The following is a 72,089-nucleotide window of genomic DNA, read 5'->3' as shown; positions in this document are numbered from 1 at the left end:
TGCTCTTTCTGTCTGATGGCGCGTAGTCATCTCAGCCATCTTATTTTAAATCTAGCTTTACGAGCTTTCAGAATACGCTTTAGTATCAGTGCTCGTCTCTTTTCTGCCGTTTTGTTAATGACCTCTTTATTAAACCAATACATAAGTACCAAAAGCAGCGCTGCTTGCATCTCCTCATTATTGTTGCAGAGAGTCGCGCATTACTGTCCGTCGCTGACTGGGAGAAACAGCCGCGCGCAGTGCCACGTCTCTGGACTAATTTGCCTAATCTTCCCGGGACTTTAGACCGCAGTGGAAACGCAGACAGTAGCAGATCTGGGGGGAAAAAAAGTTCCTGTAAAAAAAGTTCCTGGTACAAATTGTTCCGGGTAATTTTGGTGGAAACGCGGCTTTATAAAATCATTACAAATTTGTGAAGACTTCTTTCAAGCCGACAAGCAACATAGTGTGTCGCAGAAGGAGTGCTTGTGCAGCTTGAGGGTGGGGAGGAAACCACCGCTCACTGTACTACCACTGTGGATTGGATGCCCATGCACTCTGGCCATCATTATTATGAGGAACTGAAGGACATTTTTGAGGAGTGCCTAATAGACTGGTTTGGCGAGGTGATTCCCTCTGTATCTCCAGTGTCCCTTGTATTAACTGAATGCCCGCCCAGCCTCCCTCTACCACCTCCTCAAACAGCCAGTTCCTCAGCCCCACTTCTTCTGCTGTCCTTAAACCCATCAGCAGCCCTCACTGGAATTAAGAAGCTGCCAAGTGTCTTCAGGCTATCAGCGTCACCTAACCAGGCCCTTCACTCCACCTCAGCCTGTCGACACTCTGCTCCTCCCCCCTTGGCTCCACCGGAATCCATCGGCCATACGGCTTCTCCGGGCTACCTCATCCCTCCGGCTCCACCTTGGTCGGTCGTCGACCTGCCTACACCTTCAGCTCAGTCTGGCTCCATCTTCCCTCCCGGCTTTGCCTCTGTACTCGGTCCCACTGGCTCAGCGTCTGTCCTCTGGATTTCCGTTTCCACCTCGGATGCTCGTCGCCGCACCATCATCTCTGTCTTCAAGGCCTTTCAGCGGGCTGCGGGCACATTGGCTCATCGACTTCACCCAAGTCTCCTTCATTGGTCGCTGCATCTCAGTCGGTCATCCCCAGGGTGTCTGTTTCCATCAAGTTGGCAACACCATGGCTTCTCCCACATTCCACTCCTCCTTGGACTATTTTGTTGTTTATGAATATGTTTTATTTATTTTAAAACAGTTCATAAGTAGATATAGTCCAAGGAAATAGTCCTCCCTCCTCAGTTGTACTCAGTTGTCTATTACAGAGCACGGCCTTCTCGGGAGTTCCTTTGTGTTTCTCCTGTGACCTAGGCCCAGTCCACACGAAGCCAGAGCTTTCCCTATCCAATCTTTTTTTCCCCTCGTTTCAAGAAATATCTGTGCTGTAATTCTACCACAGAAATACACAAAAAACGGAGAAGAAGAGTTGTGGCTAGAAGGGGTATAGCAATGGTAGGATGTGAGGCAAAATCTCACGATAAAATAACAATAAATAAATTGGTACTTACCAGATGTGTTTTATTAACGCCTACACCTACCCCAACCCTAAACCTACCCTTACAATAATGCAAATACAGTAATTAAATGACGCAATATTGATGTGCGCATGCCCAATGCCCGTAGCTGTATCCCTTTCTAGTCTTTCCTGTGTGGGACGTGGTGTGATGACATCACTGTTTCACAAAATATACGGATTGAATGTACACACAAAAACGCAAGGGTGTATTTTCAGATTTATCCACTCTGGGACCCGGTTTCAAAAAATACCGGTTTCATGCTCCCAAAATGCCGGATCCGTGTGGATAAAACGCTGATACGATACAAAATGTTTATGTATATAGTTAAACGTGTCTCCGTGTGGATGGGGCCCTAGTTTTGCTGTGTTTTTTCCCACCTTTTGTCTCGTTAACCATCCCATTAGTCCCAAGCTATTTCTCTATACCAAGTATGCAAACTTCGGACTTGCGTCCTTGGCAAGTCTAGTAATTCTGCAAATGGAACAGCAGCGTTCTTGATAACAATATGTATATCAATATGCATATTTTAGGCTACAATAAAACAAAATATGTTATAAAACAGCACCCTGCCTCCTTTCATTTTCATTTAAAATAAAATATGACATAAAACACAACCCAATCTCTATTTGTTAAATGTTTTGCTAATGTTTTAATGATCAATAATAGCCATTATAAAAGTATGAGTAAAAGGTATAAGAAGATATACAATAAGAAATAAAGCAAATAATTCAGTCAAAAAAAAAAAAAAAAAAATATATATATATATCATCATGTTTAATCCCTACAGAGACATCAGAGCCAGCGGCAAATGTCAGAAGGACTAGCAGAGGAAAGGCTGCTCTCTGTGGGGTTAACGAGCGCTGAGCGTCCGCTGATCGACTGGATCTCACAACTCTGAAAACGTCAGATACAATTTTCAAATAGGCGCTCTCTTTATAAATAAACCATCGATTTGAGCTTTAAACAAATACATTCTCGCCTGAAAAACTCTTAAAACTGCATTTCCTAACACAATAACAGTAGTATTTTAAAATGATGCTGGTTTTCTCATCCGCTATTGCCGCTTGCTGGTTGGTGCGAGATGCATTCTGGGATACCTGGCTGTCTAAAGTCTGCACAAGTCACCTCTCGATGCATCCTCGATAAAAGGGGCGAATCAAGGACACATCCGGGATTTTAACTGTACTTGGATAGATGTGAACTTTGAATTGGAACAGTACTTTGGCAGCTACTGAGGATGTTTCACAAGTCCATAAGAATACAAGTACAGACAAGAACGCATATTGAGAAACTTCCCCAGTGTTAAAAATACCCATAGTTTCCTTCTTGTGGCTGTCGGTCTACATATGAGGAGTTTTGCATCTGAACTACTGAACTACTAGCCACTAGAAGGAAACTATGCCTCTAAAAGCCACTTCGGTCAAAAATGAGATTACGATACTGAGTGAATGTATCAGAAAAGCCGAAAGGGGTTTTAAATAAAAAGGTGTCAGATTAAACAAAAGGCTTAAGTTAGTGTTTTGAACGTAAAGGAAATATTGGCAAAGAAACGGAAAGTTTGTTGGTTAGAGGGTTGAAAGTGGGACTTCTAAGTTCTAAATGAATTTTGTTTCTTGTGTCACACCCATAGACTGTAAAAAAATATGGACGTAGTGTCCGTGACGTCACCCATAGGATTCTGAAGCGCAAAGTATGGACGAGATGGCCGTTGCCATCGCGTGTCACTCCCGGATAACAGAAAATGGGCAAAAAGGCGGGACGTGGGCGGAGCTGAAGTGACGCAATGACTAACAGACAGCAGATAAATGGCTATCCACCTGTCACTCGAAGTGGCCACGCCCTTAATTATGCAGAACTTTAATGCTTTATATAATGTAAACGAATGAGTTATAAAAAAATTCACCCCCCTCACAGTTGTCATGAAGAGCAAAATTAGCCGTATAGACCAAAACCACAATTTGTACCAGGCTGTAAACATGTTTTAATCTGCTGTAAATTTGGCCATTTTAAAGGGTAACTAAACCCCTGCTCAGAGCTTAACTCCACCCACTGGCAATTTTCAAAAAATGCTGGAAAAGTGGGCAGAGCCCGGCGGACACAGAGGGGACGGACCGAGGGCGGGGCTGAGCGGAGGGCGTGCACCTGAGACCCGCAGTGACGGATTGATTGACAGCTGTCTGACTCGCGAGTCGCAAAGATGGAGAATGACTGGAGTGACGCCAGCTTTGCAACAGAGCGGCCATTTCTCCTACCTTCACCTGAAGTGGAGGAGGGTGGATTGTCTGTAACAGACACAAACACAGAGCCTTATCAATGCGAGCCGCTGCTCAAACTGCGTTAACTCCCGATGCCGACGATGCTAGTGAAGCAGCCGCGCAAGAGAACTGACCTAATCTACCTGCGTCCGTGGCAACCACTTGCGTGTCAAGGTTTGAAAGCGCGTCTCATGTATGAAAATTATCTGTACACATGACGGGCGGCAATAATATCGCAAGAAAAGCCTGACGTGTACTGACAACTGCATTATTTAACCGTATTTTCTTCAATACAATGTTAAAGCAAGTGTCAAGTGATTTTTATTCATAATGTTTACTTCATGTAACATGACAGTTCATACTAGAGTGAAGCCGTTCTCATCGTGTGATTGGGGGAAACATTTCTGAGGGCGTGGTGAGCTCGTGCCAGGGGCGCGGATAGTGAGCCGTTGGAAGTGCCATCCTACGTCACGATGTACCACAACGTCCAATAGGAAAATTCAACTGCAGTAGCCACCGTTCAACCTTAAGAGGGCAGCACTTTGGCGGTTTTACACCATATTTTATAGAATTAAAACACTTTATACTCAAATGTCAAAACATTTACTCGAATCAATGAACAGCATTAATAAAGCCCCAGTATTACAGATCATTAACTAAAAAAAGTTGGTTTAGGGTTTAGTTACCCTTTAACATGGGGCTCAATGAGATTCTGCTCCCTTCTGGAGCCTGTCCCTAGCGGCCAGTCGATGAATTGCAGTACATGTGTAATGGCAAAAATTAATTCGTCGACATCACTAATAAGAGACAAACCATAATCCAATTGTCTTTATAAAGATTTATTTTCCTTGCAAGGAAGAGCCACGGTCAAACGCAGCCGCTCGAGGCTACCTTGAGTGTGAACTGGAGACACAAAGAAGCCACAAGCTTCTTATACCCCCAATGTCTAAATAACCCCCGCAGTAATTTCCCATACATCTGGCGAAACCCACTGAAGGTTTCGCCTTGAGCAATTAAAAGCAAGAAACACAATGGTCCTTCATCTGTAACAACAGACAGAGTATCACCTACTCTTAATCAGCATATCTATTCAAACGCATAGATGCTAGTCAGGAATTCCAATTCCAAGAGCCATAATAGATAAAAGGGACAATGTATGGCTTCCACAGGTGAGGCCTCTTTGATCTGACTCATTTAAAACACAATAGAGAAAACAGGTCTGGAAGATTAAATCTTCTGTGATTAAATTTTTCCCCAACAATTTCCCCCTTTTATCATTCTTTGATAACTTGCAAAAAAGAAAAATTTTAAATGTGTATATAATAAAAATAGAAGTAGTAATAATAGTCACTCATCACATTCATTAAAGCTGGGTAACAGCAACCTGTCGAGTCTTTCTGTGGCATGAAATGGTTTCTGTCACCACAAACCCAAATTACAGCATGCGAAGTGTCACTTGGTTTGCTAAACGTACAGGTAAAACCTGTTGTGATACTGCCTATCACCGCTGTGCAGTTCCCTGTGGTCGAATTCTTGATTTCTTGATTCTTGAATTCTTCTTTAACTTGAAAACTGGTTGGCTCAGCACCACGTTGTGCCAGTGTCTCTGCTCCTGAGATGATAACGGCAAATGATGTTTATATATCTGCTCGCACAGACGTTTGCCTCCTGCTTCTCTCTCCTCTACTTTGACGGCAGTGTCGTCAGAAGCCTGACAAAAGGCCCTAGCCACCTTTCCGCTTTCCAGCTCTTCGTACTCAGGTCCTGTTTTACCACGTGATCTCCTGGCTTGATGTTGTGCAAGGGAGTCTCAGCCGGTTTCCCCTGTAGCAGCTTTCGCCTGCACACAGATATCAGACAACAGAGAAGACATTTCTTTGCAATAATTCACAATTCTATTGATGCAAGCTATTGTTTACCCCCTTCCATTCCCATGAATGGTGGTCTTCCAAAAAAAATGTCTCAAACGGGCTCAGATTTACTCAAGGCCTTTTCTCGTTTTCATGTATTTCAATATGCATCAAAATGCGAAATTTTCAGCAAATATTGTAACCCCCTTATAAACTTCATTCATTTGAGTACCATTACCATTACCATTCCCCCTTTGGCTGCAGGCTCGCCCATGCAGCCATTTATCATAATCATTGAAAATATTGTTGGGGTAAACAAGGCTTGCCATCACTTCTTGTCTAGACGCCATTTTGCACATTCACACATCATTCATAAATTTCCAGCCACGTCTCCACAGGTGCTTCTCCGCTGCTGTGGCAAATGCCTGCATACTCTGTAAGGAAATCAAAGCATTTGTGTTAGTTTCAGATAATAAAATACATTCTGGTTCCTTTGACTGCTGTGCTGCCGCGGCCTTCGCAGCCGCATCTGCTCTCACGGTTTCCTGTTGAAATAAACTCTTTGTTGTTAGTTACGCTGCGCATTTAAGTCTTAACTTGAAAGTTTCCCATAAACATACTGAAAATATCCAATAAAATGAAAGACAAATCCGTATTTCATCTCTGTAAGCCGGGCTAAGTCAGTAATCACTGTCACTGCTCTCCCATCATGTTAGGGGTGTGTGATACCTCCAAAATTCAAACATGCCAACTTTCTGCTATCAACCGTTTGACGACACACACATCCCTAGGCCAGACCCACAGTCACTCCTCAGAGACTAAACACTTTAGAAAACATATATGAAAACAAACAATCAGTGGTTCTTTTGATTAATCAAAATCATAACAGACCTTTTTGGCATTCACTCAAACTCAAACTAAACAATACAAATAAGTAAGATAGATAATAATCCATCTTAGCGCCTTAAATCTCTACATAAAACATCCTTCAGTTTACATTTTGTGCTTTGCCCACAGTTTCTCACTGTGCATCACATTCTTATCAACCTTCCTTCAGTCAGTCATTTCAACACAATTCTTCACAAACTTCCCTACTTACTATTTCCAACAGAACCATTTTCACTCATCATAGCCCACCTCATATTTAACCATTAACAAATATAAATCTAAATTTGTTAATGTTAAATATACTTCATCAAAATGACAAAATTATCAATTCGTATTACGTTCAATCAGCTCGTTCACTCATCTTTATCTCGTGACATCATACTTAATCATACTCAATACCCAATTCTTTATCAAAATCTTTTCAGCTCCTGTTATCAATAAACAAAATTAATTAATTAATCAATTAGGATTTCTTTTAAAGTACCCTTTTCTCCATGCCCTGTCCATTAAAACTCCTCTTATATCATGTAATTTGGCAGTGATTCTTATCATCAAACTTGCCACATCAATTTCTTTAACGCTGGTTAAAACCAGTCTCTATTTTAAAAAGCATTCATATTTCAATATCCATTTTAGCCTAATTTGACTTTGATTGTTCACAATCCCTGTCAGAAATCCTAATTTTTTATTTTTATTTTCTATTTATTTTTTGTTTCCTGTATGAATAAAAATATGTCTAGAAGTTATCTAGATATTCTTTTAGAAGTTATCTTTTTGGTTCGCCCTCCGGCCTTTCGTAAATATGAGTGAGTCTCTAGATCATTTGGATAGTGACTTCAGTTAAATTGTCATTTTGTCTCTTAATTAATCCAAAGATAAATTAAAATAGTCTTCATCCATGACAAATTTGGTCATAATTACTAGTGACAGACAGAGCTGGATGTCCAATCCACTTAAAGCTCGTCCCATGTCCTGATCATCTTTTCATCAGATTCACTCGGAATAATCAACTTCCTCTAAAGTTTTTGTTTTGTTTAACTCAACCCATCTGTAATGATAAAGACACTAATTCCAGAGGTTACTGACACACTACACTCAATCATGACACATAAATATGAACTGCTCATTCTCAAGATGTGCTTTTACATGGTCTCTTAACCAGTTTCAAATATGTTCGTTCATTAGTTGTTTATTTTTAGAAAAGTCAGCTGGGTTGTTTTGTTCTGATATCATTGTTTTTGTGTAGTCTCAGCTTTAACTGAGCAATAACAGATATAGTACAATCCCTGTTTCCAGCCTCTCTCTCTCTCTCTCTCTCACCCAGATAATCTTTTTAACAGTCTTCTAAGACTTTAACTATAATGTTAAATTCATTAACCCTTAAATCATTAATCCTTCACAAAGTTTAGAAATTTCATAGTGTAACTTATTGTTTCAAGTTATCTTTAGTTTAGATTTCTTTGTTATTCAGACCTTCTCTTTAAACTTCAAAAGCCATCCTCATCTTAAAGCCATCACCATGTCTCCAAATTATCCTCTGCCATCCTAATGACCTGCAGGATTAAGACTATGATAGAGACATATTAGTTCAATATCATACAGTTTTACTAATCCAAATAAATTTTGTTCTGCTCCACAAAGTTATCAATCACAATCACAGCATGGTCTCAGCTGGCTCTTGAATGCCGATCTCATTCATAGCTCTTTTCCTTCAGGGTGTTTCCTGGCTCTCAATTTATGCGGTATTTGGTGAGCGGTATAGAGGGGCCAATATTAGGGCAGGGGCTGCTGTGTCCAGTCTTGACCTTGGCCCTTACGAAACACAGCTTCCCCCCCCAACAGAGATGCTGCTGGCCTCACAGACATCTGCCTCACCTCTCATACACACCTCACATAAAACCCCCTCCTCCTTTTTTTTTTTTTTTTTTTTTGGTAGGGGGTCCAAGGCGACTTATCGTGATTCCCCTGGCTTGGGTTGCCACCTGTCAGGCCGTAGGAAGTCTTACCCGTCATCGGGAACAACCACATCGTGCTCAACCTCGTCATCGCTTTGAGATCTTTGACCCTAAACAGGATCCGATATTTTCTAGAGCCTTTCGGAAAGTGCATTCAAGAGTCATCAGAGCCATCTGGTCTGCTTTCAAATTAGCAAAAACATGGAGACAGGTTAATTATAACACAACTTAATCACTAAAATCCATCATACTTCTTCAAAGACGCAACCTAACAGTGCGTGGATTACACTCAGTGAATTTAGCCAAAACAACTCTCCATTCCATTTAATGTTCTGCTACATCTGTGACTAAGGCCATCAGTTCTGTACATGGTGAAGGCTAAGAGTAGACAGAAGTTACTGGTCATATCATACATTAATCAAAATTTCAGTTCAATTTCCGTCTTATTGCCCTCTTGATGGCACCTTTTTTATATCTTAACAAATAACTGTCTATTGTGTTCACATAATGCCCTGTGCTTTTACTCATCAATATCTTCTATCATCTGTGGCACAGGCTCAGATATCAGCTTTGAGCTGGTCTGGGATCAGAGAGAGACTCTGAGGCCTTCAGGGCTGGTACACTGCATTTTCATAAACCTTTCACTCCTCACACTAGCTCAGTGTAAGATCTGGCTTTGTTTTCAAATAAATATAAGACATTTTCCTTTTAACTCTATCCTTAGACAGAAATCACATTTTCAAGTGATCATAACTTTATATTTGTCTTTTGCCCCCAAAATAAATTCAGAAGCTATAATTTTCACTCAGATTGAGTCTCTGTTACTCAAATTAGGCCACGTGGTGGCCGGATTGAGATTACAAATTGTTTATTTCAGCTCAGCACAGGCTTATCTTTTGAAACCAAAACATCAATTTCTAGGGTTTTCAACATTTTAACACCTATAGTTATTTCAACAACCCAATATTCAGTCAAATCATCATTATCAGAGTTTTGCAAAGGTGAGAAGAGCAAGAACATATTTATTATATCTTTTTCATTTAACTCGGTTAATCAGGATTTATATATTTTATATATCTTTTACAACATGTTTTATCATCTTTAACTTTAATTTTAACCTCATATTAAAATTATCTCAAATCCTTCCTTCAAAAATAATCACTAAAGAATTTATCAAGTTTATTATTTTCTCATTTTCTTAGTGTAAATCTGTTTTATTCTTTTCTTTTTTTTTTTTTTTTTTTTTTTTTACTGATTTCATTTACAGAATTTAGTCTGGTGGCCTGATTTGCCACACTTTTTACACCTTATGGGTGTTCAGACACAGTTACGCGCAAAATCAATGGCCCAGCTGAGCACAATTAAAACGCTCTCATCTTTAGCTTATGGAGCAACGTTCAGCAACCTGTGTGCTCCAAAAGTGGCAGTCTGTTTGAGAACAGAGCTCGCTCGAGGTCCAATAAAACAGACAATGGCTTGCAATTTATGGTGCTTTATCAAAGTTTATCTGCTTTTTCACCAACATTATTTTTAGTTACTCAAATTGTATATCTCCCTTCGGTTATGGCACCTCCCCCATTTTATAAATTAATGAATACGCACAAACATCTACAAATTTGAATTCTCTTGTTCTCTCTTTGTTTGTAGCTAGTTAACTTCCAATTACAATAAAAACATTTCTGCCCATTATCTTCATCAGTCCAGCAAATTTCTTTGAAGTCAGGGTTTCAGAGCGGAGCTGCTTACAGCATTTGCTCTTGTTCATCTTACAATCTTTATACCGACTAATCAAATTACTGATCATATCACTCAAATTGTTAGCTAAAATTTTGTCAAAGTTCATACTCACCAGCGATCTTTAAACAGCTGTGGCATTTTAATTTCTCCGTTTCATTTCTCCACAGTCAATGCCTCTCACACCCAGCATTTCGGTGTCTGCTCACAGTTCTCACACGCGTTCTCACAACAGCCCATCGATTTATCCTTTTCCTTCAACTGACTCTTTCACAGTCCCAGTCCGGTCACTCAGCGGTGACACTCAAATCATGACATTTAATGAACTTCGTATACGTTGCATGCATTTCTGGCCATATAATTTTCTCATTTGATAAAATACCGGTGTCTCATATTCAGCTAGCTTGCTTTGGATTTCCCCATATTGGCAGTCTGATTCTGTGGCTTTTTCGCGCGCGCGCTATTAATCTGTTGGACGTCTCCGTACAGATCTGATCTCTTCACCCAAGATCAGCCGGGCGGACACTCGCAATAGTGCCCTTTTCGGGACTGCACACAACTCAGTCCCCGGACCGCACACAACTCAGTCCCCGGACCGCACACAACTCAGTCCCCGGACCGCACACAACTCAGTCCTCCAATTCGCCCACGTGATTTCAGTTTCTATCCCATAAACATATCAACCACGTTGCATTCGTCACAGAGTCAGACTCCCCCTATGGTTTATCCCTATCAATTCAATTTTCAATTTAACCAAATTCTAAAAAATAAAATAAAAATTCCCCCTGAATTTTTTCAAGAGTTTGTCTCTTACCAGAAGCGCCCCGTTGCCATCGGATTCGTTTTCTCTGATTCCAGTGTCTGGACCCTCCGGACACCCCCAGAGCAGTCAGCCCTTCTCCCTCAATTCTTCGGGGTAAGGCTGTGACTCTAAGTCCAGGATGATCGGGTCACTGTCTGCTCTCGGGGTCCAGAAGGCACATCCAAGGAATCCCAAACTTCTGACACCAACTGTAATGGCAAAAATTAATTCGTCGACATCACTAATAAGAGACAAACCATAATCCAATTGTCTTTATAAAGATTTATTTTCCTTGCAAGGAAGAGCCACGGTCAAACGCAGCCGCTCGAGGCTACCTTGAGTGTGAACTGGAGACACAAAGAAGCCACAAGCTTCTTATACCCCCAATGTCTAAATAACCCCCGCAGTAATTTCCCATACATCTGGCGAAACCCACTGAAGGTTTCGCCTTGAGCAATTAAAAGCAAGAAACACAATGGTCCTTCATCTGTAACAACAGACAGAGTATCACCTACTCTTAATCAGCATATCTATTCAAACGCATAGATGCTAGTCAGGAATTCCAATTCCAAGAGCCATAATAGATAAAAGGGACAATGTATGGCTTCCACAGGTGAGGCCTCTTTGATCTGACTCATTTAAAACACAATAGAGAAAACAGGTCTGGAAGATTAAATCTTCTGTGATTAAATTTTTCCCCAACACATGTCACTTCCGTATTGGTTTCAAGAGTAACTGCGGGAGGTTGCCGTTTGGTCAAAAAAGCACATAATTTCATTTATTTTTTTACATCAAATCCTTAGACCTTTCTAATGATTTTAGTCATATGCTGTCTGCATATTAACAGATAACCCAGCAGTTTTCTGTAAAATATAAATGTTATTATTATTAATATTATATTGTTTATTTATTCTTAAATACTCTATTAAATTTTTTAAATAATGAAAATGTTATTGTAATAGTAATATTTCATATTTAGTTAAATATTTGTATTTTTCGAATATAATTATTATTAGTCTCATTAATATATAAACATAAATATATAAAATGTTATATGCATACATTTTTCATTTGTAAAAACAAACAAACAAAAAAACACATTTTAACCAGAATAATCGCAGTTTGGAGTAGCCTGTTCAATCTCTATTAGGCTATTAATATGCTGTTTTGTCTATATCTATTCTATTTGAGGGCAAGTTTGTTTTTCTGCCAACAGAATAAAAGCCTATTAACAAAGAGTGCATCATTTTTATAGTCATATGGTAATGGGATTAAAAATTGCAATTTTCCAATGGGGTTCCAATGGGGACATTTGTCCAAAAGACGCTGAGAGGAAGTATTTTGTGTACCTAGTGCAAAATAGATTTTTTAAAGGAAATGGGGGTGAAATAAATGAGCACTTACTGCACATTTCAATATGCAGAATGCTGTTTTCCCGTTACATTATTACATGAGCAAAACATACATGTTGTACCATGTCACCACTGTATGTTACTATAATGGTGTGATGGACGTTGATTCATAGTGGCCAAAATGTCCCCCCCAAAGTCAAAGTCGTTCCTACGCCTCTGTGTACGCAAAGATGCTATATTATGACCCACTGTGAAAAAACAACAACAACAACAACAACAACAACTAAAGCCCTATTCGCACGGGATAAGTAGGCTATTATCTGGGGACCTCGTGTGATTTAGAAATTACTCCCCCACATCTGAATTTTGCGTGGCGCATTCGCACGGGATAAGCTGTGATTTTACTCGAATTTACAGACTTCTCTCCCGGATATGATGTAAACACTTAAAAATGTTTTCGTTATAGATATAGCTGTATGAAATTATAAACAGTCGTATCGATATCATTTTGATTGTTTTATAGTAATAAAAATAATTTCGTTCAGTTACCCAGATAGCAAGCACAGTTGGGCCGATTCCGGCTGAAATGCGCCACTGTTGGCTCACTGTCGGCATTGGTGAAAAGATAATGGGCCAGATCCGTGCCGACTGTGCATGAACCAATCTGGCTGACTGACGGCTTTTTTTGAATGGGCCAGCGTCGGCTGAACGCAGTTGTACGGTGTCAGATTCATACTCGGTGTAGCGCCGTGTATTTAGCTTCGGCCCGGGTTCGTTTTGTCACAGGCGGGCCAATACAGGAATTAAGCAACTCAGCCGTGAGAAAAAAAGTTTTGGCGGTTAAATCCTGAGGAGGCAGACGCAGACGCAGACCATTTCATCTTCGAGAGGAACCATCTCGGCTGAAAAATGAGTAAGTAATTTAATTCATTTATTGTTTTAGTGATGTTTGATGTTTTAATTGTCGAGATAAAAATCGTGTTTTAATATCTAAATGGTTTGCCATGATTATTACAAAACAGCAGAATATATTCGGTACCGGAGTGTGGATAAAGGCCCAGGGTCTCATTTTAGGATAAAACTAGGTATTTTTTAAACTGCTCTACAGTGGACTGTAATGTTGGCTAATGAAATTATATTGAGTCATATCTCATTTGCTTGCTAAAATTTCGTCAGTCAATTCGTTCAACGAGTGATTAGGCTCTCGAATCAGCCATATCTTATACAGCCGCGCGGCTCTGTATGATTTGATTCACTATAAAAAGAGTAATTTGTTTGTAAGTCAAACTACACTGACCACCAGCTGCATTATACCCGCGGAGACCAACTCATGTGTGTGCAATTTGAAATTAAATAAGATTTATTTTGTTGTAACACTATGGGAAGCCGGAAGACCACTATAGATACGTGAGGTAAACAGCATTCTTCTTGAACATAACGTAATCTGCTTCATTAGAGCAGGTGCACTTTGTTTAGAGCGAAATAAAAATATTAAAGCATATATATCCCGTATAATGTGATAAATTACTACTCGTAGTCGTAGTACTTAACATATTTTACTGCAGTTGGGATTACTATGATTATGAGCGAACATAAACTGAAGGTTGATCTGAATGCTCAGTTTGGAATTCAACACTAAAACTTTTTACAGATACTATACAATAAGGTGTTATGTTACATTAGTTATTAGTTAACATAGATTAAGAAAGCATGCAGTACTTCAGCATTTATTAATCTTATTAATCCTACTTCAACATTTACTAATTATTCAAATGAAAAGTTGTATTTTGTTAACATTAGTTAATGCATGAACAAAACACACTCACATTTCTATAATTCAAATCCCATAAAGGATTGTTAGACTCCATAAATTAGGTCAAGAACTGAAAACATTTCTCATAACACAGAATGTACTTAAGAGGATGGTAATATTAGTCTGTCTGTCTCATTTTTATCCCAAGGTTACTGTAGTCAGCCGGATCTGGTCCATATCCAGATCAGATGGTGGACTTGCACCCTAAGATGACCACAGTGCGGCCCTGAATGTCAGACAAGACCTAGAAACAAACCGCCTGAGAAGACCTCGCTGACACAACAGTCATCGGCACAGATCCTCAGCAAAGACCATGAGAAACAGTTCTACAGACCCAATGTCCAGCTTAAACTCCCATCACACCAAATGCTGGCATGATCTTTTCCAATCTTCAAATAGTAGGAGCTGAATTAAATACTCTCAATCCACAATCTGACTTGAGAAGCAGCCTGGAATCAGAACCACACCATGTCCGTTTGTTTGGCCCGTGGAGAACTGGCCTCCCGAAGCCTGTTTTTTTTCTCCATTCTGTCACCTGATGGAGTTTGGGTTCTTGCCACTGTCGCCTCTGGCTTGCTTAGTTGGGGACACCTGATCTGCCTGCATTGACACTATTGGATGAGAACTGAACTGAGCTGGAAGAACACTGCTTTCTCCAGAGCTACTTTATAGTTTAAATGAACTCTTTTTATAATTGATGAACATTACAGAGTTAATGAACTCCCTGTAAAGCTGCTTTGAAACTGTCTTTACTGTATAAAGCGTTATATATTTAACAGTGACTTGACTTTTGCAAAAGGAAATTAGTTAGTGTTAAAGAGAGTGATGTTTTTCTTTTAATGATATACAGTAAATATAATAGTTATTTTGAGGTTGAAAAAATTACAGTGTATTTGTTTATTGTTAATACATGTTAATATTAAAGTGTATTTGTTAATTTATAATAAAAAATCTTTAATCTTTTTAAATGGTTGAATTTGTGTTTCACTGCCAGTTTCTGGGCCACATCTGGCCCGGGGACCCAGCCGACCCTCAGCCAGACCTATCTTACAGTGGCTGGGCCAGACCTGGGCCACATAAAACAATACATGTCGTTTTACAGGGTATGGGCCAGATCTGGGCCAACACAATAAATAAGACTCATTTTACAGGGTGTGGGCCATATCTGGGCCAGAGGAAATTGTTTGTGTCCGTTTTCAGTGTGTGGGCCAGTTTTGGGCCGGGGACCCAGCCAGAACTGGGCCAGAACTGAAGCAAGGGTGTGGCCCAGAGGTGGGCCAAACAAATTTTGCTATGTGGGTAGAGAACAGACGCAATTAAAAACGTAACTGAGCAAAATATAATAACAATATAGGCTACGACGGAAGATTCAGTTTCAAAGCTAAATGTAAAAGTGCCCATTTAAGCGAGTTGTCATTGTACTGTTCTGTTTTTGTGTTTTTCATTAAGAATAATATCCCAGCCAACATGTCCATGTGGGCCCCACGTGGTTTTTATCTGGGCTATATGGGCGTCATCTGGGCATGGGCTCAGAGTGGGCACTTTGATGGGCTGAATGTGGGCCCCATCTTGGATAAAGTTGTGGGGCCCAGTTAGGTTGCCCATTATTGTTTATTTGAGGGTCCCATGTGGGCCACATTTGGGCTATATTTAGAATTGTAAAGTTTTATTGTTTGCAGTTGGTTTTGTTTTTTATACAATTATGGGTAACAGCCTAACCCTATTTTATATATATATATATATATATATATATATATATATATATATATATATATATATATATATATATATATATATATATATATATATATATATATATATATATATACACATATACATACATACACACACACACACACACACACACACACACACTTCATTAAAATAATTTTTTTAAATAATCTAAAATCACTTGCCTCGTGCAGGCATGGCTTTATCATAATCATGTATGCTTTTTAAGAGAGTGTTCTTGTTAATGTTTTGATAGTATTTTAAACTAATTGTGTCAGGGTTCTGCCCTGGCAGCCTTGTCTGTGTTGTCCATGTTTAATGTTTCTATGTTTGTGTTGTGTCTAGGCACATGGCTCTGTCTGTCTGTCTTTGTTTGTGACTGCCTTGTGTTCCTCTTGTCCCACCTCTTTATTTCTGGTTACCACGCCCCCTTGTTTAGTCCTTGTCTAGTCCTCATTTCACTAATTGTGCTCACCTGATCCTCATGTGCTTTTCCCTTTTATATTGAGTTCCTTTCCCTCCTTGGTTCGTTGTATGTACGTATTCAGTGTTTGCTCGTTCATCTTGCCAAGTCAGTTAGAGATTTAGTGTCTCCTATATTTTTGGCTTTGAGTTTATTTATTTTCAGTTTTTTCCCTTGATCCTGAATTTTTAGTCAAGGTTCCATCTTTATTTTGCTCTAGTTTTCTCCAGGCTTTGTTTTGGTTTCTCTTTTGTTGTCAAGAAATTATCTTTGTTCACTCTGCATCTGGGTCCATTTCAGAAGTCCTGACAAATTGCCTTTTCTGTCTTTTCTTTCATTACTGTTCTTTAGATATGAAACTGATGGGTCTGCCCAATCCCAGGAGTGATGGACTGAAGAATTTTCAATGCTCATGTCCTGTGTGACTTAACTTTTTTTTATTTTCTTGTTTTTTTTCTTATGATCAATTAAAAGGTGATTTGCAAATTCTGAGTTGAAAGTCATTTTTTTCACAGTAGAAATTTTCATGTAATTTAAATTATTACGGTCAGGTACAGGTTTAGTAAAACATAGCTTAACTTAAAGTTGGCAGGGTTTGATAGTTTATTTTGCAAATCAGCACTTTATTCCTGTAAGTGAAATTAATAAGACATATAAATGGGGCCCAGATCTCACCCACTCGGGTCCCACAAAAAAAAAACATAGAGGGGCCATTTCTGGGCCCAGTGGTATCACCCATTTGGGCCCCATAAGGGTTCTGTATGTGGCCCACTTTGGCCCCATTTATTAGAACCCATATGGGACCCATATTGGCCCCTATAATGAATACACAAATGGGCCCCACTTAGAGCCCACTATGGACCCATCATGTGCCCCTATGGGCTAACACACATGGGGCCCATGTGGAGCCGATGGACAAAATTCTATGGGCCCCACTTGGGTTGCCCATGTAGGGCCCAAGTGACAGCCCATCAAAAACCCACATGGGGCCCACATGGCAATGTTGGCTGGGATTAAACACACCATTCAAGCAATTTACTCCCAAATTGGTGCTCATTCTAAAGTGAAAGTATAATCCGCGCGGCCGCACGGGAATTCATAACGGTGTGTATTTTATGCAGCCTAGCTCCATTCTTCGTGAAAGATAGAAATGCACACAGGACACAAAAACCTTGCAAAAATTATATACGATCCGCCTATTCCCGGCCAAATCACAGAGATGCCGATTCGCACGGGACTAATGTTATCACAGGACCTCGGTGTTTGGCGAAATATGGTAGGTCATTTGCAGGGGAATTTTTTCTTTACATATTACAGACATGGCCGATTCGCACGGGATTAAGATCACAGACATTCTCTGCAATTATTACAAATCACCAGAGGTCCCCACATAATACTAATCCCGTGCAAATAAGGCTATAGTAATTATAAACTTCAGTGTTTATTTTTGTGCAACATGGACTTCAAGGTTTAATTTGTGTGACTTTACCAAAGCATTTGATTTGTCGGCATATGTATTCCTCCAGTTGCGAGCCTGTGCGCTTTACCTGACGTTTCAGGCCCGGCAGCTGCGCACGGACCGGGACTGAAAATAATTCAGACTGACAAAATAATAAAAATGACATTCTTCTTCTTTTAAATAAAAATAAAATAAATAATAATAATAACGACATTCTTCTTCTAAATAACAATAAGCATCATTAATAATACAAATCATAATAATAATAATAAGAATCTTACAAATTGTCATGCAATTATTAATGTGAATGAATGGTACTCCACATCACATCATCATCACTATTGTACACCCCAATAGAGTGCCGAAGTAATGACGTCACTTTGTAGGCCAACCCGGAAGTTAGCAGCGCATGGGTTCCCTCGATCAAAAAGCCAAACATTTTCCCCATAGACTTTTGGAAAATCGCAAAAAATAAGATCTGTGTTCAACAAAGAGTAATGACCCTTACACGTTTTGTCTACCAAGATAATCTTTACAAGTTAATCCAAAATGTATACATTTTGAAGCCCAAATAAAGCCGTCAGATATAAAATGCTAACGGTAGGCTATAAACGGACTACAGCACACCATGGTCGCGGATCAACGTCATCATCAAGCTTCCTCAAACTTTATTTAAAAGCACGCTCGCTCATTATGATCTGCGCTGTGTATGAACACTTATCCACTTTTTCATGAGAAATATTGCCCATTCGTTTTTTCCAAAAATGTTAGAAACTAATTTTGTTTATGCGTGCCTCTCTGAGATTTATCTTTTGTTAATGTTTTTTTCAGACAATATGATTATCACTGTGATAACATTAAATGACATGAAACACAACCCAGTCTCTTTTTGTTAAATGCAAGTTTATGTATGATCAATAATACAAAACGTATAATAAGCTACACATGAAATAAAGCAAACAATTCAGTCAAACATTCAAAGTCAGTGCTAGTCGGCTAACAACGGTAACGTACAGTTATAGCCTAAAAATAAACAAGTAATGAAACTTCACTTTGCCCTCAGCCTAAACGATTTGCCAGGGAACAAATTATAGATCCATGAGAGCAAATATGGGCCGTTAAATCTCCACAAGACTAATTATAGCTGGAGACGCCACAGAGACATCAGAGCCAGCGGCAGACGGCAGAAGGACTAGCCGAGGAAAGTCAACTCTCGCCGGCTAAACAAGCGCTGACCGCCGCTGACTCACTGGAGCTCACAACTCCGATAACACCAGATAAAATGTTTAAATAGGCACTCTTCTTATAAATAAACCACAGATTTGAGCTTTAAACAACTACATTATCGACTGAAAAAGTCTTAAAACTAAGTTGTCACACATTAACAGTAGATTTTAACACAAAAAGACGTGTAAACACAGCCCATGTCAGCCATTTCTCAACGAGACAAACATGTGAATAGAGTAAACTCCAAATGTTCAAGCATACAACTTTGCGCGAATAGCGCGATTTATTCACGCAACATAAGTTCTTCATAAGGCTGAAACGCGGGCTAGTGAGAGATTGCCTGTTTGTCACGATGACGTCTAAAGTCCCCGCCAAAGGATGTAGTCCCTTTTAGCAACTTGTTAGCAACCATCGTTTTTAAGACACAATAAAGTCTTAAAAAAATCACAAGCAGGTTATAACTAGTGTGTTTTATGTCATAGATTAAAACGTGAAAATATATAGAGGCTTTGTTAACCACAGACCTTATTTCAGGCGATTTAGCAAAAACCCATTCAAAAAACCCATAGAGGGCGAGGGAACCCATAGGGCTAAAATGCTAACTCACTTCCGCGTTTTGGCCTACAAAGTGACGTCATTACTTCGGCACTCTATACATGTGACGTGATACGAAATTAAATGCAAATTTTTTCAAAACATGTGCTGTAAAATAATGAATTGTGATAGGTAATTTCTCATCAAAACAGCTATTTAAACTGGATTTCCACCGTACACCTTTTTGTGGGCGCCTTTAATCCCACTCTTTAAACTCCCAAATAAAACAATTTAGTTTTTTTTACCACTTCCCTGGTGATGGTCTCGATCTCCACGTCGGAGAAGTTTAGCTTCTTTGCCGTCTTCCGTGTGTCCATGGCGTAAAATGAGGGCGTGGGGGAGACAGTTCGAAATCGCCCCCTATACCCTTAAATAGGGCACTATTTGAGTGAACATCCATTTGTAGTGGTGTCCGAAACAATAGTGGACGTTTTTGAGTGCACTCATTCAATCCCACCATGCATCGCAATAACGAGTGTACAGTAGATGTACTCGCTGGAGAATATGCTTGTTCGATGCCCGATCGGCGGATGACAGCAAAGTCCCGCGAGAGCATTTCGAGAGCAAACGAGAAACAACTCCTTATGCTTTTGAATCGTTCTCCCACTCAACCAGACGGTGTAGTGTACTCTCACGCACTGAGAGAGTCGCGCCCTGAATGAATTAACTTACCGCTGTCCGATTCGCCCTATGTACCCTCATTCTCCATTACTCCACTACTCTAAAAACGAGTCAACAAGCTTAAAGTTAACCCTATAACTCTTTACTTATGTGGCACTGAACTTACTTGGAAAGGGGAATAATAAAGTAACTAATAAGCATTTAATTAAAAAAATAACAATAATATGTGTATATAGTATAATATATATATATATATATATATATATATATATATAGTATAGTAGGCCTATATATTTCATACTTTATAGTAGGCTAATATTTATATTATGGGCGTCAGAAGCAAAAACATGTCGGTGGGTCCTTTAACAGAAACATTTTACTGGAGTAGATGCAATTTACAAAAAATATATTTAAAGGGTAACTAAACCCCCGCTCAGAGCTTAACTCCACCCACTGGCAATTTTCAAAAAATGCTGGAAAAGTGGGCAGAGCCCGGCGGACACAGAGGGGCCGAACCGAGGGCGGGGCTGAGCGGAGGGCGTGCACCTGAGACCCGCAGTGACGGGTTGATTGACAGCTGTCAGACTCGCGAGTCGCAAAGATGGAGAATGACTGGAGTGACGCCAGCTTTGCAACAGAGCGGTCATTCTCCTACCTTCACCTGAAGTGGAGGAGGGTGGATTGTCTGTAACAGACACAAACCCGGAGCCTTATCAATGCGAGCCGCTGCTCAAACTGCGTTAACTCCCGATGCCGACGATGCTAGTGAAGCAGCCGCGCAAGAGAACTGACCTAATCTATCTGCGTCCGCGGCAACCACTTGCGTGTCAGGGTTTGAAACATAGACTGTAAAAAAATATGGACGACGCGACTCCATTGACTTCCGCTGACCAAAGTTGAAGCTTTCATAGGCCCGCTCACGGCGCTGACATCTTGGGACCGAGTCTGCGCAGTAGCGATCTCGGGACCGGAGTTGCGCAGTAGAGAACAGGAAGTAGAGGCGCGATTATCAAAAGCCCGCCCACACTCTCACAGATGCAGAATAATTAATTATGTTGGTGTGAAATAAACAGTTATGGAAGTGTAGAAATGAAAGCTAAAGCTCCAATCTCCTCACAAAAATCCAGAAAAAAGTCCGTTAGTGCCTCAGTGACAACTTCACTCAGAGAAGCCGTCAATCTCAGCTGTCAATCATGACGTCACACCCCCGTTTTTATAGCATCAAATAACTCACTAAAACTAAACTTATTTAAAAAACGAACACTTGAAATGAAATTATTGTAATAAAAACTGCCTAAAATGACAGAAACCATCTTTAGGAAACAATTATTTGAAGTGTAATTAAATAGTTTAGTGTGTCTCGCGCCCATTGAAATACATGGAGAGGCGGGGTTTAGGAGCTATACTGGGACCGGCCACCGGGGGGCGATCGAGGCGCGAAAGCTTCAATTTCTGACTGGAGCACTACAGGCTTGGTTTGAAAGCGCGTCTCATGTATGAAAATTATCTGTACACATGACGGGCGGCAATAATATCGCAAGAAAAGCCTGACGTGTAGGCCTACTGACAACTGCATTATTTAACCGTATTTTCTTCAATAAAATGTTAAAGCAAGTGTCAAGTGAGTTTCATTCATAATGTTTACTTCATGTAACATGACAGTTCATACTGGAGTGAAGCCGTTCTCATCGTGTGATTGGGGGAAACATTTCTGAGGGCGTGGTGAGCTCGTGCCAGGGGCGCGGATAGTGAGCCGTTGGAGGTACCATCCTACGTCACGATGTACCACAACGTCCAATAGGAAAATTCAACTGCAGTAGCCACCGTTCAACCTTAAGAGGGCAGCACTTTGGCGGTTTTACACCATATTTTATAGAATTAAAACACTTTATACTCAAATGTCAAAACATTTACTTGAATCAATGAACAGCATTAATAAAGCCCCAGTATTACAGATCATTAACTAAAAAAAGTTGGTTTAGGGTTTAGTTACCCTTTAAATATATCGGCTTGTTTAAACGTCTGGTTGAGGATCAGACACCTATGGAATACACAACTTTCACCATCTGCAGTAGCGTAGTGGTAAGATGCATAGCGTTAAGATATGACGCAAATTGATCAGAGGTTTGAATCCGCCCTTTTGCCAAACTCGCACTGATCCTTTTTTCCATTATATATCAGATCGGAAAGGAATTTATTTTCTATGAATATGAAGAAAATATTAGAAAAGTGAAAATAAAGCTTCTAACGCGTGTAATCAGTGTTTATCAGGGTATGTAAACAGACGTGCTCAATTAGAGACGATACAAGTGAGTGGGCCCATTATCATTGGTCTTAAAAAGTGTGTGAGTCGATGCCATCTCCTGGCGAAACGCGGGAATTCATTCAATGCACGGCGCGACTCTCACAGTGCATTATGGGTATTCTCTAGCCGTCGAGCATACATCGGTTGCAAACTCGTTATTGTGGTGCATTGTGGGATTGAATGAGTGCACTTAATAACGTCCACTATGGTTGCGGACACCACTAAATGGCTGTTCCCTCAAATAGTGCCCACAGCTGAATCAATCATCCATCCATCTTCCGAACCGCACTGGTCCAGCCCAATATCATGCATACAGGTATAAATGATCCTTTTTAAGATGATTATTATATTGTTTGATTGAGGTTACATGCTAGTTTCCGTAGCAGAGTTCAGGATAAATCTTACACACTTCTTTTCGCACTTCTTTTGGACTAATGTAGGGAATAGTGAATGAGGGTATAGGGGGCGATCTCGGAAACAGCCAGAGACTTGAATATACAGGGAGTGCAGAATTATTAGGCAAGTTGTATTTTTGAGGATTAATTTTATTATTGAACAACAACCATGTTCTCAATGAACACAAAAAACTCATTAATATCAAAGCTGAATATTTTTGGAAGTAGTTTTTAGTTTTAGCTATTTTAGGGGGATATCTGTGTCTGCAGGTGACTATTACTGTGCATAATTATTAGGCAACTTAACAAAAAACTAATTTATACCCATTTCAATTATTTATTTTTTACCAGTGAAATCAATATAACATCTCAACATTCACAAATATACATTTCTGACATTCAAAAACCAAACAAAAACAAATCAGTGACCAATATAGCCACCTTTCTTTGCAAGGACACTCAAAAGCCTGCCATCCATGGATTCTGTCAGTGTTTTGATCTGTTCACCATCAACATTGCGTGCAGCAGCAACCACAGCCTCCCAGACACTGTTCAGAGAGGTGTACTGTTTTCCCTCCTTGTAAATCGCACATTTGATGATGGACCACAGGTTCTCAATGGGGTTCAGATCAGGTGAACAAGGAGGCCATATCATTAGATTTTCTTCTTTTATACCCTTTCTTGCCAGCCACGCTGTGGAGTACTTGGACGCGTGTGATGGAGCATTGTCCTGCATGAAAATCATGTTTTTCTTGAAGGATGCAGACTTCTTCCTGTACCACTGCTTGAAGAAGGTGTCTTCCAGAAACTGGCAGTAGGACTGGGAGTTGAGCTTGACTCCATCCTCAACCCGAAAAGGCCCCACAAGCTCATCTTTGATGATCCCAGCCCAAACCAGTACTCCACCTCCACCTTGCTGGCGTCTGAGTCGGACTGGAGCTCTCTGCCCTTTACCAATCCAGCCACGGGCCCATCCATCTGGCCCATCAAGACTCACTCTCATTTCATCAGTCCATAAAACCTTAGAAAAATCAGTCTTGAGATATTTCTTGGCCCAGTCTTGACGTTTCAGCTTGTGTGTCTTGTTCAGTGGTGGTCGACTTTCTGCCTTTCTTACCTTGGCCATGTCTCTGAGTATTGCACACCTTGTGCTTTTGGGCACTCCAGTGATGTTGCAGCTCTGAAATATGGCCAAACTGGTGGCAAGTGGCATCTTGGCAGCTGCACGCTTGACTTTTCTCAGTTCACGGGCAGTTATTTTGCGCCTTGGTTTTTCCACACGCTTCTTGCGACCCTGTTGACTATTTTGAATGAAACGCTTGATTGTTCGATGATCACGCTTCAGAAGCTTGGCTATTTTAAGACTGCTGCATCCCTCTGAAATATATCTCACTATTTTTGACTTTTCTGAGCCTGTCAAGTCCTTCTTTTGACCCATTTTGCCAAAGGAAAGGAAGTTGCCTAATAATTATGCACACCTGATATAGGGTGTTGATGTCATTAGACCACACCCCTTCTCATTACCTAATATGCTTAATTGGTAGTAGGCTTTCCAGCCTATACAGCTTGGAGTAAGACAACATGCATAACGAGGATGATGTGGTCAAAATACTAATTTGCCTAATAATTTTGCACTCCCTGTATAGGGGCGTGTTATTCTAATGACGATCGTTTTCAGCCACGGCATTTATCAAGGGCAGGTTTTGCGTACGCCTGGATTTCAGACGTGCGCACAGCTTCATAAATCAGGCGGTGAGAGGAGTGTAAGCAAAATCTTACGCCAACATATACGCCCGTTTCTACGCAAGATTGATAAATGAGGGCCACTCTCACCAATGAGTTCAAAAGATATCTGCAAAAGATGTAGCATGTGCAGAGACTGCTAGCCTCCTAAAAGTTAGTGTGAATCTTCATTGCAGATTGATAAACTCCTAGAAAAACCTGGAGTAACATTAGTCAGACATTAAACTCTGGGAAAATAATGTTTAGATTCAACAGAAAATTAACAAAACAGTTTGCATGCCTCTTTTTGAGTTATGACAAGTTCTAATAGACTAGTTTACAATTGTTGAATGAGCTCAGGACTCAATGACTGGACTCCTGAGGCTGGAATAGTTATTGAGGATTTCAACAGGCATATTACAGTTATTTTAGTTTCTAGTAAAAGACAAATAATTTGTTACCATTTTATTATACACCATACTCTATATTAGAGTTTACTGCTGTTTCCTGAAGAAGAATCTGTTTGCTCTTTTTTCCTGCAAAGAAGAATTAGCTGTTTAATAGAATGGGGAACTGCTGGGGTTAACCAGATGTCAGCATGGAGAGAACTGATTCAGCGAAGGAAAAGTGAAAGTTCGACCTTTTCCTTCACTGAATCAGTTCTCTCCATGCTGACCCCACTTCCCCTTTCCCACTTCCCCTTCCCTACTTCCACTTCCCCACTTCTCATGCAGTCATGTCTTGTCAAACAGACTTCAATCTCGCCTATAGTGTAGGCCGGGTGGTGTCTATATAGACGGACATACATTATTATATTAAGCTTGCAAAAGTAATCAAAGTGTTTAATGTTTCACTTCTGTTCCTACCTAGATCTAGCTTCTGCAAAAGATAGTTTCAAGGATGTGTTTCTCGGTTTCTGAAAACCAAGTTGTTATAACTTCTCCTTATCAGCCTACTAGTAAATTTCCACTCACCATTATCAGACTGCATACAGAGGCACGAATTACAAGTTGAATATCTATGGCAATCACCCCCTAAACCCTCAATCACTATTCTCTACGTTAGTCCACTAATACAGTTCATTTTAAAGAGTGAATGAAAACGAGTGAGCGAATTCAAACAGCCGTTAAGTGTACATCGGCTGTACACTCGTTATTGCGGTGCAATGTGGGATAGAATGAGTGCACTCGATAAGATCCACTACGGTTTCGGACACCACTACAAACGGCTGTCCCCTCAAATAATGCTATATTCGAGGGTATAGGGGCAATTTCAGATTCAGCCTATATAAGTCGCAAATGATTTTCAAATTGTGTGCAGTTGAATAAGTTCAGATCTACGCCTCGTAAAAGGCACCTAATTAATATCATTAGCACACTGTAAAAAAAAAAAATCAGGTCTCCAATTGAAAATTTTCTAGTGACCGATAACATCTACATTTTTTAGTTGGCCAAATTGAATTTCTGTGAATAAAATTGCTAGCCTGACAAGCCAGACTCACATCAAGATATTGGGTCTGGAAACTCACCATTGACAGGGCTCAATCCGAGGGCCGGGATAAATGGTTGTCTTACAAATTCCCTCTGCATGCAATTGGATAGCGCCATGAGCGCCACAACCAACCAGAGCAAAGAAGAAGGTGAAGCCGAGCTAACGTTAGTTGATAGACTTTTGCCGTATCCGGTAGGCAAAACTTCGAACATATCTTCTTTTCTTAAGAATGACTTCATGCCGTTCTTTGTTCTTTTCTCAAAGAAAAGCTTAACTCCAAGTCTTCCAGAGTCAAAAGACCGCTGTGCATCAGCTTCTTTGTTTACGAGTAGCACGCAGAACCTCCGCAACTCTGCCGTGACGTGCCGTCATTATGTTAATCCCGCCCACCGACTCTACAAACGCTGTGATTGGCCTGACCAGAGTTAGGTTTTTCCAGCTCTCAGGTCTACCAAGAGTTGCTAGATTACACTCGCAGCAAAATAAATTTTCTGCAGCTAGGGGAGCACCACTAGATTTCTAGGCTATAAAGTTGCATCAATTCACAGAAATTCATTTTGGCCAACTGAAAATTTTAGATGTGATCGGTCACTAGAAAATTTTCATATAAAAGAGCACCAGTCAATGTCCAAACCCTTTACTTGAGAATGGCCAGCGGAAAGAATTGCTTAGATTTCCAAATACCTGCATCAGACAGAATGCGTTTTTCAAGTTTGAAGACGTGAGGCGCACCGCACTGCCTTTGTTTGGTTGACGTTTTTTAATTTAGAAAAGAGCAGTGTGCAGCATTTTTTTATGTTGCTAGGCAATCAGCTGTCCTGTCAGTCTAATAAAGGTAACCGTCACCACAACGAAAGGCCTGCCTCTCCATTCATTCGATTGGGCAATGGGGAAAAAAACGCAAATGACATTGGGCGCTATTCCGCTCAGAGTTGATTTTTTGTTCAACTTCAGGCACTCAGATCACTCAAAAACACTAGGTGTAGCAGCACAAAAAAAACATCACTGGTTTAACTTAAAGTAAGTTACCTCGTTGCCTTAAAATTCTGAGTTCATTGAATTTTTTTTTTTTTTGAGTTAATACAATGAAGGAAAGTGGTTTGATGAATAGAAACTATGGGACAGTGAGGACATTTTCCCACCGGTTATTCGATGTGTGACAACACCGGTAATACCGGTATAACCAACGGGGGCTTTTAAATCGCTAATTCTAAACTGAAAGTAAAATGCACACGGCCACTTGAACTTTCAAAATGGAAGCAAAGCTCATATAGTTGAGCTTCCTTTGGAATGAACTGAAAATGTACCAGTGGACACGCACCGTGAATGACTGACAGCGCGGCCGTGTGCATTTTACTTTCAGTTTAGAATTAGCGACAATTCGGGGGCGGGTTGCTTGAATCGTCGGTTCATTAGCTGATTATTCTTAAAGAAAAACATTACAACAAAACAGTACAATGACAAACTCACTTAAATAGGCGCTTTTTCAAACCAAATCTTCCGCAACCATCTTGTCAGTCAGCTCCTCACTCTTGTGATGAATGAGATTTGACTCCTGCTGTTGGTCTGTGCTGCGACTCTCGCAGGGCGCCTCTCACTGCAAAAAAATTGCGTTCTGTCTGATCAGGGCCTTACTCTGACTCTCTGCCACAAGGAAAAGTGCGTACGTCTGATTAGAACCTGAAGTGGTTAAGTGCTAAGCTAAAAAAATAAATATGAACGTTGCCTTGGATTTTAGCTAATGCACACTCTAAGATCAAATCTGTGTGCATGCCTGTCCTATAAACGAGGCCCCAGGTGTTTGGTCAATGCCGAAATATGACCCATTTGGCTTTCCATACTTTCAGACAGTATGCGATCGTGCCTTCAGTTCTCTTTCGTGGATTATTGGCTTGATTGGTATTCACGCAAACACAGTAAGTGCTTTAGTTTTTTTTTTTTGCCACAGTATAAATATGGTATTTTAGTCAGGTATGAAGTCATAATTTTGGTATAGTGACAACACTAGTTTACAAAGGACTTTGAAACACCATATATCCTAATGACATTTGAGAATGAAGGGAAAATGCTGATCCTATTTCTTTCACAACATTTTGGGATGTGAGTTCATAAAACACAAGACCAAATGCAGCAGTTGCATAAGCTATTGTTTAGTTATCTACCTGCTCATATTGTCAGACCGACCAACAGTCCATTTTTTTATGAAAGCTTTTATGAAAGATATTACTGTAGTAATGCTGGGCTTCTACAGATCTAGACGAGAAAGTAGGTTGACTGAGAATCGTTGCCTGCCCAATCACAGTGTTGCAAGGAGTTGCAAGGAGTGGCCCTTATTCTGACTGTATAAAACCACAGTGTTTAGATGTAAATGAAACCTGAAGAGGACAAATCATTCTGGAGTAATATAGAGGGGGAAAAGGTATGTTGCTTAAATTAAAATAAATGGTCGATTCTGTCTTCCAAACCAAAATTCAGATATGTTAATTAATGTAAGTGAACACAATAAAACCAACAAGAGTAAAATATATAACAAATCTTTTAACTACACCATAGAACTGTGTTCCCGGTATACCAGTATTGTTTATAAATGTCAGCTCAGGTCAGGCCATGTGTTTTAAATGCTGTAATATTATACAATTAAATGAATTACAATACCTGTCGACCAAAACAAAGGCTTAACGTTTCATAGGCTTTGTGCTTCATAACTGTACTACAGATGATACAGATATGCTGAGGAAGATTGTTTTATATATATATATATATATATATATATATATATATATATATATATATATATATATATATATATATATATATATATATATTACTGTAACATTACAATAATGTTAATTCTATACACTTTACTTATTTTTTGTAAATACTGATATTAAAAAAAAATTTTTAATGGTAACACTTTACAATAAGTTTCATTAGTTAACATTAATTAACTATATTAGTAAACATGAACTAATAATGAAATGCACTTATAATGCATTTATTATCTTTGTTCATGTTAATTTCAACATTTACTAATACATTATTAAAATCTTGTTAACATTAGTTAATGCACTGTGAACTAACATGAACAAACCATGAACAGCTGTATTTTTTATTAACTAACATTAACAAAGATGAACTAATACAGTAACAAATGTACTGCTCATGGTAAGTTCATGTTAGTTAATACATTAACTAGTGTTAACTAATGAAACCTTATTGTAATGTGTTACCTTCATGCATGCCAAAGATCAAATATTAAGCTTTTTATGACAAATATTGATACCATGCTTTTTATGACCATTTTATTTGGATAAAAGCGTCTGCCAAAATGCATAAATATATTGCCATTTTAATGTGTAAATCATCTCTACTGAAGAGTTAAAATAATTTTTGCATATAAAAATCTGATTAATAATTCAAATAAATCATTGCTGCTGTAATGACAGTTTGTGTCGGTAAGGACAAAATGTAAATTGCACATGTTCATAATGTTACCTGTAGAGAAAAACAGTAACAGACAAAAACAGAAGGTATTTTGTCAAAGACAGTAGAGGTATTGCAGTAAAGACTGGGTCAAACTGATTTACTTGTTTCAAAAACTAATACATTTATGAATTTCTATTGTAACAACGAACAAATTTGAGGCCTTCAGTATTTTGTTTTGTCCTTTGGTTTCTTTTTTAATCCTCCACTGTTCTTTACTGATTTGTCAGCTGGGAGACACTCTTCATCTGCTCTTTTTTCTCTTTTCCATAACTCTTTATATCTGTCTGGGTCTTTTCCCATTACATCTCTGCATTTCTGTCAATTTAATGTAGATGAATTTGGTATCATCTGGTTGCAAAAATGGCATGTTTATATTTAGTTTACAATAGTCTTAATATTTGCAATATCAGCCACAGCATTAGAACTGCTATGTCAAGGCAAGGACTCCTAGTGCCATTGTAGGCACTTTCAGTGGTGGACAGGGGTCATCATAGGCCCTTTGTCCGGTCTACTGCTAATCAGCAAACTGCCTGTGTTCCGACACCTTTCTATTATGGACAGCATTGCAATCTTTTGTGTGATTGGACAAGATAGGCGAGCTTTTGCTCCTCATGTGTATATTATTGAGTCTTGGGCACCCATGACCCTGATGCCAGGTCACCGGTTGTCCTTCCTTGCACCACTTTTGGTAGGTACTAACCACTATGCCGTAAACACCCCACAAGACCTGCTGTTTTGGAGATGCTCTGACGCAGTTGTCTTGCCATCTCCATTTGGCCCTGGTCAAAGTCACATCTTTTCACTTATTTATTTCACTGCTTCCAACTCATGAAATTCAAGAACTGACTATTCACTTGCTGCTTAATATATCCCGCCCCTTGACAGGTGTCATTGTAATGATATCATAAATGATGTTCACCACACCTGTCAGTGGTTTTAATGTTGTGGCTGATCAATGTAAATTATATAGTATAAACCTTGAATTTGTCACTACCGCAACACAAGGTCTTCAACGCATCGCCTAAAAATCCTGTGGTAAAGACATGTTGCGGAAATTATATTTTTACTAATATTGCTGATAACTGTCAGCTAGCAAGGTCTGATACATCAGGTTTGACTTTTAGCACAAAATGTACATGTATTCAACAGTAATATAAATTCATTTTTAAAATGTAGTTACTACGCTTAATGGTAAGGACACGCAATGAATAGAAAAGATGACCTTTATCTCATTTTTTGTGAGTGGCCCAATGGGGATGGCCCAATCTGTCTGTTTCCATAGAAACTAGATTTGTTTGGCTCTGAATAAATGTCATATTAAGAGTCTTTTTCAGTGTTGGGTTAAGGACAGGTGTATACTTAGAAAGAAAAAAACAATATAGGAAGGTGGTCATAATGTTATGCCCGTTCGTGTGTGTGTGTGTGTGTGTGCGTATATATATTGTCACAGTGTGTCACGGTGTGTTTCATGTTCTTATTTTGTCATGTTCACTGTTTCCTGGGGTCCGTTCTTCGTACCTCGCTAACTCAGTTAGTTGACGATTTGGCATGCTCTTGGATTGTTTGGTTCTTCGACGCTCATCCTGCTGGACTTGCTGTCATAGCAACAGGTCCGTAAACTCAAACCTGCTCGGGAGCAGGCTTATTTCATTTTAAAGGGGTGGTAAAACACATTCTTTTGAAGGCTTGACTGTGTTTGTGGGGTGCACTGTAACATGTGTTCATGCTTCGTTTAAAAAAAAATGGCCTTATTTTTCATATATTTGACCTTTATTCTACACTGCTCTGTCCCTCCTTGTAAAACGGTCTGATGCTTTCCGGGTTGTATGAAGCCAGTCCCTCAAAAATACGCAGTGGGCTCTGATTGGTTAGCTGGCCTAGTGTGTTCTGATTCGCTAACCGCAGTGCACGGTTGTCGGAAACGTCACGCCCCATACCTGGAGGCTGTGCTTTGGTCGGCGTCAAAAAAAACATATGAGAACATTTGAGTGAAGATGATCGAGCAGAACCTGTTCAGTCCTCAAGTGTAAAGACTGCGGATCTATAATGATCGCTACTGAATGGCACTTTAACTTTTGTATTTTTAGAACGATTATAGCCAAATATCTGTCGCAAGAACTATTAACCCAAAACGAACACAAAGCACTGGCTTTACTATAGTAGCCAAATCACACACAGAACCATGTTTAGCATGCCTGAAGATAAACAATACATAAAAGCTCTAATCAAAGAATAATTTACACTAATGTCAGGTTCGCTGTTGAGATTTTAACGTTAGTGTTTGTAATGTTAGGTGTTCGTCGGATAACGTTAAGTATGAATGAGCATTTAACAGACTGGTTTGCAGAACAGCGTTGTCATCTGTTTACTTCCTTGCTACAACCTATTACAGGAAAACACATCGATGAAAAATAAATCAGACTTACAGGTTGTGGCCCGTAAACAGCTTCTGTTTGTAAATCCAGCTTTCAGGACAAGCCGTTGTGCATATCCTGTATTGAACTCGCGAAGTTTGTGGAAGTTTGTGTTGTCCTCCGTGAAATGTGCAGCGCGCGCGTCGTGCATCCACGCACCGGCAGTGTTTTTTTCACGCAGCTGACGTTGTGCAAATCCGGCATTGAAATCGCGAAGACGGTGGATGTTTTCCTCTGTTAGATGTGCTGCAGGAGCCCTGCGCGCCTGATTCCCCGCTGACTCAAACACACGTGCATATAACATGCTGTGTGTTAAACGCTCTGCAACGCACCCCCGTCCCAAGGAAGGCTGAACAGAGCAAGTACCCCAGACCTGCAATCCGGATGGAAATAACAGCGTTTCCTCGTTATCGCGGCAACAACACTCCAGCCTAACTAACTTATACCACAACAGCGCCGCGATACAAAATGGCCTCACCCTCCCTTATTTAATATTCTCGGAGGAGGGGTTTATGTAAATATTGAGCCTGGTGATGTCAGCAAGCCCTGGAGGAATGTGTGTAGTCGCCTACTGGCCGTTTGCTGTAGTCCTTAGAAACTGATTTCTTTAAAAGCAAATATCTCCCTTTGCTTTAAACTTTGAACGTTGTAACTTTGCAGATGTTGTTTATGCTCAAGCAGCAACATTACACGCTAGCTAAAGTCAGAATAGTGAAATCGTGGTTTACCACCCCTTTAAACAGGATTAGATTGCATCTTGAGGTGAAACTTAAAATCAGTCCCAGCCACTGCTACTTTATTACAAGAGTTCATTACTGAACCAGGGGCAATAATAATAATTTTAAATAATAATAATATACAAATTTTAAATTGTATATGAGAATGTATATAATATTATAATGTTGTGTATAATACTATAGACACAGCCACTTGATTGAGCGATTTATTTGTGATGGAATAATTACTTTATAATTTTATTGGACGTTTACACACGTTGTAGTTAATCTGAGCCGTGCATTAATTTAAGTGATGACGGATATTATGGGAGTGGCTTGATGCAGCGCAGGAGATGCAGAGAATTTGATCTTGACACGTTACAAATCTGCTTCAAATTGAATTAAACATTTAATTACAACATTTAAATTAAAATGTAAAGGGTGTACAAATACTGTATAAAATCGTGAATATAAATAATTGGTAATCATGTTAAAAAAAAAAACATTTATCATTGATCTATTATAACTTTTATGTTGGTTTGTAGGGGTGTGCATTGGGACTGCCCTCACAATTCGATTAGATTACGATTCACCAGGTAACGATTTGATTCAATTCGATTCTACGATGCATTGCGATGCATCAAAATTCTACTGCACACAACGAGGCAAATTTTTAATCAGTCATGAGGCAATACAAGCAGTCAGATATTGAACAACAGATTTTATTGGGTGCTATGTGTGTATTATCACTCTCCTGTATCTTTGACATAAATGTCATTAAATAAAATAAAATTGAATGGTACAGGGTATTGGATATGGCATTTTCAAACCTGAAAAAGAAAACATAAATCACTGCTTTCAGTGCTTTGAATGAGAAATGTTTCTCTTCTCTGCTTTAGAACCATTTGAAATTAAATAGAGCAATAAAAACAGCCAACTTTTTCCAGCAGTGAACATTAAGTGTTTTACTTAATCAGTAATCTCCCTCCGCCTCAGCCATCTTGATTGTTGATGTTGTTATGACCCCGGAAGTAATTGAAACTTCACAACTTTTTTGTCCAACTCAAGGCCAGAAAATAAACGATGACATAATCGATTATGGCACTTAGCCGCATCGATGCTGAATCGTGCATGCCCCGCATTGCCAAATCGATTATTGTTGACACCACTATTGGTTTGGTCGTTTAGCTGTTCCCTTATAAAGGTCCAGATATTCTTGTTTTTTTTGTGTGTAATTTGCCAAGTTTTTTGACAGGTGGCTTTTTTAAAGCGGTGGTAAAACACATTCTTTTGAAGGCTTGATTGTGTTTGTGGGGTGCACTGTAACATGTGTTCATGCTTCGTTTAAAAAAAAAAAAAGCATTATTTTTCATATATTTTACCTTTATTCTACACTGCTCTGTCCCTCCTTGTAAAACGGTCTGATGGTTTCCGGGTTGTATGAAGCCAGTCCCTCAAAAATACGCAATGGGCTCAGATTGGTTAGCTGGCCCAGTGTGTTGTGATTCGCTAACGGCAGTGCACGTTTGTAGGAAACGCCACTCCCCTTACCTTTACCGGAGGCTGTGCTTTGGTCAGTATTAGAAACAATGGCCATACCATAATGACCATACCAATATGAGCCGAATCAGACCCAGAACATTTTAGTGAAGATGATCGAGCAGAACCTGTTCAGTCCTCAAGAGTAAAGACTGCGGATCTATATGCGGATCTATAGTGATCGCTACTGAATGGCACTGTTACTTTTGTATTTTTAGAACGATTATAGCCGATATATATATATATATATATATATATTTTTTTTTTAATCTTATTTCCTATTTTTATCTTTTACTTGATTTATTTATAATTCTACTTATGTTAATACTTTTTATTCTAATTTTATTCTATTTCTATTTTAATTTCTTGTAACTGTTATTTGCACTGTCCATGGAGCGGACCTGTTTACATTTCACTGCCAGTTGTATATTGTGTATATAACTGTGTATGTGACAAATAAAACTCTTGAACTTGAACTTGAGCCAAATATCTGTCGCAAGAACTATTAACCCAAAACGAACACTAAACATTGGCTTTACTAAAGTAGCCAAATCAAACACAGAACCATGTTTAGCATGCCCGTAGATAAACAATACATAAAAGCTCTAATCAAAGAATAATTTACACTAATGCCAAGTTCGCTGTTGAGATTTTAACGTTAGGTGTTTGTAACGTTAGGTGTTCGTCGGATAACGTTAAGTATGAATGAGCATTTAACAGACTGGTTTGCAGAACAGTGTTGTCATCTGTTTACTTCCTTGCTACTACGTACAATTAACCTATTACAGGAAAACACATCGCTGAAAAATAAATCAGACTTACAGGTTGTGGCCCGTAAACAGCTTCTGTTTGTAAATCCAGCTTTCAGGACAAGCCGTTGTGCAAATCCTGCATTGAACTCGCGAAGATTGTGGAAGCTTTCCTCCGTGAAATGTGCAGCGGGAGCCCGTCGTGCATGATTCACACTGGCAGTGTTTGTCTCGTGCAGCTGAACCGCGGCTCATGAATTGCAAATACAGACGAATATTGTCCATTATGTCACATTTTCCAGTCTTCTCCTCCGACCCTGTCTGTCTCATGATTTATGATGGGCAGCATATATCTGCGACCTGTTCCCCTCTGTCTCATACACACATGCATATAACTTGCTGTATGTTAAACGCTCTGCAACGCACCCCCGTCCCTAGGAAGGCTGAACAAAGCAAGTACCCCAGACCTGCAATCCAGATGAAAATAACAGCGTTTCGTCGGCATTGCAGCAACACCACTCCAGCCTAACTATACCACAACAATGCAGCGCTACAAAATGGCCTCACCCCCCCTTTATTTAATATTCTCGGAGGAGGGGTTTATGTAAATATTGGGGCTGGTGATGTCACCAACCCTGGAGGAATGTCTGTAGTCGCCTACCGGCCGTTTGCTGTAGTCCTTAGAAATTGATTTCTTTAAAAGCAAATATCTCCCTTTGCTTTAAACTTTGAACGTTGTAACTTTGCAGATGTTGTTTATGCTCAAGCAGCAACATTACACACTAGCTAAAGTTAGAATAGTGAAATCGTGGTTTACCACACCTTTAATTATATGATGTCATTACGTTGCTGTCTTGACGCCAGCCAATTGCTGCATTACTGATCATGGTTTCGAGTATCGATGCATCTGCCCTATTCAGGGAAAACAAGAACGCGCAGTGATCTTAGATAATTTAATCCAGATATTTAAATCCAATCCGCAAATTCGTTTGAAGAACCAAATTAGCCAGACATCAGTTATCACGATTAAAAGAATATGGGATCTGTCAAATCATCTCAGATGTATTAAGCGAGGTACAAAGAACGGACCCCAGGTTGTCACATGTGATTCCCATGTCTTCATGTGATCTTGTGTCATGTTGTCATTGGTTCAATTAGTCTTGTGGGTTCTTAGTTCTGTTCTGTCATTGGTTCATTGTCTTGATTGTTCACAGGTGTCCCTTGTCTTAATCATTAGTCCTTGTGTATTTAAACCCTCATATGTTTGTCATGCACCTAGTATTGATGTTGTAACCCGTTGTTTGGTGAGTTTGCTCCTGCTCTATAGAGTAACTATAGTTTAGTTCATGTTGTGTCAAGTCAAGTTTAGTCAAGCCAAGTCTATGTTTTTGTATCTGCTCATGTTTTGTTAAATGTAAATAAAGTGCAATTGGGTTGGTGGCCTTAAGTACTATGTACTTACATCAAAAAATAAGTACAATGTACTTACTGTGTTCAAATTGTATTGCAAAACATTTTTGCTGATATTGAGGTGGGAAACGGGTAGGGTTAGGGACAGGTGTGGTGGTATGGGTACGTTTAAGGGTAGGGTTAGGTGTAAGGGAAGTGCCAACTGTGTAATTACAAATGTAACTACAAAAATTAATTACAGACGTAATTACAGGCAGGTATTTTTTAAAATGTAAGTACAATGTAAAAACATGTACACAATAAGTGCATTGTATCAAATGATTAATTAAAATGTTAGTACATAGTAGTTAAGGCAACCTAATATAAAGTGGGTCCTAAACAAAGTATTGTTCTCAAATAATTGTCAATTAACAGCAGTTTCCTACAGTGACAACTTACCCCATAAGGTGACACCAATAGGTATAATCAGATTCAATGATTTCTGCTAAGCAATGCTAAAAGTGCTACCGCCAGACCCGGAGATCGGCTGAATCGATTCGAAACCGGTAAAACTCAACTGTTTAATTCTAGGGGAGTTGGAAAATTAGCCTATTTTCAAAAAAAAAGTGGAATGTTCCCTTAAGAGTGCATATTAGTCCCTAAATGGTACGTATTAGTACCTTTGGAAAGGACATCGCACCAGTGACAGCTATTGTTCCTTTGTTTTATTTATTGATAGATAGATTGATAGATAGATAGATAGATAGATAGATAGATAGATAGATAGATAGATAGATAGATAGATAGATAGATAGATAGATAGATAGATAGATAGATAGATAGATAGATAGATAGATAGATAGATAGATAGATAGATAGATAGATAGATAGATAGATAGATAGATAGATAGATAGATAGATAGATAGATAGATAGATAGATAGATAGATAGATAGATAGATAGATAGATAGATAGATAGAGTCAGTATTAAATTATAGAAATGCAATGCAAATGCTATTTGAAACACTGTTCTAGCTCATAACAGGCACTTGTTCTTCACTTGTCTCTCCCCTTTTTTTGCAGGTATCTTAGTGAATGACCTGATAAGCTGCATTACGGTAACTATGTTGTCTTTTATAAATAGATTATTGTTGCTTGATTTACAGCATATTACTCAAGATGTCAATATTTGTGTAGTTCTGTCTGGTTGCTTTTTTACTTGACTGGCAATTAATTCATTTGAATAACATTATTTTATCAAAACACTTTCACTAATTAATTCTATAATACAGATTATAAAACAGATAGCTCTGGTCCTGATGCTGATTGATCAACAAAGTATTCCATCATAAAGCTATGATGTGAAACACATTCAACATATCACTTTGCAGATTCATAGCAGACTGCTATTGTAGTTGCAGCTCTTCTTTAACGTCCTTACGATGGAATCATCCATGCATCACATCGTTTGGTTAATCAAAAACATTATCACTAAACAATACATTTTCACTAGCATGGTGTAAAGACGATCTAACACATATTTGATAACAATCCCATTAATGTTGGAGGAGTTTGAAAAAGTAACCAAACAATTTAAAATGGCAGACAGAAAATAAGCAAAACATGGCAAAAGTTTTATAATTGTACTCTGCATGACTGAAGCAATCTAAAGACACCATACTCACGACATAAGACTGATTTAAATGTTACAAGCATTTTTAACTATTTTGATTATATATATATATATATATATATATATTTTTTTTTTTTTTTTTTTTTTTTTTTTTAAATCAGGTAACCTCAGAGCGTCATCATAATGACACTTACTGAGCATGGTCTTGCTACACCAACACATTAGTAAAATGCAGAATTTTGAATTTTACATCAACATAATGCCTGAGAGACAATATGATTGAACAGGGTTCTAAAATAGGTACCCATATGTCCTAAGGAATCCAAATGTTGTGTTTTAGAGCACATTTTTAAATGGTTTTAATGAAACAAGCATTTTTTCAGATTTCTCAACTAGTAAGCAGTATTGTTCCCAAACTGCTCAGATACCCTCAGGTTAATGCATAGATTAGTTATGGTATACAATTGAAAAAATAAATAAATCAATAGTTCCAGCACTAAATATACCAGCACTGTTGATTATTTTATTATTTTATTTTAAGATTATTTTACCCATATTTGAGGATGGCCCAATGAATGCTCTACAACTTCTTTAAAATGTATGTTCCCTTTCAGTCATTATGTTCGACATTGCGTCAGAAGTGAACTGACGAATTGGGATCTCATCTGAGAGCCCAATCACCTTCAAGTGTAATTAAACTAAATGAGCCAATGGACGTTGGCGTGCAAGATTTGCATTGCGAACTCCGCCCTGTGAAGCGGGTATATAAAGAAGAGTGAGTGTAATCGCACATTCAGCTTTTCGCTTCAGAGCGAGCGCTTGTATTGTTCAGCTCTGCAATCATCATCGAATGATATTCTACGAGTCAGGAAGAAGCTCTGCTTGTGTGGTGTTGGTGTGATGGCACTGCAGTGGTGGTCACAATCTGAAAGAGCATTTGCTGCTGTTTCAACAGTCATCAGAGAACTCATTGCACACTGCACTATTCCCTGCAACCTGTGCGTGACCATTTCCTGTGCGCTTCAGCACCCAAAAATAGCTTATTTCCCTAAAAGAGGAAGCACTGGATGCGGTCGTTACCTGGCCCTGTCTGACAGTCACAATCACTGCCTTGCATATTTAAAGGTGTTGTATATAAGTTTTTCACTTAACTAAAGCATAAAAATACCATAATATGCTCGCAGATATGTAGGAAACATGCTAAATTCACCTACTTCTTTCTCAGAAAAAACAATGCCACAGCCAGTTATTCTACTTTGAAATGTGCAGTCTGTGTCACAATGTCTGTTTTAGTTTTGTTTTGGTCTGTGTGATGCTGCATGTTGCTGTGGAGCTTCCGGAGGAGAATGCTGGTCCTTCACATGGGGGACCAGCCATTTTGTTCGGGGTTCCTTGCTGCATCGGAGGGTGGGCTAGAATCCTCTGGAGATGAAGACCCAGCTGCGCTGCGCTGCCCTCCTTTGGGGAGAGTAGCGTTGATCAAGTCCGATCAAGAGCTGATGGCCATGCTTTCCTGGGCCGCTGAGAGCATCGGGTTCGAGTGGCCACCATGTCTCGAACACTCAAGGCTGGATGATTGGTATCTGGAGGCGGCCCATGCTGACCATCACTGCCCCACCCCAGTACCATTCTTCCCAGAGGTGGATGAAGAGGTTACCAGATCGTGGTACCGTTTTCTGCCCGAAAACAAGCTGGTGCCTCTTCCCTCCTTGCTACCTCGGGGCAGCCAACGGTTATTCGGAACATGCAGTAGTAATGCAGTTGTGTCCACAGAGCACTAATCTGCATCTCCTGTCCAAGGCCTGTAAGTTCTCATCTGTTCTGATGGCCGAGGCGAGCCGCAGGAGAGGTCGCTTCTGCCCTGCATGCCATGGCTCTCCTGCAGGTACAGATCGTTCCTATGCTTTGTGTTTAAGGCTCGGGCTTATCAGTACAAAGTCCACCCCTTCGGACAGGCCCTGTCACTTCGCATCTTTACGAAGGTTGTGGAGGCGGCCCTGGTTCCAATGAGGGAGCAGGGTGTTTGGATTCTCAACTACCTCGGCTCATACTGGCCCACTCGCAAAAGCAGTTGTGCGAACACAGGAATTTGGTGGTCCAGCACCTCAGTCATCTGAGGCTTTGGGTCAACTGGGAAAAGAGCAAACTTCCCCATGCAGAATCTCTATTCTCGGTATGAAGTTAGACTCGCTACCTCTTGTCTCTGGATGGGACGCAGAGGACTTAGGTGATCCACCCCTCTACGAGGTATGACTACGCCTTGAAGTGGAACCTGTTTGTAGAGCTGTGTTTTTCTCACTGAGAAGACCTCCAAAGATGCTCGATCAGAGCTGTGCTTTCTTTCCAGCAGGAAGAGTAGGAGCGAAGGCTGTGTCCTTTCGACCCTGAAAGTGTATGTTGCCGCTATTGCTGCACCTCACAATGCAGTAGACTGTAAATCTGTTGGAAAGCATGACTTGATCATCAGGTTCCTGAGGGGTGCGAGAAGGCTAAATCCTCCTCACCCTCACCTTGTATACTCTTGGGACCTCTCCATAGTGCTAACGGCATTGCACCCTTTAAACCACTGCAGTCAGCTGAGCTGAAAATCCTGTCGTTAAAAATGGTGCTCCTGACTGCGTTGGTTTCGATCAAGAGGGTAGGGGACCTGCAGGCATTTTCGGTCAATTAAACATGCCTCAAATTCAGGCCGGCTGACTCTCACGTCGACCGGATACGTGCCTAAGGTTCCCCCCACTCCTTTCAGGGACCAGGTGGTGAACCTGCAAGCGCTGCCACTGGAGGAGGCAGACCCAGCCCTTGCTCTGCTCTGTCCTGTTTGCACTTTGAACCTGTACATGGACCGAACACAGAGCTTTAGTACCTCAGACCAGCTCTTTGTCTTATGGAGGCCAGCAGAAGGAAAAGGCTGTCTCTAAGCAGAGGTTGGCCCACACGATAGTGGATGCCATCGTCTTGGCGTACCAGACCTGCCGTGTCCACTTGGGGTGAGCGCACTCTACCAGGAGTGTTGCTTCCTCTTGGGCGTTGGCGCACGGTGCCTCGCTGACAGACATCTGTAGAGCTGCGGGCTGGGCAACACCCAACACGTTTACCAGATTTTATAATCTTCGTGTAGAGCCAGTGTCCTCCCATGTACTCACCTCCAGTAGCCAGTAATCACAGAGACCTGCTCGGTGTCTCGCTTGCTGGGCCATTCCCCTCTTAAGACAGGATATGTGCACTATCTTGCTGCTCAGGTGAGTTCCCCAGCTGGCGAACCCCGTTCCTTCAAACATCCTGTGGCAATCAGACTTGGTGGAGATGTCTGACGCCAGAACTAACACTCTTTTGTGCACCAGTGGTTAACCCCCGTGCTAAGCTAGGTGCCCATATGTTTTGATCCCTACAGCGATCCCATATGTGTATTCTTCCATGGTATGACTGCCCTGCCGACGAGCCTGTGTCTTTTCCTAAGCAGACTCCGCTCTGCCTCTCTGCTCGGTATCAACTTCACCCTAACCAGGCTGAATCTACCACAGATACCTTCCCAATGGTCAGTCCATGTGTGCAATTTCCACCTGACACCTCCTTACTGGTAGGATGTTGTCATCATAGAGTTCCTTTCCGCTTGGAAATGGCACGCCTCCCCAGTGTTATCCAATAGTCTCTCTGTATGGGTCAGAAGGAACAGCAGTGATTGACCTTCTCTGTGTTAAGCCCTGTCCTATCTTCCGTCCCCAGCAGGTGCGGGTGGAGCTTATGCAGGCCACTGGAAGGGGCAGCAATAGAGGCGTTTTGGTAGAGATGACAATTCGTCTGTTCACTTCTGACATAACGTCGAACGTGACTGACTGAAAGGGAATGTTCTTGGTTACTATTGTAACTCCCGTTCCCTGAAGGAGGGAACTGAGATGTTACATCCCATCGCCACCATTGCTGTACCACCGTTGACTGCCCGGGTCTCCAGCTCACCTCCTCAGCGAAAACCAAGTGTGCTGCACACGTCCTGGTAAGTGAAGCCAAAGCGTCTCAATCGCCCAAGGTGTTTGTTCATAGTGTAGCTCATAAATCCAGCCCCCTCCTAGTATTCTAATGGGACACAAGACACACTAAACAATCAAATTACACTTAACTTTATGTCATTTTAAAGCTGATGTAAGTTCAAGAGTTCGTATTTTTAAAATAAGTTTGGTTTTAGTTAGTTATTTGATGCTATAAAAACGAGGGCTTGACGTCATGATTGACAGCTTCTCAGAGTGAAGTAGCCACTGAGGCACAAACAGACTATTTTGTTGATTTTCGGGAGGAGGTTGGAGCTGTCCACAACTGTTTATTTCACACAGACACAATGAGTTGTTCTGCAGTAAACTGTACGAACAGAAACTATGGGAGTGTGGTCGGGTTTTGAAATCACGGCTCTACTTCCTGCTTTATACTGTGCAGACTCAGGTTCCGAGGTCACTACTGCACAGATGCAGGTCCTAAATTAGCACAAGATGTCAGCGTCATATTCAGACACCGGCGGCTTCACTTTTCTCCAATGAAAGATAGTGAAGAGGCCATGATAGTGAAGATGTCCATTGGCTTGTTTAGTTTACACTCAAAGGGGATTGGGCTCTCAGGCGAGATCCCAATCTGTCAGTTCACTTTTGACATAACGTCTCCATTCCCTCCTTCAGGGAACAGGGGTTACAATAGTAACCTAGACATTTTGTTTCTAATGTTGTATACTTTTGTGTTTAACATTTACAAAAAAATTATAATCCAAGACCTTTTCTCTAGAAAGATGTCTGACTCTGAAACCATTGAACTGGCTTGTCTTGGCCGACCTTTTCAGTTGGGAATGCTTTATGACTGCCGAAGAGATGTCCTCATTCCAGGTAATAAAAAACAATCAAAATGGTCTATTTTATTACTTAGATTTTATGTTTTACCTTTGGGGTAACTAATGACTAATATAAACATTTTCCCAAGGAATAACTCTTTGGGATGCTGAGATGCTGCAGAAGAATATCAATGTACGGCCACAGCCAAACACTGACTTCAAAATCATTGCCTCAGATTCAAGTGAAGACAAAGTACAAGCGTTGAATGTTTCTGCATCTCTTGAAGCCAGCTTTCTGTGTGGATTAGTTAGCGTGAAAGGGTCAGCTGCATTTTTAAATGATAAAAAGAAGTCCAAACATCAATCTCGAGTCACCTTACAGTATCGGACAACGGCACGTTTTGAGCAGTTAACTATGGAACATCTTGGAGCAGGGAATGTAAAGCATTGCAATATATTTCAGGAGGGCTCGGCCACACATGTTGTTACGGCTCTATTGTATGGAGCTCAAGCGTTCTTTATTTTTGACCAAGAAGTTTCATCCAATGAAAATCATCAAGAGATACAAGGAAACCTCCAAGCATCAATCAAAAATATACCTTTAATATCAGTTGAAGGTCAAGCATCTTTGAAAATGAGTGAATCGGAAAAAGAGAAAATGAACAAATTCAGTTGCACTTTTCATGGAGATTTTGCTCTGGAAAACAATCCGGTTTCATATGTAGATGCCATCAAGGTGTACTCAGAGCTGCCAAAACTGCTGGGAGAACATGGAGAGAATGCTGTGCCCATGACCGTGTGGCTTTACCCTCTGAAAAAACTAGATTCAGCAGCTGCTCAGATAGTCAGAGAGATCAGTGTAAGCCTAGTACGACGTGCCCAACGGATCATGGATGAACTGGATAATTGTGACATTCAATGTCAAGACCTGATGAAGGACAATGTCGCCATTCAATTCCCTGAAATCAAAACTAAAATCAGAAAATTTAAGGACCTCTGCTCAGAGTACAAAACTGTTTTTCAAAAACATCTCTGCAGGCTTCTTCCATCTATAAGGGGTGGAGGAAAAGAAGAACAAGAGCTTGTTGATGCTCTCAATGACAAAGAAAGATCCCCATTTCAGGGTGCTCAGGTAAACAAGTATCTAAATGAACGAGAGCGAGAGATGAATGTGGTTAGATCTTACCTCGAAATCATGAAAGAAGTCCCTGTTCTTTCATCCAGCAATGACTTGGACAAGGTTGTCTTGAAAGCATCCAATAACTATGTGATAGCTTTTGCACTTTCCTCCTTAAATGAAAAGGAACTGTACATTTCAGACTTGGAGAATTACCTGAAAAAACAATCATGCAACAATGGAGAGCAAGAAAGTTATGATCAAGACTCCTCAATAAAGACAGAGAAATGGTTTTCCTCTGGAAATGTAACTACACTTACCAGGGAAAACATACAGGCCTTCCTAGATTTCAAAGAAGCCAATAAAGGAAGAAGGAACATTGAATTCTGCATTGCATCAATCCCGGATGAACTCATCACTGCCTCCTCAATTCATGTTTATGAAAGGGGGAGACTCATAAACTCACAGTACAAGCTCCCCTCAAAACCCCCAAAACCAGTCTTCTTGAGTGCTGAGCATGACTGCATACATCTGCAAATCACACCTCCTGACCACGGTGTTAGTTCTGTGGTCTCATACTGCATTTCATATCAGTCTGCACAGAGCTCTGAATGGACAGAGGTGTTTACTGATGGGGTTTCTGATCAGGTCACTGTCAAACAGTTAAAACCACATAAGGAATATTGTTTCACCTGTAAGGCAGTGTGTCGTCCAGGAGTAAGTCTGACAAGTGACACAACATCATTCTTCAAGACTCGTCCATGTGCTCCTCCAGGGGCACCTATAGTGAAACGAGTAGAATCTGAGTCAGCAACTGTAGCCTGGGATGTTCCTACATCTGTGGGTGAGGATGTTCTGGTCACTGGATACGTGTTGGAATACAGAGAATGCACCAAGGATCAGGAAAATGAAAAGCCATGGAAGTCTGTGAAATCTACAAACAGGGAGTGCACTCTTCAGGGATTGAAAGAAGACACAGTTTACACAATCAGAGTTTTTGCAAACTGTGGAAATGATGGAGAGAGTCTCTCCAGCTCTGAAACCGTGTTTTCAGCCAGTTTTAAGGGTAAACAATCAAATAAGGATGGGAGTGAGTTGTTCTTGAATCAATCTTCACGAATAAAAAAGGGCAATCCATCAATACATACACTGAAACTACACAAAAAAGTGGAAGAGACTGTAAGTTTTAATCAGTATATATTTGGAAGAAAGGTTGAGGATGTGAAAAACAAAGTAATTCTTCTTGTAGGATCGACGGGTGCAGGAAAAACCACGCTGGTCAATGTGATGCTCAATTACATACTGGGCGTAAAGTGGCAGGATGTATATCGCTTCAAACTAATCCATGAAGTGACAAATCGCTCACAGGCTGAAAGTCAGACATATAATGTCTCATCTTATGAGCTGTACAATCAGCCTGGCTTTCAAATTCCCTATTCCCTCACAATCGTAGATACACCTGGATTTGGGGATACAAGAGGAATCGCTCATGATAAACTGATTACAGAGCAGGTCAAAAGCTTTCTTTGTAGCCCTTTGGGAATCGATCACATTGATGCCGTCTGCTTTGTTGTCCAGGCCTCTCTTGCCCGCCTGAGTGCCAATCAGAGGTACATCTTTGACTCAATCCTGTCCATTTTTGGCAAAGACATTGCAGAGAACATCATGATTATGGTGACATTTGCAGATGGTAAAAAGATCCCAGTTCTAGAAGCCATCAAAGCAGCAGAGCTGCCCTGTCAAATAAATAAAAAGGGAGAACCCACCCATTTTAGTTTCAACAACTCCGCTGTGTATGCAGACAAAAAAGAAGAAGAGCCTACAACCTCTGACAATGATTCAGATGATAATGATGATGAAGATGACAAACTGACCAAGCTTGTCTGGGACAAAACCTTTAAACAGATGAAGGCTTTTTTCAAGACAGTGGGAGCCAATGAAAGTAAAGATCTGACAATGACTATAAAGGTCTTGGAGGAACGAGAGCGCCTTGAGAAAGCCATGGCAAGTCTAACCCCTCAAATAACTGCTGGGCTCTCTAAAATGAGTGAGATACAAAAATTCAAGCAATTTTTGGAAAATGAGAGTGAGAACATGGCACAAAATGAGGATTTTGAGCAAGATGTAGAGGTGATGAATGCAAAAAGATCCCCTGTAAACTGTTTTACCATGAATTGCAACACCTGCTTCTTCACATGTCACTCCAACTGCTTCCTCCCTGAAGAAGATTCTGTGCAAACTTGTGCTGTGATGGAGGATGGCTACTGCATTATCTGCCCTGAAAACTGCCATTACTCTGCTCATTCAAAGGAAAACTTCATGTGGACCTATGAAACAAAAATAGAGAAAAAAACCATTAAAGAGCTGAAAGACAACTTCATGAAGGCAAAAGGAAAGTTTATGGACTCTACACAAATACTTGATGAACTTCAGGAACAACTCTATGGAATTGAGCACAAATTAACGAAATTGATCAAACTGTCCTCAGATTGCCTAAGAAGACTGGATGAGATTGCACTGAAGCCAAAATCTCTCTCCACAGCCGAATATCTCGAAATCCTGATCAAAACTGAGGAGGAAGAGAAGAGTCCTGGCTTTGAGGAGCGCATTGTTGGACTCAAGAAAATGAAACAAGAAACTCTTCTCCTGGAAAAGATTGCTAAAGGAGAACAATTGCTCGAAAGGGAGCGCCGCATTATGGAGGAGAGAAAGATGCGAATGCTAAGTGTTGCCCTGAAAATGATGAAAATGAAGAAAGCTGTTAGTGCCTTCCAGTCACAGAGCAATCAGGAAACATCCGATCAAAAGGATGGAAGTGCTTGCCTTGAGGGCCAGGAAATGTCCTAAATAAAATAAGGGCTGATTAGTTCAAAGAGAATGAGGAAAATTGAAAATTTGCTTAACATATTACTTAACAAACAACAATGCTTCATTCACGTTTGGATCAATCCTCATTTAACATCAAGAATACTGAATTTTATTAGGTATTTTTATGCTTGTATTTGTGTTTTTAGCAATGATACAATGTCAAATTTCTCAATAATGCACAAAAATCATGTACTGTAGCTCAACTGGTAGAGCATAGTGCTAGTAACAGTTATGGATCTATGAAATTATCAAGATTTCTTTTTAATCTTAAATGCTCTTTAAGATACTTTGGATAGAAGCATCAATGTAAATGTTTGTTTTTTCATCTTTGTGTTTAGTCTTCCAAAATCATGCAAACATTTAGATACTATAAAATACTATGAAATCCTATTAAAACACAATATATGATTTCAGCCAATTCCTTCACGTTTTAAAGACATTTTTAAAGCAAGTTGTATTAGTATGGCATAAAACATTTTGAAATTAAGAAATATGGATTTGTCTTATGGTAGAGCTTATACTGTATTGCCACAATGCTTGTCAGTATTTCCCAATTCCATGACAATTTACTACTGTTCAAAAGTTATCACAATGATCATAATTATTTGTATTATTAGTAATATTGTTTTAAAACAGAATTTAACTTGATTGTCAATTTATGATTTTACTTTTTTTAAACTTTGTAAACCTAATAAGAAAACCTTTATTAGAATAAAATAATCTAATAAAAAGGTACACTGACATATAAGAATTAGAAAAATAACATCAGAAACATGCAAAGACCTAAACTACATTATAATATGAAAGGTTAACATTATGGGCACTACAAGTTAATAATATTTGTTATAGGGGTTCTGCTGGCAAAAACTTATGTTTTGGGAATTATACAGCACAATGCCATACAACAGCTCTTTACACTTAAACGAAAATGTAAAGAAATTCACATAACAAAGCATAATGCCAAGACATGCTAAAGAGTCAGGCAGCAGCACTCTCATAAACAATAGAGCGCACATGCCACAATACATTTATTAAATTCATATGGCATGCATGAAATTTCACCAATATTTAGAAAGGTAAGCAATAGTTATTCAAATTATATTGAAATATGTGTATAAAAAGAGAAAATACTGTCATTTATTTAATTGTATTATTTTTTTTATATTGGTCTAATTGAAAATCATGTTTTTGTGCTTTTTTAAATGAATGTAATTCTCTAAAATGTGTAATCAACTGTTACATTTTGTAGGGCGAATGTTAACCAATCAAGTACTCAAAAGTTATTTTTGATGTTGACTGCGTGTTGACAAGTGTAGTTACTTCCCAGCATGGTTTGCATGTGACTTAATGGGGAGAGTAAAAATGTTGAAATAAAGTATTGTTTTTTTTCTGTTTTTGAGCAAGATGAGAAAAGCAGGGGACTTGATAATGTATCTTGTTCAGTTATGTTGCGATTTAGAACAATTTTAGTTACATTTATAAGTGAAGCATTTAGGCTGACGATGGGTAAAGACTTAAATAGTATGATTTTTGTATTGATACTTAAAGGAATAGTTCACACAAAAATGAAAATTCTCTCATTTACTCACACATGTTATCCCCAATGTATATGACTTTCTTCTTCAGATAAACAGAAACAAAGACTTTTAGGAAAATAATCCATCTCTGCGAGTCCATAATAATGGAAGTTAACAGGTGCTGAGTGGCACAGTTCACTTGCATTATGGACTTCACAAATCTTTGTTTTTGTATACACCCGGGATGGCACAAGGGTGTGTACATGATGAGAGTATTTTTTTATTTTTCGGTGAACAATCCCTTTAAGGAGCAGATTTAGCATTTAACATAGTATGTTCTATTGCTCACTAACAGTTATTATTATATTGTAATTCAGTGAACTGACAACAAAAAAATATTCAGATAAACAAATGAAATCCTGTCATGTAATCATATAAAATCACTTTGAGTCTACTTGATTTGGTGACTTCACAATAACAAACAATGATGTTACATGTACAAATTATGTTTGGGTTACTTTATAGATTCATGTGGAACTGATGTACATAATTAAATCATGTAAATCCAACACACTTTTTCCAGTGTATGGTATTTATAATAAAGCTTTTTAATTCGTCTGAATGTTTTGTCTTTGGAAAATAATTTTTTTTTCTTTTATTAATATTAAATAAAAATGTAAGGTATTTTTAACCAAATCTAAAATATAATTTGAGAAAAACTTATACACTATGCTACAAATTAGAGTATTTTTTAAGTTGGTCCAAAGTGCACTGTTGTGTTTTGCAGCAATCTAACAAAGGATTTAACTCACTGTGGTCCGACCAATCCTATAATTTCATACAAACTTCTGAACACATCCTTCAATACATTCTTAACAAACATACAGTCTGATACACACACCCTGCTTCTGGATGGCACATCATTTAAAAAGTCAAAGTTACATTTAAGTTAAAGGGGTCATGATGACATGGATTTAAAAGTATATATATTTTAATGTGTTCCTTGATGTTCACATGTTAATAAAGTGAAAAATTAAGTAATAAAATAAAATATTAATAAAGTTTTTTTTTTATTTTTTTGCACAAAAAACAAAACAAAATATTTATACAGAAAAACGATTATTTTCAACCTTCATTCTGACCCTCCTGAAATGAAAATAATGTGGGCAGTGTGTGGACAGTCAATCATTATAGATCAGATTCCTATCAGATACACAAATAATCGGATTTGGACTGACAACGTATAGCATATGACTCTAAACATTCATTTGAACTAAATGTGCAAATAAGTGTAGCAAGCACAATTTCAATTTGTATATTAAATATGATGCGATATACAATAAGAAGAAAATTATTTTTCTCTAATTATTATATATGATTAATATAATATAATAGCAAAGAATACCTATCTGCTATCATAAGTCGCTGTTTTTGTGGTTTAGATGCTGTTTGAAATAGTTCTACATGTATGTGTGAGCAAGGGCTCGTAGCATGGCATAAAGCTTTTTGAAACAGATTCTTATCACTGTCAAGGAATAAGCAAAAAGGGACATATACTAAGATGATCTGACATGAATGTAAATTTTCTGGTCTGATTATCATTATTGGGATATATTTTGTAATAAAAAAAATATATCCATGGTATCCATATGATAAAGTTAAAATAAAAAAGATTAACTTTCTTGAAGCATAATGAAAAAATATCTCACTCAACGATTCAGATTTGGTGACACACCTGGTAGGATATTAATCCACTAGGGCTGTATTCCCAAAAACATTGTACACCTAAAGGCTAATCTTAGAGACCATTAGTGCTAATGCTATGCATACTGTAATGCAGTCCTGGAAAAAAATGGGACATTTTATCATAACTGAAAGATTAAGAAAAATTAACTGCACATAACAACAATTCTTATTAATGAATGAATGAATGATTATTACTATTATCGTTTTGTTTTTTGTTTTACCTCAGCAGAAGTGGAACCACTGCAGTGCCTTCTGCTCAGCAAAAATGAAAATAAATAAAACAAAATGATATGACTTATTTGAAATTTAGGAAAGTGTTTCTATATGAAAGTGTATGACAGACTTTATGCTCTGGTCAAGCTCAGGCACTTACAGTGCATAATATCATTTAATAATTTATATTTCATAAAAATAAAAATAAAATAGCCTACATAAAATGGTATAATACATGTTTAGTGTTTTAAAGTGAGACAAGTGAGACCTTTTTTAAACTCTATAATTGTTCTCACTACCAGAGATTTAGTCAGACCTTTTCCCCCTCAATGCAATGCATTACCTCAAGTGCACTGGCAGATGGCGACAAACTATTAACATGATTGGTGCATATTCTAGGCTATTTTAAAGGCCCCTTGTGGTGAAAATCAAGTTTTTATTGTTGTTTATATGTCTACGTGATGTTTTTAATATGCTTTAAGACAAACCATGTGCAAATTCTTAAGTCAACACTACTTTTGGCCAGTCAAGTTTCTCAGTGATAGGGACCCATTTTTGGAATGATTTACCAACGGAAATCAAAACAGAAACAGACCTGAAAACTTTTAATAGAAAGGTGAAACACTGGCTGAAAGAAAATCAAATATGTGAACATTGAGCTGTCGTCTGTGTTGGATGTGATGTGTTGTTTTGTGTAATGTGGTTGTGTAAATATATTAGGTATTTGTTTTTAGAAAGGCCTGACCAGGGACTGGGGTTGCAAATTAGCCTATCGGCTAGAAACCTTTTATGCAACACATCTACACATTTTTTGTTATGGCTTTGTCTATGATAATTATGTATGTAATAATGTGCGCTGCATTGTCCCTGACAAATAAATAAAAAAAATAAAATAAAATAAAAAAAATAACAACACCATTGTCTAGGATTTTCTCTTTATAACGGCAGTGAACCAAAGACTCAAAAGTCTTAAAATTTACAACCAGTTTAAAATCGCTGGTGTTTCTGACATTAGCATATCATTAACTATTTTCTGAAGCAGAGTCTCAAGAGAAGCCAGGTTATCCCGGTATCTGTTGATACGAAAAATCGTATAGATTTAGCAATATAGCGGGTGAATTATGTGATGTAAATTACGATAAAGTTCTTCAAAGCGTTTCTAAGGATACTGACTGATACTGAAGGCAGACTGAGATGGCAAAAGGGATTGGGAAAACATTACATGATTAGCTGTTTAATAATGTAGTTGATAATTAATTAAAGCAAAATGATAATTATACTAATTACCGTTATGTGTCTGAAGTTGTTAAGAGCGCCATTGAGCAGCGTTTACCTCAGTAAGTTGGCTGACTGCATTTCTGAGCTGTTTGAGTGTGTGGGGGCGGGGCTAATTTGCATATTCATGAATCCGCATAAATGAAAGGGTTAGTTTACCCAAAAATGAAAATTAGCCCACGATTTACTCACCCTCAAGTCATCCTAGGTGTATATGACATTATTCTTTCAGACGAATAAAATATAGAGTTATAATAAAAATGGCAGTGAATTGTTGTTTAATTTTTTAAGTCCATAAAAGTGCATCTATCCATCATAAAACTGTTCCACACGGCTCTGGGGGGTTAATAAAGGTCTGCTGAAGCGAAGCGATGCGTTTGTGTAAGAAAAATGTCTAGATTTAAAACTGCAAGAGGCCCTACACTTTTTTTCCTACACTTTTTTCGTAAGTTGTATACAGAAGGTGATCCGGTGGAAGCTAGATAATTGACTTTATAAAGTTTTAAATATGGATATTTTTCTTACACAAACGCATTGCTTTGCTTCAGCAGGCCTTTATTAACCCCCCGATGATGGATAGATGCACTTTTATGGACTTATATTAAACAACAATTCACTGCTATTATAAAGCTTGGAAGAACCAGGATTTTTTTTAATAACTCCAATTGTATTCATCTGAAAGAAGAATGTCATAGACACCTGATGACTTGAGGGTGAGTAAATCATGGGCTAATATTAATTTGTGGCTGAACTAACCCTTTAACCCATATACTCTTGCTCTGTCAGAATATATAATTTTATAATAGGCTACTATTTAATCTATTATATCAGATGACATAAATAGAGAAAGCTTGGTTACTTTTATAGAGATTTTTACATTAATCCAAAACTGCTTACAGTTCATAAATTGCAGACCTAGGGTACAGTGTCTTGCTCTAGGGTACAATGGTAAGGAAGTAGGCCTGCATTCTCAGCAACTCTACGGTTCCTGGCCATGCAAGGCCCTGCTGAAGAAGCTCAGATGGAAAGAGAGACAATCAAGTAGTTAATTGATTTGACTTTATGTGATGGGTTTTTGACAGAGATTTTTCATTAAACTCCTGTTTCTAGTGCACACTAAGGCTTTGATGGTGCCTGATTAGATTTTTAAGTTCTAGTTTAACTGCGGCTACATGTGAGGCCACTCAATCACCTCAGTTTAATAAACACGACAACCAAACACAGGAAACATACAATATAAACTCACTCATTACCATGCCAACAGGAAAACCAGGCAGGAAAAGCTAATTCCCATTCAGTCAATTGGGAATATCTGGATGAACTGGCTTATTAATGTAAAGATATGTTGAAGCATTTAGGTATGATTTTGTCAAATGATCATTAATCACTATAGCAATGAGCACAAAGTTAAAGCAAAGTTTTTCAGGATTGTACGTGACAGGACAGTGGCTGTTCAAAACTTTTACATAGGAGAGGAACAATTCCTCCGGATATGGAATTCAAAATAATTGAAAACGAACGGATGTAAAACTCAGTGAATTGAAAAACCCAAATGGAGAGAGAGACTAAATGGTCTATTCTGGTGTGTATATTTGTTCAGGAATTTGAGGGATTATTTATTTTGGTTTGTCTTCCTGTTAGCTGTGTTTCCTGGGGTGTTCATTGAGTCATAAACTTATTTCTAGTCCAAACAGAGAATTGGTATGGAACATGTACAGAGAAGAGAAAGATGCCTTGTGCAGTCATGTTGTTCACTTATTCACATTTTCTTAATAGGATGTGTCATGCATTTACAAAATGTCCATCTTTTCCACTGCTGAAATGTATCAAATATTATATTTAATATCTCACAAATGAGGGGAGACAAAGAAAGAGGAGGAGGGAGGGTCAAATAAGAGAAGAAGAGCAGAAAGAATCAGAACGTATAGTTTTAAAGGGTTAGTTCACCCAAAAATGAAAATTATGTCAGTAATTACTCACCCTCATGTTGTTCCAACCATGTAAGACCTTCGTTCATCTTCGGAACATAATTTAGTATATTTTTGATGAAATCTGAGAGCTGTCTCACTCCTCCATAGGCTTTCAGAGGGACTGAAACTTGATGGCCCAGAATAGTAAGTAAAAACGTCATTTAAGGAGTCCAAATGACTACAGTGGCTCTGTATTAAGTCTATCATGCGACGAAAATACTTTTTGAGCGGAAAAACAACAAAAATAACGACTTTATCACACTATTATTGTTGTTCAATTTGAGCCTCTGACGAGAGTTCGCGGGAGTGCCACGACGCATGCGCGAGAACTGAGATTAACCATACTCCGAAAGAGTGAGCAGCCAGTCAAAGCTAGTAGTAGTAGTAGAAGAAGAACGCCGTAATCTCAGTTCTCGCGCATGCGTCATGGCACTCCCGCGAACTCTCGTCAGAGGCTCAAATTGAACAACAATAATAGTGTGATAAAGTCGTTATTTTTGTTGTTTTTCCGCTCAAAAAGTATTTTTGTCGCATGATAGACTTAATACAGAGCCACTGTAGTCATTTGGACTCCTTAAATGACGTTTTTACTTACTATTCTGGGCCATCAAGTTTCAGTCCCTCTGAAAGCCTATGGAGGAGTGAGACAGCTCTCAGATTTCATCAAAAATATACTAAATTATGTTCCGAAGATGAACGAAGGTCTTACATGGTTGGAACAACATGAGGGTGAGTAATTACTGACAGAATTTTCATTTTTGGGTGAACTAACCCTTTAAGTATTATAAGAATACAAAAGGGTGAATCAAAACATGTCAATAAAATGTATATTTCACCTTACAAAAAAAGAGAAAAGTATTTTTATACTGTTGAAAGTATTGTGAATTACTGTACAAAATCATGGTGGACGGCATTTTCCACCAAGAGTCTTCAATCCCCCGGTTCAGATAATCAGTGTATTTACTGACTGGTGTTATCGGTCCCTTCACCATCCAAATTCATCTCCTGTCACATATTTCAATCTTTCTCTCACTATCTTTTAAAATTGCATTGGGAATCTCAGAGCATTTTAAATCCAGCAGGAGGAGGAAGATATGCAGTCTACTGGGAAACGGTTCTTAGGTGGCAGTTTTTAAGATGATTATCTGGTGCAGATGTGCCGTGGAGATTTGTAGAATGTCATCTCTCAGGTTTGGTGGAGCAAACTGGTGCAACAAATTTATTTCAGTTAAGGATGAGCAGTGGACCGGGAACATTTACCATCCTGTAAAACCTAACCTAACAAATATCCTAACTAACATTTTTGTTACTGTAAAACGATTTGTGTACTATACCTTGGTTACTCAGAAAACCAGTTAAGATAAATTGATTTTATTAAGCAAAAATAGTTACAGAAGTTCCCAGCATTGATTTAGACTCTTGGAGTAAATGTTAATGCCTGCAGTATTTACAAAAGGTGAATAACATATCTAAGAAAGTATATAAATATATATTTTAATGCATACATGTATTTTTATGTTTAAAATATAAAATTACTTTTATACAAGTCTCCTGCTTTTCAGGTATTTCTCCTGAGAAACTGAACTCTCCAAACTGTGCTCAAATTTGCCAAGACACCAATGTCTGATATCAAAATCCATTTATAACACACTCAGACATTTCTTATTGAATTTTCCCAAGACCAAACGATCTGAGCGAAGCTATCCAAATTACTTTCACAGCTCAAACTATTAAGCATTGTAGTGTATAGAGAGCAATTTATGTGATGGTCATGTATGCAAAAGATTGAATTATACATTTAATTTGAATTTTTAAAAGATGACCTTGAAGTGTGTAAGTGTGTGTGTGTGTGTGAGAGAGAGAGAGAGAGTGAGAGAGTGAGAGAGTGAGAGAGAGAGAGAGAGAGAGAGAGTGTGAGTGTGAGTGTGAGTGTGAGTGTGTGTGTGTGTGTGTGTGTGTATGTGTGAGTGAGTGAGTGAATGAATGAGTGAGTGAGTGAGTGAGAGAGAGAGAGAGAGAGAGAGAGAGAGAGAGAGACTTTTAACATCTCTTTAATAACTATCCAGTAACAATATACATCCACACTTAACACATTACTTCATAAATACATATTCCTAATAAAATACATTTAAAAAATCAAATTAGCTTCTTTTACAACAATACATCACAACCTCCCCTCTTCACTGGGTTGACATAAAATATTTCCAACACCCCATAAAAAGAAAGATTCAGTATCATTCACCATTTCATAATACTAACCAGCCTACTTTTTACCAGAGCTCTGAACATGTTCAAATCATTATCACTATTAAACATAAATTTTCTCTTTCTTGTCAACCAAATTACCATTTTTGCCATACCAAATAAAACATTAATCAGCGGTCTTTTGAATCGGATTTGGCTGCGACTCTTGAAGACTTGGAGTTAAGCTTTTCTTTGAGAAAAGAACAAAGAACGGCATGAAGTCATTCTTAAGAAAAGAAGATGTGTTTGAAGTTTTGCCGACCGGATACGGCGAAAGTCTATCAACTAACGTTAGCTCGGCTTCACCTTCTTCTTTGCTCTGGTTGGTTGTGGCGCTCATGGTGCTATCCAATTGCCTGCAGAGGGAATTTGAAAGACAACCGTTTATCCCGGCCCTCGGATTGAGCCCTGACAATGGTGAGTTTCCAGACTCAACATCTTGATGTGGGTCTTGCTTCTCAGGCTAGCTCAAGTCTCTTAACACACCAAGAATTCCAAATAGCCTTGAACACCAATAAATATATGAAAACCTGTTTCTGGAAGACCACAAAACAAACACTCTTCTCCTTGCAAAGGATCTAGATGAACTTTATAGGGATGCGCGGTATACCTACTGGGAAAATACCGGTATATATTTTATTTCAAACAGTATGATATCACGATTTTGCTCATTTTGGTATATGCTGCTGTTCCGAAGTTCGCTGCTAGGTGGCAGTGCGCTACCCAAACTGACGCAAAACTGGCAAATGTGGCAGCATAGAACAAAATGAATACAGCAGTTGAATCTCACACAACACGTCCATAACAAATTAATAAAGAGAGGAGTAGAAGTGAAATCTGGAACTTTGCATATAAAACTGCTGAAGAACCATCAAACCTTGCCAAGCACCGGCCACTTAATTGCCCATCCTGACTTGTACAAAACATTAAAGGGGTGGTAAAACACGATTTCACTTTTCTAACTTTAGCTAGTGTGTAATGTTGCTGTTTGAGCATAAAAAACATCTGCAAAGTTACAACGTTCAAAGTTTAAAGCAAAGGGAGATATTTGCTTTTAAATAAATAAATTTCTAAGGACTACAGCAAACGGCCGGTAGGGACTACAGACATTCCTCCAGGGTTGGTGACATCACCAGCCCCAATATTTACATAAACCCCTCCTCCGAGAATAAGGGGGGTGAGGCCATTTTGTATTGTTATGGGGAAGCTTTGTAGTTGTGGTATAGTTAGTAGGCTGGAGTATTGTTTCCGCAATGCCGACGAAACACTGTTATTTTCATCCGGATTGCAGGTCCACTTTGTTCAGCCTTCCTAGGGACGGGGGTGCGTTGCAGTGCGTTTAACATACAACATGTTATATGCATGTGTGTATGAGACAGAGGGGAACACGGTCGCATTTGCAGCATTTATATGCTGCCCATCATAAATCAAAGCACGAGACAGACAGGGGTCGGAGGAGAAGACCGGAAAATGTGACATAATGGACAATATTCGTCTGTATTTGCAATACACGAGCCGCGGTTCAGCTGCGCGAGACAAACACTGCCAGTGTGAATCATGCACAACGGGCGCGCACAGCTCCCGCTGCACATTTCACGGAGGAAAGCTTCCACAATCTTCGCAAGTTCAATGCAGGATTCACACAACGGCTTGTCCTGAAAGATGGATTTAAAAATAGAAGCTGTTTATGGGCCACAACCTGTAAGTATGATTTATTTTTCGGCGATGTGTTTTCCTGTAATAGTTCGTATTGTTAATTGTACGTTGTAGCAAGGAAGTAAACAAATGACAACGCTGTTTGGCTCTGCAAACCAGTATGTTATATGCTCATTCATACTTAACGCTATCCGACAAACACCTAACGTTACAAACTTTTTTCAAATCTCAACAGCGAACTTGGAATTAGTGTAAATTATTCTTTGATTAGAGCTTTTATGTATTGTTTATCTACATGCTTGTTTATCTACGGGCATGCTAAACATGGTTCTGTGTTTGATTTGGCTACTATAAAGCCAATGTTTAGTGTTCGTTTTGGGTTAATAGTTCTTGCGACAGATATTTGGCTACAATCGTTCTAAAAATACAAAAGTTTCACAGTGAAATTGCATTGGCTCTCGTATGTCTCGTGACCAATTGCGTCATTACGTCAGCTTTGATTGTAAAATGTTATTGGCTCTTGTGTGTCTTGTGACCAATTGATGCGTCATGCTAAAGAGTCGTGTGTATTATTTGAATGAGATATGAATGAGCGCATTCACAGAGCGGCGGGATCATCATCTCAGCGATTAAAACATTAAGTATGACTTCAGAAGACTTGGAATGCAACATGAGTTAATACTTTTATACAGTTGTTGGTCAGTTTTTGCAATAAATACCTGTGAATGTACTTGTATTTGCCTTTTATATGTTTTTTAGAAGTGGGTAGGTTTAGGGTAGGAGTTGGGTTAGCTGCTCCAAAATATAAAAATGTTAATAAAATCATGTCTGCTTTTACAAATGCAAAGAATAAAAACCGTCTTGATCCGACGCATTGGGTAAACAATTGAAATGAATGGAGCACCCAGCGCGTCGATATAGTGACTCCTAGGGCAGTAGACCATGCTTCGGATTTTGACGCCTTGGGAGTGAGAATGGGTTGAGATACCTCAGACAGCTCTCTTTTAACAATGAATATTTGCCACGCATTTAAAACTGTTGCGTAAAAAGAAGAGAGCCCATTAAAATCCACTTCCTTCAAATTAATTAAAAATAGGTGTCTATCCAAGTTCATCCGCCCCACTCTTTTAAATAAAGCACAAGCGATTTCTGACCAGTTCTGAGACTGATGATAAAGGAGTCTTTGTGAAGTCTGCAGTCTAAACACCACTACTTTGGACTTAATATCCATAAGGCCTTGGCCTTCTTCACTTAACGGAAGATACAGAACTGATTCTCTTAACCAATGTTGACCATTCCAGAAAAACTTTACCAACACTTTTTGAATAGTGTATCCGCAAATTTCCAGGGATCCAGTTATATGATGGTCATGTATGCAAAAGATTGAACTATACATTTAATTAAAAATGTTTAAAAGATGACCTTGAAGTGTGTGTGAGAGAGTGTGTGAGTGTGTGTGTGTGTGTGTGTGTGTGTGTGTGTGTGTGTGTGTGTGTGTGTGTGTGTGTGTGTGTGTGTGTGTGTGTGTGTGTGTGTGTGTGTGTGTGTGTGTGTGTGTGTGTGTGTGTGTGTGTGTGGACTGGTAATCATCACGTTATGGGGACAAAATGTCCCCACAAAGATAGCAATATCCGAAATCCTCATCCTTGTGGGGACATTTTTAGGTCCCCATGAGGAAAACATCTTATAAATCAGACTAAGTGATGTTTTTTGAAAATGTAAAATTGCAGAATGTCTCCTGTGAGGGTTAGGTTTAGGGGCAGGGGCAGTGTAGGGGGATAGAATATACGGTATGTACGGTATAAAAACCATTACGCCTATGGAAAGTCCCCATAAAAGATGAAAACCAAACATGTGTGTGTGTGTGTGTGTGTGTGTGTGTGTGTGTGTGTGTGTGTGTGTGTGTGTGTGTGTGTGTGTGTGTGTGTGTGTGTGTGTGTGTGTGTGTGTGTGTGTGTGTGTGTGTGTGTGTGTGTGAGAGAGAGATAGGCAATGCAAACATAAGGCTTGCTCTGTGTGTGTGTGCGAGTGTGTGTTGCCGGGCAAGACATTCTGGTTTTGTGAACAAAACTGTATGAAAACACTTCAACTAAGGCATTGGTAAACCATAAAAGAAAGTTTATTAATACATTAATTGAGTGATTCTGAGAATGTAAAGTTGAGTTTGAGTTCATGTGAAAAAAAATGGTTAATCATACATATACAAAATGATATAATGCTAAAGTGTAGAGAATCTGTTTCTATTTATAACCTCAAATAAATGTTGTCTGTCAGTGCTTACAAGCTTCTGACACTGTACTGAAACAGTACAACACTTGTGTGCAAAAACTTCCAGCTCACTGATGTTCTTTGGTTTCCATGATGCCCCTGCTTTCATCGAATCTCACCAAAGAGTTCCAATGACATTTAAATCTGAAGACTGAGCAGGGCACTCAAGATCATTCCAGGCCCAATCCCTGAGCCAAGCTTTGGTAGATTTGGATGTATACTTGGGATCAATATCCTGCTGCAGGGCTGTACGTTAACTTTTTTTGCACATAGCACTGGTGCTACAGAGGTTGAAAGTTTTGTAGCACAGCCCACAGAATTGTAGCACATGTATAAACGTCTGCTACCATGTCTGAAAAATGCAAAAAGTGCTATACAATACAAATATTTAAGAAAATAATAATAACAAGACAGAATATTATAAAAATAATTATTTAAAACACTCGATTAAATGTTCTCTTTTGTTAGACAACAGGTTTGTAAACGCTTCTCATTACAAGTTTGGAAAGAGGTTGTTGCTTTTTCTAATGCACATTAAGGGGGCTTTAACACTGGGCACGTTTGCTGTGGTCATGTCCATACGCCCCGCAGCGCTGGTCTGGTTTCACACTCAACTTGATTATATCGAACCCTGGTGCACTTGTTCATCTTACGTCATCAAAAATGTGCCCAGCGGATGATAGAAAACACACTGCCGTAAATATATTGTGTTTTTATTACTTTGGTGCTATTATGCGCAGCTGAGTAAACGACACTTGGGTTTACTGTATGTGCGTCGCATGAAGTTCATTTGTTGCCCTGATTACACGCATATGCGCGAATACACTCGTATCCAAGGTAAATCATCAACACCATCATCCTTTACATCTGTTTTATTGAACTAAATATTCAATATGCTAAACTAATATGCTAAAACAAATATGCAGGTTACGTTTCTTCCTGAACAAGTGCGCACCCGAGTCCGTGTTGCTTTCACATTCACATGAATCGCTGCACAGTTTGAGTGCCACCTCCTTCAGATAGTCTCGGGTACCCCAGTGAGCACCGAGCCCACGATTGACAGCTTTTACATTAGCAATTTTTCATGCAAACCAGGCCCCTTTTCTAACTAAAATGGGTAAATATATTAATCGCACAGACCGATTTTTTTGTAGCACGTGCGACATATACAGTGAGGAAAATAAGTATTTGAACACCCTGCTATTTTGCAAGTTCTCCCACTTAGAAATCATGGAGGGATCTGAAATTGTCATCGTAGGTGCATGTCCACTGTGAGAGACATAATCTATTTAAAAAAAAAACAGAAATCACAATGTATGATTTTTTAACTATTTATTTGTATGATACAGCTGCAAATAAGTATTTGAACACCTGTCTATCAGCTAGAATTCTGACCCTCAAAGACCTGTTAGTCTGCCTTTAAAGCTACACTGTGTAACTTTTTTAGTTTATTCTTAGCTAAAAACACTTAGATCTTTCAAAAATATATGTGCTCATTAATGTATATTTACTTCTTTCAAGTAATAAAGTATTCTCGTAAGTTTATAATATGCCATTTAAAATACATACGGGTAAGGGGTTCGAATGCAGGTCGCCATGTTGCCCCTCCATCTTGAAAGTACATTAGCCAAAGAGGGACATACCCGTAAATTCAAGCTTCGCCTTTCGGGTTTTAACACTCGATGGCACTGTACAAAATGCCCTGCCTCGCGCATGTGCGCGTCAACTTGTTCAGACTTGTCTGGTGCATGCGCAGAGAGTTTCCATCTCAGCAGCGTCCAGTAACAGAGTTATACAGAGTTTTCCTGGCTTGTTTATTCCTCAAAAGTCTGTTATTTCTGTGCGTTAATAACTCCGTAAGTAATAATAGTTATTGTCATTGTAGATGTGTACCAGAGTGTGTCATCGCGTAATTCAGTTGATGCCACCTCAGAAATATTTTTGTGTCAACATACAATAGCGTAATGCTCACCTATTTGAATAATCATTCAGTTATTTTGTTATCAACAATGTTTATTCGTTTATAGAAAATATTTGCTTGTAATGTATGTTGATGGAAATATGTATCAGGTCTGATCAGCATATTAACAATTGTTATACAGAACGCACTGCAGTGCTAAAGCTGCGCACACACTTTTGTAACCTGACACCGCTTGTTAGCAGCAGCAGCGGCAGCGGCAGCTCCGCTCCTTTTAATGCAGCTGCATTTAGCACCTATATATGGTACAATAAGCTCTGGTTTAAGGTTTCATTATAAAAACGTAACTTATAAGTATAGTTATACAGTTCTTAACTATGTATCTTCTGTCATGTCATTATCATGTATATTTACCATCCTTATTTGTTCTCTCACAGAAACCACATTTATGTACATATCCACGCAAACCTGTTTATGCCTTGCAATTGGATGACTGAATAAACATTACTATCATCAAAGTTCACTCTGGATTAGCTGCAGTTCTTTCTAGCCAAATAATTAGGCCACTTGAGTTCCAACCATCCCACTGCGCACAGAATATCCCATAGGCACCGTGTCGAATGTGGACGAGGTCGAACTGGAAGCCATGTTAATCTTGGACTAAATCGGCCACCGTAGGAGTTAAAACGAAATCGGAATTTAGAGGAACAGAAACTTAAATTCACTGGATGGTCATATACCTTTTCACCGCTAGATGGGGGAAAATATCACACAGTGTAGCTTTAAAATGTCCACCTCCACTCCATTTATTATCCTAAATTAGATGCACCTGTTTGAGGTCGTTAGCTGCCTAAAGACACCTGTCCTCCCCATACAATCAGTAAGAATCCAACTACTTACATGGCCAAGACCAAAGAGCTGTCCAAAGACACTAGAGACAAAATTGTACACCTCCACAAGGCTGGAAAGGGCAATGGGGAAATTGCCAAGCAGCTTGGTGAAAAAAGGTCCACTGTTGGAGCAATCATTAGAAAATGGAAGAAGCTAAACATGACTGTCAATCTCCCTCAGACTGGTGCTCCATGCAAGATCTCACCTCGTGGGGTCTCAATGATCCTAAGAAAGGTGAGAAATCAGCCCAGAACTACACTTGAGGAGCTGGTCAATGACCTGAAAAGAGCTGGGACCACCGTTTCCAAGGTTACTGTTGGTAATACACTAAGACGTCATGGTTTGAAATCATGCATGGCAGGGAAGGTTCCCCTGCTTAAACCAGCACATGTCCAGGCTCGTCTTAAGTTTGCCAATGACCATTTGGATGATCCAGAGGAGTCACGGGAGAAAGTCGTGTGGTCAGATGAGACCAAAATATAACTTTTTGGTCATAATTCCACTAAACATGTTTGGAGGAAGAAGAATGATGAGCACCATCCCAAGAACACCATCCCTACTGTGAAGCATGGGGGTGGTAGCATCATGCTTTGGGGGTGTTTTTCTGCACATGGGACAGGGCGACTGCACTGTATTAAGGAGAGGATGACCGTGGCCATGTATTGCGAGATTTTAGGGAACAACCTCCTTCCCTCAGTTAGAGCATTGAAGATGGGTCGAGGCTGGGTCTTCCACCATGACAATGACCCGAAGCACACAGCCAGTGGCTCTGTAAGAAGCATATAAAGGTTCTGGCGTGGCCTAGCCAGTCTCCAGACCTAAACCCAATAGAGAATCTTTGGAGGGAGCTCAAATTCTGTGTTTCTCAGCGACAGGCCAGAAACCTGACTGATCTAGAGAAGATCTGTGTGGAGGAGTGGGCCAAAATCCCTCCTGCAGTGTGTGCTAACCTGGTGAAAAAATACAGGAAACGTTTGACCTCTGTAATTGCAAACAAAGGCTACTGTAAAAAATATTAACATTGATTTTCTCAGGTGTTCAAATACTTATTTGCAGCTGTATCATACAAATAAATAGTTAAAAAAAATCATACATTGTGATTTCTGGATTTTTTTTTTAGATTATGTCTCTCACAGTGGACATGCACCTACGACGACAATTTCAGACCCCTCCATGATTTCTAAGTGGGAGAACTTGCAAAATAGCAGGGTGTTCAAATACTTATTTTCCTCACTGTATGTCAGCACTGTGCTGGAAAGGCCAATGAGTGAGGCTTCAGTTTACACACTGAATGCATCTTTATCAAAAATGGCCTGATACAAAGAATCCATGACGCTGGCCACATGGTCAAGCTTTTTACTCCTGCAGCAGTAAAGCACCTTTTAACTGTTTAGACTTTGGAGGCAGCCTAATGGTTAGAAAGTCAGACTGGTAACTCGAAGGTTGCAGATTCGATTCTTAATACTGGCAGGAAATGACTGAGGTGCCCTTGAGCACATGAGTACATGAGTACATGAGACACAGCCATCTTATAAATGTATACACACTGGGGACTATATTCTCAGAAGGCGCAGCACTGTTCTACTTCTGCGGAGTGCGGAGTGATTTGCTAGCAGCACCTGAGAAACCCCCCGGTGAGGAGCAGAGAGTTCGCTCAGAGTTGGAGTAATAGGCAATTACTAGATAGTTTACAATTATGGGTGTTCGCTGTATTGTAAAGAACTGCGACAATAAAAAGGGGAGACCAGGTAATAAAATAATATTTCATTGAATTCCAATCCAAAACGCTGACCTGATGAATCGATTGGTTATTTGCTCTGGATATAGATCCAAACACACCTGTAGTCATCATCAAGCACCATTTGAACATTTCACAGAGGACTATTTTGAAAAAAATGGAATTTGCCACACGGACCATGAAATGTGTGCTGAAGGATACGGCCATCCGTATCGGTAGTACAGACAGGACAAAGTGGATCACCAGTGGCTGCGGTAAGTGTTCCGTTATGTTTTTAGATGACTAGCCTACTGTAACAGTCCCATTAGCTAGATCTGATGTAGCGTCTGTGACACTGTTACATGAATAGGGTGGTCACTACTGTATTGCAGTTTTTCCCGTGCTCCATGTATCCCCTGCAATGTTAGTATTGTGTTGTCACGAACGCGCTCTGTCACAGTAACAAATGAGCGGTGCTGGAGGTAATTCTCTGGACTGTAACATTTACCTTGCTAATGAATTGGAGGGGAATTTTTTAATTTTTGTCTGTGGGTTCATTGTGCAAAAACAGCTACCTAGTCACGCTGGTTTTGTTGACGGAAGAAACAACGGGGCTTCTAAGGTGCTGCGAGCAAATTACTCTGCAGAAGTAGAGTAGTGCTGCGCCTTCTGAGAATATAGTCCCCAGTATGTATACGTTTATAAGATGGCTGTGTCTAATGTAACCTTGTTATTTGTACACGCTGTGACTATACACATCACAACATGTAAATGTTGCTGTTATTTTGTCACTTATTGAGCAGTAGGCTAGCTGGTGCCATATACCTCCAGACTTTGTGCTAAGCTAGGCTAGCGGAGGGTGCGTCAGACAGAGTTATGGCACGCACGGAGATGAGAATGGTATGTATGGACTTATCTAACTCGTCTAGGGAATACAGTTAATAAGCCAAAGTCCCAAAAAGTTGTCGTGTTCCTTTAAAGAACTCTGCAGGTTTATCCAAATTCATTTGAGCATTTTCAGCTCTGCCTTTTATGCTCTCTTCCTCAAGGTGTCTGGGCATGAAGTCAATGCATGTGTCTCAACTAAAGCTGCTCAAGTGTTGTTATAGAGTTACCAAATGCTTAATTGTGTTCTAACACAATTTAGTACCCTAATATCCTAATCATTTTTATAATAATAATGAATAATTTGCAATGTCAGATAGGGGTTGAAAGTTAGGGGTTGGAAATTATGACAGCTATATAATGTAAAATTGATATAACTCATACAAATTACATAATGTATTAACATTATCACTTTTAATATGCCAATAAAGTGTTATGTATTTTTGTAACTATTTAAAACTTAAGAAAAGTTTACATTTTATTGCAAGTGTATGTGATATTATTTTTGTTTTATTAGAATTTCTTAATGTGCATCTGTACTCAACAAATAAGCCAAATAACCCAAAACACAAGAAGATCTGTGAGATCAGACACTGATGTTGACCAATGGGGTCTGAGTCACATACACTAGAAACATATGTTTTTAATTCAACTGTGATGTAAAAGTTGCCTAGTATGTACAGTATAGATATAAAAGACTCACCACTACAGAACCATAAGAACGTTTTGGTTTGGTATATAAACTACCTGCCATAAACTGTTTTGTTTAAATATGCATTTTACATACTTGTGGTAATACAACACTGGCCATTAAAATCCAAGAGGACTTTGACACGTAATGTGTTTTGTCCTGACAAGGCTCTTTTGTGTGCTCTTAATCATGATTAAGGATAAATCTGCACAGTTCATTTTACAGGCACTATGTTAAAATTAGTGTGCCAATAAATACACATGCAGTAAATGGAACCAATAACTCTATTCACATGTAGCAATCTTTAATCAACCAGACGTAAAAAAAAAAATGAGTACTGGCAATCTAAAAGAACAAACTGTATGTGACTGTATGATATCCAATAATAGGTTTTTGAGTCTTTGAGATATAACAGTACGCAAAAAAGGGCCAAATATGGAATGTTCTCTCTCTCTCACACACACACACACACACACACGTACAAACATGTGTACACAAACACAAAATTAAATACAAATGTGCTCCCCTTTCTGAAAATGTGCTAAAAATGTAATATCTTAACATTGCAATCCTATTGGCTGGTCTGTGACAGACCTCTGATCTATCAAATCACAGCATTGCAACACCACACCACTCAATAAAGGTGCCGTGTTCTAGCAGTGTATAAACTCCAGCTGCGTTCTGAAGGGGCAAAGACACTGAAAAACTACGGTATTAAGGAGAACTGGGTTTGCTGCTTACAGTGGTAATACAAATGTATGTCAATTTCTTCTCTTTTTGTAAAAAAATTTAAGGTTCTAATAGTTATTATTTTGCAATTGAATTACAAGCTCCACATACCATATTTGGCAGTAAATTAAAGATATAAAAACAATTCTTGTTAGTTGTTACCTTATAATTATTTTTAAGCAACGTAAAAAAAAAAAAAAAAAAAAACAACTTTGAGACTAGTTTTATTTTGATAGAACTGATTACAGTTAAAAATGTACATGCTATTCCACATAGCTAAGAAGCCATTTAATAAACTGGAAATGCATTTATAGTGGATTAATCTGCATTTTTTTCATTTCAGGAGATCAACAGATGCCTGATGAATATATAATACTAACAACAGCAAAATCATTTGTGTTGGAAATTTGAATTTTGTGAAAAACATTTTTAATTTGTGATTAAAGTTATCTGTCTTGTTCCTTTAAAGTCCCACATAACAGACGCTATTTCAATCGGAGGACTTGCTGAAAATGGGAAACAATGGAGATAAAGAGGCACGAGAAAAAGCAGAGCAAGAACGATATTATGCAGAGCAACAGCGCAATCAAGCTCAAGCACAAAAAGAATCAGCCGAGAGAGAACTTAATATACTACAGCAGGAAAAAGAGTTCCAGAGAATGAGAGAAGAAGAAAATAAGAAAATTGTCATGGAGAACAGAAACAGAGAACAGGAAGAAAAGAAAAGAATTCACATAGAAAATGAAAATTCACAAAAAGATCTACCAACTAAAATGTCAACCAACAGTGACCAATAATAAGAGAACTGTGACATCCTTGAGTCAGATCTTCAATAATATTCTAAAAGCATTGAACACTTATATTTGTTTTTTTCTATATTGTATTGCATCCAAAAAAGAATTTCAACACACACACTATTTCCTCCGTATCTTCAAAAAAAATGAATAGATCGTTCATATGTGTGCTTACTTGAAATAAGAAATGATCATGACCTTTGTTTTTGTCACTGCTGAAGTGAACTTGATACATGATACACTTTCATAAAAAAACAGTTACACAGCGTAATGTTTGCTTGCAGTAAATCATTGATTGTATGAATATAATTTGCGGAAAAAATCAATTGAATCAACGTCTGTTGTCATTACTTGAGAGGATTTATAGTACTTTACGCACTGCATATGAACTAAGTGAAAAGATGCTAAACAAAATCTTACAACCAAATACTTAATATGATTTTTAAATGACTGTGTAGAAAGTCTTACAAAATAAATAAAATAAAACAAACATACAGAATTCATTCTCTGTTTCCAAAATATATTAAGATTCAGATATATGTTTTAATGTGGGGTCCGAGGATATATTAAAGGGGTCATAGAATGGTACATGCACTTTTACAAGTTGATTATACGGAAATGTGTGTTGGCAGTGCCTGTACACAACCATCCTATAATGATAAAAATACATCCAGTGTTTTTCTTTAATCTCCTTATATATTTTCCCCTGTCTCAAATCGAGCCGTCTGATCGTGTGACGTTACATGGTGTACGCCCCTCCTAAGATTGTTGATTGACAGCAGCGTTTCAACACAGACCCGCCCTGAGCGAGCTGTCATCAGTCCGCCATTGTTGATACGCTGGAGCAGAATGGCGTCTAAGCGATTGTGGTGTTGTGTTGTTGGGTGTAATAACGAACACAGCAGTCATTTTGATGTTCCTAAATCCGAACCGCTGAAGACCCAGTTGCTGCTGAGTTTTGTTTTAGAAGGGAATATTCTCCCCGATCAACGTCAATGTTTGCGCAAATCATTTCTCAGCAGACTGCTTTATAAACGAGCGTCAGTATAAAGCAGGTTTTGCTAATAAGCTGCTCTTGAAAAAAGGATCGTGTTCCTGCTGCACCTTCAGAAGATGTGAGTGTAACGTTTTATTAACCTTTATATTAATCTTTGCAAATTGCTTGCACGCTTCACGATGAATGAGGCTAAAGTTTACAGGGTAAGTTACATTACGGCATGCTTTCTGTGTATGACGCTCTCAATATAATTCATAATCCCACGTTTATAATGAACAACGCGTTATGTTTGTTATTACAAACTGTGTACTCGGGTGATAAAGTTAACGTGGTAACACTACACTAAGCTTACTTTTGTACATGGTTTATAACGGTGTCTGTAACTGATAAAAAATCTTATAACATAACATCAATCTGTCAATGAACTAACACATCAGTAAACACATAGCAACTACACTACTCTGCCAGTACAAAGATAGATCAAAGTGACATGACGTTAACCAACCATTCAGAAACGTCCTGTTCGAACTTCGATGGGTTCGTCATCTGTTCCTGGTCCGACTCCGGTTCAAAATGATAAGGTTGCTCAGATGTGTCCTCAGAGACTCCCGTTGCCATTATTTCTCGAAAATATACCCTCAAATGTTGTCAAGGCAACACTCCACGTGTGTTGTGTCGGGTCGAACCGAACGCCCCACAGAGCAGAGGGGGCGGGGTGAGCAAAGCTCATTATCATTTAAAGTCACATACACTGAAATGACTTGCTGAAAACTGAGCTGGTTTTGACCAAGCGGCAACCTCCCGCAGTTTCTCTTGAAGCCAATACGGAAGTGCCTCAAACTGCAATTCATCGACTGGCCGCTAGGGACAGGATCCAGAAGGGAGCAGAATCTCATTGAGCCCCATGTTAAAATGGTCAACTTTAGAGCAGAATAAAACATGTTTACAGCCTGGTACAAATTGTGCTTTTGGTCTATACGGCTCATTTTGCCCTTCATGACAACTGTGAGGGGGGTGAATTTTTTTATAGCTCATTCGTTTACATTATATAAAGCCTTAAAGTTCTGCATAATTAAGGGCGTGGCCACTTCGAGTGACTGGTGGATAGCCATTTATCTGCTGTCTGTTAGTCATCGCGTCACTTAAGCTGTTTTCTGTTATCCGGGAGTGACGCGCGATGACGCGCTGCCAAGATGGCAACGGCCACCATTGCGCTTCAGAACGGCTCATCAGAATCCTATGGGTGACGTCACGGACACTACGTCCATATTTTTTTACAGTCTATGGTTTTGACCAGATAAAATGAGTGTTTTCTTACAATACTAATGAGAATTTTTAATTAAAGTATATTACAAACTTTTCATTTAGACACTAAAGAATCATATTAACTTGTACAAAAATGTCATTCTATGACCCCTTTAAAAGTCTTGGTAACCCTTTACAATACGGTTGTATTAATTAACAGTTATTGCATTAGTTAACATGAACTAACCATGAACAACACCTTTGTTCAGCATTAGTTAATCTTGTTAATATTAGTTAATATAAATCCAGCTGTTCATGGTTCGTTTATGTTAGTTCACAGTGCATTAACTAATGTTAACAAGATTTTAATAATGCATTAATGTTGAAATTAACATTAACAACGATAAATAAATGCTTTATAAGTGCAGTTCATTATTAGTTCATGTTAACTAATGTAGTTAACTAATGAATCTTATTGGAAAGTGTTACCACTGTAGTGTTGCACGACAAGCAGGTAATAGAAAGGTATCGCGATACCCTGCTATTAAAAACGGTACAATATGACATTTTATTAGTACCGGTACTTTAAGAATGACAGTACTTTACAGAAAACTGCCTTTCTATGGAAAGCCAAATGGGTCATATTTCATTAACTAAGCAGGTTTTTTACAGAGTTTTAGACAAAAGGACGCCACAAAATACCACATTATCACAGCAGAACTAACGTTAATATCTGCGTATTTGATTCAATCCAAAACGGTGTTAATTTCACTGTTTGGCCAGCCATATAGTATGCTGTAATTTACGGCACTTCAGTCTGAAAAAGACATCGTAAAAAAGCACTGTTATATTATACGAGAAATAATGCAAATCCATATATCCACACAAATGTAAACATGACTGATTTTACACAACAGTTCAACAAACAAAAGGGTAATGTTAAGTGTTGTTCATTTTAGTATTTGCTATATTTTGCAACAAAATAATCGTTCCAACAAAAGCCACAGCTGAACTAAAACACAGTGTTTCGTGAACGAATCTGTGGCTTTGAACAAATTGTTTGTGAAAGTCATTGATTCTTCATTACTGAATAAATGACTTGATGACTCACACATTAAGACAGTGACTTACCGCCACCTACTGGCGGTTTTAGTTTAACATTTCAAAGAATCACTTTTGTGATGTTTTTATCATCATTGCATATTCTCTCACTTTTAAAAAAAAACATTTAAAACATTAATGTTACAAAGGTATTTATTAAAAATAATGCACTGGAAAGTCAATTTAGGGGACAAAGATAGCCCCCAAACCTTCTGCCTCAGAGCAGTACGTTACAGAAGACTTCGCCAACAATGGATCCAGCAGCAGTCACCCTTGTTCGACTTCGACAAGGAACTCACTCACTGGAGGACCACATCAGAGACTTTCTGAACATCTCAAACACCACCAACTTCCCGGACTTTATGTTGATTTACTTTTTTTGCTATGGACTCAACCAACACTTACAAACCAAACTTGTCCGTGATGGTCCTCGAGGGTCCCTGAGTGAGTTCCTTGACAATGCCCTTCAGGTGAGCGGATCTGCTTTTACAGTGGGTGTCATGGAGGAGGATTGTGACATTTCCACTGCATCTGCCAAGATAGCCACCACCATACCAGCGCCTTCTGCCAAGGCAGCCACAGACCTGCGTCCAGAGCTGGCTCCAGCCACAGACCTGCGTCCAGAGAGGGCTCCAGCCACAGACCAGCGTCCAGAGAGGGCTCCAGCCACTGACCAGCATCCAGAGAGGGCTCCAGCCACTGACCAGCGTCCAGAGATGGCTCCAGCCACAGACCTGCGTCCAGAGAGGGCTCCAGCCACAGACCTGCGTCCAGAGAGGGCTCCAGCCACTGACCAGCGTCCAGAGATGGCTCCAGCCACAGACCAGCGTCCAGAGAGGGCTCCAGCCACTGACCAGCATCCAGAGAGGGCTCCAGCCACTGACCAGCGTCCAGAGATGGCTCCAGCCACTGACCAGCGTCCAGAGATGGCTCCAGCCACTGACCAGCATCCAGAGAGGGCTCCAGCCACTGACCAGCATCCAGAGATGGCTCCAGCCACTGACCAGCGTCCAGAGATGGCTCCAGCCACTGACCAGCGTCCAGAGATGGCCGCCGCCACTGACCAGCATCCAGAGATGGCTCCAGCCACTGACCAGCGTCAGAGCCCTCTTCCCTACTGTCACCAGCCCAGTGAGGGCTCTGCCTCCTGTCACCAGCCCAGAGAGGGCTCCCCCTCCTGTCACGAGTCTAGAGAGGACTCCGACCGGGCCACCTGCTCTGCCCGCGCCGCCCAGGCGCCTTGCTCTGCCCGCTCCGCTGTGGGGGTCTCCAAGACCGTCTGCG

At 39.3% G+C, this 72,089-nt stretch overlaps 1 protein-coding gene across 5 annotated transcripts; it reads left to right on the top strand.

The window, feature by feature from the left end:
- Nucleotides 1-28,600: 28,600 nt before the first annotated feature.
- On the top strand, nucleotides 28,601-49,082 carry LOC307128207 (uncharacterized protein). 5 transcript variants are annotated; one of them, XM_079819901.1, is made up of 5 exons: nucleotides 28,601-28,649; nucleotides 37,607-37,641; nucleotides 41,883-42,147; nucleotides 42,921-43,018; nucleotides 43,113-49,082. In XM_079819901.1, the coding sequence occupies exons 4-5, from the start codon at nucleotides 42,925-42,927 to the stop codon at nucleotides 46,925-46,927; spliced, it is 3,909 nt and encodes a 1,302-aa protein (XP_079676027.1). In that variant the 5' UTR covers nucleotides 28,601-28,649; nucleotides 37,607-37,641; nucleotides 41,883-42,147; nucleotides 42,921-42,924; the 3' UTR covers nucleotides 46,928-49,082. The 5 variants fall into 5 exon arrangements, with proteins under 5 accessions (XP_079676027.1, XP_079676026.1, XP_079676029.1 ...); XM_079819900.1 differs by having other exon boundaries at nucleotides 41,880-42,147; XM_079819903.1 differs by lacking the exon at nucleotides 41,883-42,147 and having other exon boundaries at nucleotides 42,925-43,018.
- The last annotated feature ends 23,007 nt before the right edge of the window (nucleotides 49,083-72,089 follow it).

This window comes from Gobio gobio (genome assembly GCF_949357685.1).
Source record: "Gobio gobio genome assembly, chromosome: 6".
Classification (NCBI taxonomy): Eukaryota; Metazoa; Chordata; class Actinopteri; order Cypriniformes; family Gobionidae; genus Gobio; species Gobio gobio.
Note: the sequence above shows the minus strand (reverse complement) of the source record. Positions and strands in the feature narration are given on the sequence as shown.

What these genes read in the sequence shown, in the direction of transcription:
- LOC307128207 (XM_079819903.1), top strand. Translation starts at nt 42,925, where the DNA reads ATGTCTGACTCTGAAACCATTGAACTGGCTTGTCTTGGCCGACCTTTT. An exon ending in AAGAGATGTCCTCATTCCAG is followed by an intron (nt 43,019 to 43,112) that starts GTAATAAAAAAC and finishes CATTTTCCCAAG; the next exon opens with GAATAACTCTTTGGGATGCT.